This window comes from Gallinula chloropus (assembly GCF_964237585.1).
Source record: "Gallinula chloropus genome assembly, chromosome: 16".
Lineage (NCBI taxonomy): Eukaryota > Metazoa > Chordata > Aves > Gruiformes > Rallidae > Gallinula > Gallinula chloropus.
The window spans coordinates 15,408,704-15,475,724 of NC_140101.1; the positions used below are offsets into that span (position 1 = coordinate 15,408,704).

General features: G+C 59.0%; 2 protein-coding genes across 2 annotated transcripts in view; both read left to right on the forward strand.

The window, feature by feature from the left end:
* Nucleotides 1–29,078: 29,078 nt before the first annotated feature.
* EPB41L1 (erythrocyte membrane protein band 4.1 like 1) lies at nucleotides 29,079–60,493 on the forward strand (the record flags this gene model as incomplete). Its single annotated transcript, XM_084271739.1, has 21 exons — nucleotides 29,079–29,255; nucleotides 29,952–30,116; nucleotides 32,790–32,894; nucleotides 32,972–33,014; nucleotides 33,665–33,740; nucleotides 34,005–34,223; nucleotides 34,313–34,400; nucleotides 34,692–34,844; nucleotides 35,624–35,721; nucleotides 35,872–36,047; nucleotides 36,447–36,595; nucleotides 39,009–39,200; nucleotides 47,652–47,720; nucleotides 48,290–48,397; nucleotides 49,583–49,981; nucleotides 51,350–51,457; nucleotides 52,018–52,080; nucleotides 52,963–53,058; nucleotides 53,933–54,013; nucleotides 54,902–55,018; nucleotides 60,410–60,493. The coding sequence occupies 21 exons, from the start codon at nucleotides 29,079–29,081 to the stop codon at nucleotides 60,491–60,493; spliced, it is 2,766 nt and encodes a 921-aa protein (XP_084127865.1).
* A 1,010-nt stretch (nucleotides 60,494–61,503) lies between these two features.
* The window catches only part of AAR2 (AAR2 splicing factor), a gene marked incomplete at its 5' end in the record, with an annotated part of 7,826 nt that continues 2,308 nt past the window's right edge, over nucleotides 61,504–67,021 (forward strand). Inside the window, 2 exons of the mRNA XM_084271670.1 lie at nucleotides 61,504–62,263; nucleotides 63,653–63,882. Of these exons, the coding sequence (XP_084127796.1) occupies nucleotides 61,504–62,263; nucleotides 63,653–63,882 (990 nt within the window). The remainder of the gene's footprint in view (nucleotides 62,264–63,652; nucleotides 63,883–67,021) is intronic.

The following is a 67,021-nucleotide window of genomic DNA, read 5'->3' on the forward strand; positions in this document are numbered from 1 at the left end:
ACGTTCCCCTTTGTAATCAGCTAATCAGACTGGCTGGGGTGAGCGCCAGCAGAGAGTGGGCCTGGCCGGGCCGGGGCCGGGGCCTGGCAGGTGAGTACGCTGACAGGTTGTGGGGCAGCGGGGAAGAGGGGGATGGACCAGCCTTTTGCATCCTCCTCCTGCTCCATGCAGGAGCATTACCCACATGAAGGGCTGCAGTGCTGGGAGCAGCACCCTTGAGTACAAGAGGAGGATTTAAATGTTCAGATTTAGGTGCACTGTCGATCTGGTGGCCTTTCTCCTGGCAGGAGTTCGTGCTGAGTGTGGGGTGGCACAGCCCCCGACAAAGCTCTGCTTTGCTGATGATGGGGGCTGTGGCAAAGGTCTGGGAGCAGGAGAGAGCAGTGCTGTGTTACGGCCTAAGGGGTGGTTCTACAGCTGGGTCTGCTGCTTTCTACAGGAAGGTGCTGTTTATGACAAGGGTACAAACCCAACATTGATGGTGAACTTTGAGGTGGGAAACTTCCAGCCTGAATTGTCCTTGGTGCTGCCTTTAGCATGTTGCCTGCAGGTCCCCATAGGTGAAGGTCCTGCAGAGTGAGGTGGCCACATCAGAGGAAACCTCCTTGGAGGTCTGGTCTGGCTCTGGGTATACACATGCCTACATGAGGTAGGGGACATGTCTGGAGAGGGCAGTGGAGTGGGGAAGGGTCTGGAGCACAGGTCTGATGTGGCGCAGCTGAGGGAACTGGGGGGTTTAGTCTGGGGAAGAGGAGGCTGAGGGGAGACCTGATCGCTCTGCAACTCCCTGGAAGGAGGGGGTAGTGAGATGGGGGTTGGTCTCCTCTCCCAAGTAACTTGCACTAGGACAAGAGGAAACATCCTCAAATTATACCAGAGGATGTTCAGATTGGAGATTAGGAACAATTTCTCCACCAAAAGAGTGGTCAGGTGTTGGACCATGCTGCCCAGGGAGGTGATGGAGTCACACTGGAGGGCTTCAAAACATGTGTAGCCCTGGCACTTCAGAGCCAGAACGTGGTTTAGTTGACGTGGTGGTGTTGGTCTTCATGGTCTTAGAGGTCTTTTCCAACCCTAGAGATCCTCTGGTTTGATTCTACTCTCTGTAAACTCACTGGGGTGGTTCAGGGAATCCAGCAACGCGCTCTGGCAGTGCGACACGAGTAAATCCCTCTTGGTCCCCTTGGTCTCGTGTGTGATGTGTCTGTGAGAAATGCAGCTGACTGGGGGTGACTGTTGGGAGAACAGCGGGGCAGAGGGGGAATGCAGCTGTCTGCTCTGGTGGCAACTCCCACCATCGCTGTAGGCCCACCGGCCTGCTTCCGTGCTGCCACGAGCTTTGGAGCTCGGGCCTGGCCCGGCGTGGTGCTGCTGGCTGCAGCCACCTGGTCTGTGGAGGCAGGACAACCTGGAAGGCCCATGGTGGTGTGGTCTGTGGTCACCTCCTGCTGAGTGGTGGCTGGGCTGTTCCTTCTTGGCTCGCCAGAGCCGATGTGATCCCAGCACGGGGAGGAGCCATACGCAACCAGACCTCTCTTCAGTTGTGTTTTGAGCTGAGCTGCCCTGTTCATGTTCCTGCACTGGCAGGTGCGTGAAGGGGACAAGATGAATCCTTGTCCCCTTCCTTGCCCTTCACTGGACCTGTCAGCACTTTTACAATGTGCTGGCCTAGGTTCAGGTGAGCCAGGCTTGGCCTACAGCGCCCTCCTAAACATGGCCAGTGGTTGAGCCCCCCAGCAGCACCGTCTGGGGTCTGCCCTTGCATGGACTGGAGCCTTTGTCTGGCTGTGCCATCGGTGTACCCACGCCTGCTTCCACAGCCAGTACTTGAGCTCACCCCGTCAGGGCCGGGCTGGCTGAGTGTGACTACGATGTTGTGACAATGTGGGTCACTGTGGGATGTTTTCAAGCCTGGGGCACTGTCTGTGGATGCTCTGGCCTGGTGCTGGGAAGAGCTGCACGGCAGGAGATGGCGATGCAGCCTAGCACGGGGGTTTTGCTAGCAGGGGTGTTCTGGGGAGCCGCTTGTTTGCAGCAGAAGTGAGCAGGGTTGAGGGAGGGTCCAGCTCCCACTGCCTGTATTCTCAGAACACTTCATTAATGCGATACTAATTGATGCAGCACCTCAGATCCCAAAATGTCTGTAGCTCAGACTGTGGTGCAGCCGGCCCTGGCGAATGCTGCTTCACGCAGCAGAAGACAGGAAGGAGGGACAGTGTGATGGGGAGCGCAGGGCTTTGTTTGGCAGCATTAACACCAGCAGGTTGGGGAGCATGGGGTGCCACTGCCAAGCCTTTGGTATCCATGCCCTCCATCCTTCCTTGTGGGGAGGAACAGGGTGCAGCCTTGGTGAGGGGCTGCCAGCGCTGGACCCCTTCTCCTGGGTCCTGTGCCCAGCTGCGTGCCTCTCGGCTCACCCTCGGAAGAAAGCTGAGCAGGAGCCCAGGGGCAGCGTGGGGCACCCCATAAACATTGCCAGGCTTGGCAGAACAGGAGCAGGGCCACAGCAGCTGTCCCTGCAAAGAGGGGAGAGATCCCCACAGATCCCTATGGCTTTGTGTGACCATCTGAGGGTTGGAGAAGGAGCTGCTGGTCTCAGAGTCTGTTCCCCAGAGCGGCTTGTCCTGTTGGGGTGTCCGTGTGTCCTGCTGCTGGGAGAGGGCAGAGCTCTGCTCCTGCTGGGACTCATTCCCACCTTTGGCTCCTTAACCTCTGGACAGTGGTGTCCACATGAGAAGAGGAGTGAGGCGGAGGAGAGAAAGGTCTGTCATGGGCTTGGGGATTGAGGGGCTGGTGCGTGTAGGTGATGGTGTGGGACAGTACCCTCCACATGCCAGAGGCATCTCCCTCGGTCCGTGGGCAGCGCAGGCTCCGTGTGTAATCCTGAGTGGGTTGGGAAACCGCAGTTTCCAGGCCTGGGAGAGCAGAGGGCTGTACACCAGGGCAGGCGTTTGGCTCCCGTACTGGTGCTGGTGTGGGGGTGCTCAGGCCCTGGGACACCAGCCCCATGGTGTATGTTGGGGAGAGACCCAGGGGTGTGGGTGCTGGTTTCAGGGGTGCCCTACAGGGCATCCCAGCCCGCTTCCCATGCAGTGAGGTGGCTTAGAGGGTGACACCAGTCCATGTGTTGGCCACAAAGGAATCTGTCCTGGTTGGCATGGTGTACAGGAGCGTGCCCAGTGCCAGCATGCTGTGACATCCTGCTCAGGCTTTTCCTCCTGGGACAGCAGCAGTGGGCTGGGACAGGACACGCTGATGGCAGTAACTCCCTCCTCTTTCCATACCTCTCATGCAAATCATTTTGGGGTGCAGTTTCTCCTTGCTCAAATGTGGTTTTGTTTCCTTGGGAGGTGCCAAAGCTCTGGGCCTTCCTGTGTCAGGTTTTCTGCCTGGGGGACAGCAGCAAGTCCTGTCCTTGGCCAGGTGGGACTGGCCAGAACCCAGTGCTGTGGCTTCCTGGCCATGGCTAGATCGCTGTGTGTCGCTGTACTGCGTGGGGCCTCTGTCCAAAAGGGAAGTGGAGCAGCTTTTATGCCCCAAGCAAGCTCCTGGGGAAGGTGCTGTGGATCAGAGCCACTCGGGATGAGCTGTGTCAGGCTACGTGTGCCGACGTTTGCTTCTGGAGAGTGAGAGGTTTCTGCTGAATCCGTGGGAGAGGTGGGTGCTTGACACAGGCGGGTCATCCTGCCTGCTTTGCTCTTGTGCTTGTGGGAGGAAGGTCCATGCCTGTGGAAGGTCTGTTTGAACCCTTGGAAAAGCAGAAGGTATCCTTGCTGTGCTGTGAGACTGTCCTTTCCCCATAGGGCACCTGCTGGGCAGCCTTCCCTCCCCCTTTAGATGCGGTTGTCGTCTAAAAAGTGGCCCTGAAAATGCTGTTGCCGACTTTTGGGCTGTTCCTGCTGATTTTGCTCCTGCTGTGCCAGGGCTGCTGGCCGCACTCTGGATGAGTGAGCAGGGCTGGCTCCCATGGGTCCCACGGCGCTGAACCGCGCCGTTACCCAGGGTGAAAGTCCTGCTGACCAGATGTTGCCCTCGGTGTCCCCGCAGCCGGTGACAATGGGGTGGCACAGATGGCCCTGAAAGGAGAACTTGGGTGGGGCGAGCCAGGAGGGTGTCCCTTTGACTTGGCAGAGGTGTGTTGGTCCCACGGCTCTGCCCATAGTAAATATTTGCCTTTTATCACTCAGACAAGCAGAGCTGGTTCACAGCGCGGGCACGGGCAGGCTGGGAGGATGCTGTTTCCACGCTGGTCTTTTCTGAGAGTGAAGTGGCATCTAAAATAATCCAGAGCTTACATTCTCCTGCAAGCAGATCTGTGTGGAGCCTAAACACAGCACTCAAGCTGTATGGGCACCATCTTGCAAGGAAGCACCTGGCTAGCGCCCGGGCACTGCCATCGTCCCTGTGAAGGGTTATGCTGCCCTTTTTCCTTCTCCTTTTAACCAAATCTGATTTCTTTTTTTGCAGGTTCTAAACTGTGCCCAAGCAGAGTGCTGAGAGGAGCCCCTGGAAGCAGAGTGAGTTTATCCTGAAAGCTTTTATTCTCCTTTCCAGATCCCACAATAGGCTGAGTGGGTTTTATAGTGTGGAAGGGGCTGCTCAGCACGAAGCCAGTGCTGCGGGGAGGCTCATCTGCCAGAAGCCCCAATGGGACTGAAAATCTGGCCTGCTCCCACCAAAGCACAAAACTGCTGGGCTTGGCCCTGTTCTGGCTGGCGTTATGCAATGAGATGTTTCTCCTGGTTTACTTGGGAGTTGGGCAACAGCCCCTTTGCTGACAGAAAGGCTCCTACGGGCTGCTCGAGTTGTTGCCTGCTGCTGGAATGACTTTGGGATGTCAGGCTTGATGCTGAATCTCCATGCTGTCTTTTGTGGGGGGGATTGGAAGGTGGCAGCGTGTTTGCAAACTGGCCATTGTGGTTCTTGGTTGTGGATGTGAGCCCAGGGTGCAGGTGCCTGGCCTTGCAGGGGCTGGCCATGGCCATCCTGGGCCAGCACCACTGGGCGCTGAGGACAGCACAGGACAGCGATGGGTCTGAGCTGCAGAATTACATTTCTAGGGCACCTGAAAGAGCCAAGGGCTTGTGGTCTGGGCCTTCTCAGAGACCCCCGGGGTCATTCCAGCTGGGGGACAGCTCCAGGGCCACAGGTCATGGTGCATTTGGGTGATGCTGTACATGACAAACCAGATGTGAGCCTCTTCCAAGCATCCTGCTGACGGTGTGGGACTGGGTGTAGCTGGGAGCACGGGGCCTTGCTGATGCTTTCTCTCCCAGACCTGGGAGCCGAGTGTGGGAGGCGAGTGAGGAGGCAGCACTGCTCCCACGCTGTGCCCAAGGCGGGAGGAAGGCGTCAGCATCCCACACTTGGGCACAAGGAGCTCAGTAGCTGTACCCCACTGTCCTGGCTCCCTCTGAGAGACTGTGTGGCAGCGTGTGCCCTGGGCCTGGCTGTGTCCACAGCACCCTGCTGCCTGCCAGGCTCGGTTCCTGCCCATGTGAGGCCAAGGCTGCTGAGCCAGGCAGTGCCCTGGATGGGGACCTGTGTCCGTGCAGAGCGCTGCAGCACGCTGCTGCGATGGGCTGGAGGGGCTGGAGGGGTCTTGGGCTCCCAGCGAGGCAGCTTGTTGCTTTTGGGGAGTGGCTTCTCACCAGCGGTGCTACAAAGGCCAGCCCTCCAGGAGGGATCTGGGGGATATGCTGAAAGACTTGGGGCTGTTCAGCCTGGAAAGAAGCAGCCTGAGAGGGGATCTGATCAGTGGTTGTCAATATCTGAAGGGTGGGACACAGGGGGACATGGGCAGCCTCTTCTCAGTGTCTGTGGGGACAGGACAAGGGGTGATGGCCTCAAGTTGGAGCACAGGGAGTTCCACACCAATCTGGGGAAGAACTTCTTCCTGGTGAGGGTGAGGGAGCCCTGGGACAGGCTGCCCAGGGGGTGTGGAGTCTCCTTCTCTGGAGAGATTCCAGCCCCATCTGGATGCCTCCCCGTGTGACCTGTCCTAGGGACCCTGCTTTGGCAGGGGGTTGGATCTGATGGACTCTGGAGGTCCCTTCCAACCCCTGCAGCTCTGTGATTCTGTGATCTTTGTGGGTCCAGCAAGGTGCCAGCTCTGCCCACGTCTGGGGCAATGTGTCTGCAGGAATTGCCAGGAGTAGGGTGGGGATTCTTGTCCCGTGTCTGTGTGCTGAAGAGTTGGATGCTGGATGACCAGTTCTGGATTGAGGGCAGAGGTGCGGGCCCAGCTTCAGCAGTGGATTGTGTGTGATCCTGCACTGCTGTGTGCCTCAGTTTCCCCTCCAGCACAGGGTGGTGTGCCTGCGTGCTTCTGCTCCAGCTCTGCATGAGGAAGGCTGCTTGGAGGGCTGGGCACCAGCCACCACCAATGTGGAAGCGTTCTGCTCCTGGGCCATGGGGTTCCCTGCACAGGGATGGCACGGGGAGCAGGAGGACATACCCCAGAGCTCCATGGTGACCTGTGGTGCCCAGCCAACCCCTCTTTCACCAGTGGCCTCAGTCTCCCAGGTGCAGCTGGGGGTGGGTGGCCCAGGTCTGGGTGTTCTTAGTTTCCTGTTCCCCTCTTTCTGTTGAGCCTCATGAGCCAGCACAGGGGCTTTGAGAGCCTACACTGGCATGACTGTGTGCTCCAGGCAGGCTCACGGAGCCGTGAGGCAGTCACCTCTGGGTCCTGGCTCTGTGGCAAGCCCAGGCAAGTGAAGCCTTCCAGGCACAGCCCAGGTCTGCTGCTGCTCTGTGCTGAGGGAGGTGTCCCCCGGCTTCTGAAGGGTTGGTGGGGTGCTGCCATGGTGCAGTGATGGTGCTGGTGAGCAGCTTTTCCTTTCTCTGTGTTTCTAGGGCTCCCTTGGTGCTGATGTAATCTCCTACCTCCAGCATGTCACAAGGGGCTTGCTGCTGGGATTTGGTAGGCAGGAGTGAAGGGAAAGGACTGTCTCCTTGGGAGCTCGTGCAAAGGAGATGGTCATCATCAGTTGGACTAGATGATCTTTGTAGGGCCCTTTCCAACCAACCTACTCCACCCCCCTCAGAAGCAGTGCAGAGGATGTGACCCTTGCCTTTAGCACCGCTTTGAACCCTGAGCAGGGCCCTTCTGGGGCTGCAGATCAGAAGACGATGGCCGCAGGCAGAGAGCTTGGGCTTGCTTTGGGAGCTGGGCTCCCTTTGGTGGCTCCCCATGTTCCAGGTGCTCTTTACCTCCTTGAGTTCCTCTCCTCTTCCAACACGCTGCATGCAGGCTGGCCTTGGGGTTTCCAGGGTGTCTGCTGGTGTGTTCTTGCATATAAGGCAGTTGATCTCTCATGACTGCTAGATCCCAGCTCAAGACAGCCCCTTCCCCATCTAAAAAGTGCACAGGGGCCAGCAGGGCATGGCCAGCTCCCCCAGACAGAGCCCCCTGTGCTGTCCAGATGCAGCCTGGTGATGGTTCAGCCCTGTAACTCTGCTTGCAGGAGGTGTCTGAGGACTGCAGAGTGCAGAGGAGCACCCAGCAGCTGCTGAGGTGCCTCCTTGGCACCCTGGGCAGGAGCAGCTCCTGGCTCAGGGGCTGCAGGCATCGCCTCTTGCCTGAGAAACACCCTTGGTCTGGTCTGTGGCGTAGCTGGGGAGATGAAGCTGCTCTTTCTTCCCTGCCCTTCACCCCATCCAGCGCTGGGACCCTGGCTGGGCAGACCCTGGCACAGCCAGCCGGAGCCTGTTCCTTGGGTGGCAGCGGTGTGTGCTGGGGCAGTGCTGTGCCTGCTCCCCCCACACACACACACCCTGGCTTGGGGCTCCTGCTGCACTTTCCTCCTGATTTCAGGCCCATTCTCTTTGAGACATGCCTTGGTCAATGAAGCTTGCTGGGTGCCACCCTGGCACCCTGGCCTGGGCTGAACAAACAGGTTTGTGGGATGTGGCAATGTGTGCCCTGAGGCTGCCAGCTCCCTCCAGCTCAGGGCTGGCTTCTGGCCAGGCACCCTGTGCTTTGCCTGATGCATTTAACCTCTTCTGCAGCACATCAGTCAGGAGCTGGACTTCCCCCCTAGCTGGAGGGGCTGGGATGCCCACCCCTCTCTGAGCCCCTCTGCCTGGCTGTTGAAGGCTGCTTTCTGGCCCAGAGCCGTGCTGGGGCTCTGATCTTGCCCCACCGTTGACATGTGGGTCTGTCCACTGATGTCAGGACTTGGGGCTTTGCTGCTGCAACAGCCATGTGCTCTCCCAAGTCCTCAACAGGTCTCAGCATGACAGAGAGCTCTGTTCCCACATGAGGCACCCCCCTCGCTACTGGTTTTGGCCAAGGGTGTGAAGAGCTGGATTAGGGTCCCACCTTGCTAAACTGGTGATCCCACTGGGACTGGGTGGAAAGGCAGAGCTGCCCATTCTCAGATCCCTGTGGAGAAGGGCTTGCCTCCTGGGACTGGCATTTCAGCAGCTTTTTTGGGCAGAGCAGGACCCAAGGGATGCAAAGCTGTTGGCAGCATCTGACCAGGCACAGTGTGGGGTGGGGATCTGCAGGACTGGCTCCCAAGGGTGGGTGCAAAGGCTGGGCAATGTGCAGAGGAGCACCCAGCCCTGGTGTGGGTATGCTACGGGGCATCATCTGCCAACATGTGTGTGGTGGTGGTGGTGGCATCTGTGGGCATCTTCCAGTTCAGCATCCCCCTTGCTGTGCTCTCCTTTATTCTGTGACAGAGGGAGGAAGGGTTTGATTGTCTTTCCTTGGGTTTTCTCCCTGTTGCTGAAAGGGTTAAACAGTATTTGGGCCACTTCTCATCCTCAGCAGCTACAAGAGCAGGTGCTGAGAGCTTCTTGGTGAGAGGCCAAGAGGTTCTATGGGCCATAATCCACCCCGTTGCAGCTTGCCAGGCTCAGCCCCATCCAGGGTGCAGGTCTGGCGTGCTGGAGCTTGCCTGCCTTGCTGGTGCCTCCCCTGGGGACACTCCTTCAGTGGTGGCATGTCATGCCTCTGTACAGCATCTCACCTCTGAGAGAGTCCTCAGCATGGCTGGTGTTTTCTCTACTGTGCTGTTGTTCAGGGACCTCTAGAAAGGGCCAGATCTTCATGGAGCCAGATGCTGCCCTGAGACTGAGGTCTTGGCTTGTGTCCTTCCTTCCCCACCTGCAGAGAAGGTAGGACACTTGGTATGGCAGTGGGGAACCTGGTGGGGCAGCAGATGGAGCTTTTTGCTGTGGTGAGGAGCTTTCAGAGCCTCTGAGGCTGGATGGAGAGTGAGGTTGGGTCTCTTGGCCACCGGTGTTATCTGGAGGATGCTCATCCTGCTCCTGTGTGCATGCAGTGGCCCTGGCCATTTGAGGTAGCTGACACTGAGACAAGGTCCATCACTCTGCATGTTGCAGCTGCACAGGTCCCACTTCCCTCCAGCCAAAAGCCCAGCAATGCCCAGTAAGCCCTGTGGTGGTTGGTGGTGTGAGCAGGATTGCTGCTGCTCCCCGTGCTGCTTCTTGTTCCTCATCACAAGGCTGTGTTTTAATGATGAATCTTGGGTGGAAAGGGCAGGAGGGTGGAGGAAAGGGAGAGCTACTGTGATCCTGCTCCAGGTTCAGCGTGGCTTTTGCTGCACGAGACCACTTGGCTGCAAGGAAGGCGACACTGGTACCCGTGTTGCCGGGGAGACGGAGATGTGCAGCCTCCAGGGAGACTTGAGGGATGCTGTGGCCATGCTGGGCAGATTGCTGTCCCACGCCTTGGCCACCACTGGTGACAGCCCCTGTGGCAGGGCTGGATGCTGTCACAGGGGATGCAGTGCTGAGGAGTGTGTGTGCTCGCTCACACTGAGAGCTGTTGGTGATGGACCCCCCCAGCCAGCGGTTCATGGGGGCTGTGGCTGCACCAGTGCCCTGGGTGGATGCTGCAGCGCTGGGGTGGGCTGGGGACAGCTGGGCAAAGGTGTGTCCTTCTGGCACGGGTCAGGGGCTGTGCTCCAGAGCCAGCTTTGGGTGGGTCCCTGTGCTGGCCTGGCCACTGCTCCACCTGTCCAGCTGGTGCCCAAAATGGGCAGCCCCATCCATTGCAATGTCCTGACTTCTCTCTCCCTCTAGAAGGCAGCTGGCAGGTCCCTGGTGAGTGACCAGGGACCGATGAGCAGAGGCACATGGTGCCTCGGGGCAAGCACAGCGTGTCAGAACTCTGCCAGGGCTACAGCCCTGTGACATCCCCAAGCAGCTGTCACCCTCCAACGCCTCCTCCAAGCACGACACCCATGCCTTCTGCCTGTGCACCCAGCCCTGGGCAGCCCCCAGCAGCTCCATGCACCTTCCTCCCAGCCGTGGGACGCGTGTCCTGTGACTGGCTGGAGGGCACAGTGGGAAGCAGCGAGCCCACTGGGGACAGCTGCTGGGTGTACAAGGGGTCTCCCTCATCCCCCTAACGCTGTGCTGAGAGTGCTGGAGCCTCATGTCTGGAGCAGCCCTTGTGTCACTGCTCTGTGCCCAGCAGTGTGGGATGGAGGGGTCAGGCTGGGATGGACCTCGCCGAGCCCTGGGAATCACGGCTGGCTTTTGTGTCCCCAGTGCTGTCTGGAGCGGCCTCAGGTTCACTGGGAGGGCAGGAGCTCCTGGACACTGATCTCTGCCTTGTGCTGTGCTGTGGCTCAGCTGCAGTGGGCTCCCTGTGCTCTGTCTGGCACAGCACCCTCCTCTGCCTGGAGCAGGGTTTGTGCCCTGGGTGTTGCGCAAGGATTGGTTGGGACCTTCTTCTCCCAGCGGGAGAGAGAGCGGGAGGCACTGGTGTTCTCTGTGCACTGTGGGGATCTGCCCTTGGGTGTGGTGGGGACGAGAGGCTTCCTTCTGTTTGGCTTTTTTTTCCCCTCTTTTATTTACTTTATTTCAAAAAGAAACCCACAAGTTCTCCCCCAGCCCTTCCTTCTGTCATCGTTTAATTGTCCGAGGTCCCTGAGCACCCATCACCTGCCCGGGGGTAGAATTTGAGACCCATCAAAGCTGGATGAGCTCCTGCAGGCACTAAGCTTACATCCTCTGGGAGCTCCAGAGAGAGATTAAACAGCTGAGGAAAACAACGGCTCAGGCCTGGCTGGGAGGTGGAATTGAAGGGCTGGGGGAGAGAGAGGGACACCCAGCAGTATTTGCTCACCAGCAAATGTCTGCCTCATGCTGGGACCCTCCCCGTGGGGCCTGGAGGATGCTGGAGGGGGGAATGCCAGGCTGGAGCAGTTCTGTGGTGAGACCTGGGAGTCTCTGTGCATCTCTCAGGGTTGTGCAGGTGGGGTGGGTTTGTACAGCCCTTCGTCAAGATTGTATTTGTGTGTCACCTAAGTGGCTCCGATTCCTGCCTGTCCCCCCCATCCTCCCTCAGCAGGGTGGGCACCTGGGGCTGTGTAAGTGGAGGAGCAGTGCCAGGGAGGAAAACAGTGAAAAATGAGCAGTGAACTTGGTGGTATAGGTGGGATAGAGACCTGCCTGGGCTGGGGGGCGCAGCTGGGTAGGTGTCGGGCACTGGGAACAGAGCTGCACCCGGCAGAGACCTGCCCATGTCCACGGGTAAATCAGGCTTCAACTTCCAGCTCAGGGGTGGGGGGAGGATTGTTAAGCTTTGCATTTGGGACTGATACAAATCCAATGGACTAAATCCCAAGTAGAGGTGGTGTTTGTGGTCCTGGGACCAGGTCACACCAGTGCTGGAGGAGGTCTCCAGCAGGAGCGGGTGCCTGTGTGCTCAGGGGAGCGTGGCGGGGCCTTAGCAGAGCTCCCTGCTGCGGTATGGCTGCTGCCTTTGACCAGCCCTCTGTGCCTTATTAAACCTGTGTTCAAAGAAGAATGGGGCTTTGGGAGTTTCTTTTTATTCCTTTGTTTTAAAAACCCAATAGCATAAGGAACCTCTTTGCCTTATCTTAAAACCCTCAACCCAGTGAAGATGCTCCACTCTGCTTCACCAGGCAACCTCTGGTCCTGACAATGCTGATGACGTCCAAGCAGACGTTCGCAAGAACGATTCTCCTCCTTCAGCTCCAGCTTCTGCCCTTTTCCCTGACTGATCTGTGGCTTTTCTTCCCATGAAACTGTAGCATTTTCTTCCCTGCAAAGGAATGCTGAGATGTTTGGAGGGGTTTTTCTGCAGCATGGTGGCCTGTATCAGTTGGGAGGCAGCAGCGATGCTGCGGCTTGTGGTTTGCCCTTTGGATCTTGGGGGATTGCCAGGGGGGGAGTCAAGCTGTGAAGGGTGATGCTGACTAGAGCGTGGGGAAGGGGGGTTCAAATGCATCAGTGTCCCCAGGAAACCAGGTCCTGTGGTGTTGCAGGGATGCTCAGTCCCACTCAGCTGGGAGGTCAGTTGGCTCAGATGGTGTGAAGCAGTTTCCATTTTCCCTTCCCCTTTTCATTTATCAGCTTCTGGAGGCAGCGACTGGACCTGGGCTGTGTCCCACCTGAAAGTCTTGCTCCCTTAGCCTTGGCTATGAGGCAAGGCTGGGGCTGAGCTGCAGGGCTGATGGGCTGCAGGGACAGCTTGGGGCACAGCCAGGCCCTGGCACTGCAGTGGGACAGGAAAGCTGGTGGATGCTGGGTGGAGGTTTCTGGTCTCACCTCCACTGCCAGAGCCGCTGCAGCAGAGCTAGCGCTGCTGGCAGGGACGTGCGGGCGCGGTGGCTCCTGCGGGATGCTGGTTGCTAAGCAACCGGCAGAGGTGGAGCTTTCTGGGTACCATCCCCAGCGCAGCTGCATGCGCCGCTGCCAGTCTGCTCCAGCAGTGCCTGCATCAGCCCCAGGCAGCACAATGGGAGGTTCTGCGGGCTGCGCCATGCTGGCCTGGGGTGCAAGGGCCCCCAAGGTGTCTCTGGGCATTGCTGAGCCCCAATTTGAGGTTCCTCTGCTCAGGATCACTGACACCTTCACCCTGGGGAAGGAAATGTTCTTCTTGAAGCTCTGCCCACCCTTTTGTTTGGGGCTTCAGTGCCACGTCTCTGCCCAGTTCTTCTGGTTTGTGTAGGGCAAAAAGTGGGGACCCCCATGACTCCTGCACCCTGTGGATCCTGTGCAGCCCCTTGGCTATGGATGCAGGGTGGGCTGTGAGATGCTGAGGGACCTTGTTTCCCCTCTGGGACAGTGGTGCCAATGGAGCCTGGGCACTGTGGGTGGTCTTTGAGTGTTGTTTGTGTTGAGATGGGTGGTCAGGGCGGTATGGGTTTGGGGAGGTGTTGGTGCCTGTGCTGCTGCCTGGCTAAGGTGTGTCCTTGGGTCCCTTTTCTGTAGGCCCCTGCAAGGCTGGGTGTTTTTGAGGCATTTGGAAGGTCTTTGGGTGCAGTGACACCCTACAGCCTGGGAAGGAGCCGTGGGGATGGCTCTGGGCGGTGGCTTCAACCCTTCTGTGCATCCACAGGGCTGGGTCACCATGTGCCATCACTTTGGAGGATGTTGTGTGCTGGACATTCAGCAGGCTGCTTGCCCCCTGCCCTCTCCTGTGATATCACTGCCCACAGGCTGTGGTTCTTGCTGGCCCTTTGCTGGAAGAGCTGAGTGCCCTGGGTGCACCCTCGTATCCTAAACCTTGTGTCTCCCTGCTCCTTGGAGAGGAGCGTGCCCCAAACTCCACTGAGGGTGCCAGTGTGCCTTTTAAAAGCTATGTGCCTGTGGGGAAGAGGCACATTCTGGGCTCCTGCCTGACGCAGGAGGGGCAAGCTGGGCAACCTTTGGTTCTGCAAGAAGCCTCAGTGAACTTCCACACCCCCTCCCACCCCCACCCCAGGGCTCTTTCCAGGAGCAGCAGCGGCCGGGGAAGGGTGATGCGTGGTGGGGTTCGCCCATGGCTCTCAGGGAGCAGCAGCCCTGCCTGGGAGCAGGGGGTAGGTTTCAGCAGCCTGGTGGCTGGTAGGTGATTCTGGAGTGGGGTGGTTGGCTTGGGTTGGGTTGGGGGGTGGTAGGAGTGGGGAAGCTGAAGTGTGAGGGAGCTGGGCTGGCACCAGGGAGCTGTGGCCCTTGGGCACATCAGAAGGCTGCGAGACTGTGGAGTTAGGGCTGGGCTGGGGCAGGCTGGGCCCTTTGGAGGGGAAAACAGGTGAGACTGGAGGGACCTGTGGGTGCTGAAGAAAGCAGAGAAACCCCCAGTGCTAAGCAGGTGAGTCATGGTCTGCTGAGGCGACCACACTGCAGCATCCAGGCTCAGTGATGGCATGTGGTGTACCATGCTGGTGCTGCTGGCCCCTTCCACGGGCTCTCCTGGGCCTCTGGAGCAGGGGGAGCGAATGGGGGGTGAGGGGTGGTGGGGGCTGGGGTCTGCACCGGCTCTGCTGCCACACTGGTGGGTGGTGTCTGGGCAGCACTTTCATCTGGAGAAACCCTGGGGTGCTTTTGCTCTCCTGACCCAGTGTGGAGGGCTCTGGTGGTGCGTGTGAACGCTGCTTCCTGGAGGGTGTGTGGTGGCTTCCCAAGCTGGCTGCTGCCAGGGGTCACGGGGATTTATTCCTGAACTTATTTGTTCAGCTGGGAAGCCTCACTGGAGAGGGCAGGAGTGGAACCTTGTTTAAAAGGGCCCCACACTGACCAAGCCTTGCAAAATGACTGCGTGTCGCCGCGCACGGCGGGAGCTGGGAGGAGGATGTGCTGCTTTTGCATCCTGGCCAGCCTGGAGGAGGAGGAGGAGGTGCCTCAGCCCCATCCCGTCCCCCTCCCCAGGACACAGCAGAGGTCACACTCCTCTTCCCTGTTTTCCAAAGTGTGGAGGGGGGGAGCTGGAAGGATGGTTTGGTCTCTTGGGATGGACTCTACTCTGGCTGCTCTTGACTCTGGAGAGCTGGAGCAGCGATGAGTTGCCATCGCTGCCCAACTCCAGCTGCCTTGGGGACAGCCCAGACCTCTCCCTGTGAACTCTGTGGCTTCTTAACTTTGCCTTTTTTTTTATTCCCCCCCCCCATAAATTTCTCATGACTCATTTCTGACCTGTGGCACGATGCCTTTGGAGCTGCAGGGGAGCAGAACCCAGCTTCTGGAGCGTGGTTTGGTGAAATAAGCCCAGGTTGCTTTATTAAGCAGGGAGTGGGAAATGCCACCATGGGCAGCAGGTCACTCACTGCCTGTGTCCCAGAGGTGATGCCTGTGGAGGACAGCAGGGTTTGGGGGGGGTTCCTGGAGGGGGAGGCACGTCTCTGCCCGTCAGCTGGATTTGCAACAGCGCAGCACCCTGCTCAGGGGTCAGATGTCTCTGTGCTGCCTGGCTCACACATGATGAGTGAGCAGATGTCCAGGCTCTTGGCAACTGCTGACATCATATAAATCCATAATTGCCCAAACACGGGTTCAACACGTGTCAATTAGGCCAGAGCTTGCTGCAGGAGAGCAGCTCTGCCAGCCCCTCTCAGGGTGGTGGGAGAGCCCCATGCTGAGGATCCTTCCCTGTGCTGGATCTCAGAGCCTGGGGAGGTGTTGTGCAGGGTCACTGCCCTTGTGTGGGGGTTGCTGCAGGATCATCTTGTACTTGCTGCCTTTGCACTTCTATTTTTCCCTGCCTGATGCTGTTCATCAGTGAGCAGCTCCAGCCTGGCTGTTGTGTGCCACCATCAGCTGCTCATCGTGTGCTCAGCAGCTGTTTCAGCCCTGGCTCTGGCTCCTTTCCCCCAGCTCAGCAGCCCTCAGGAGCTCCAGGTCAGGTCACTGGTGGCAGAGCACTCCAGCTCAAGAACCCAAGCCTGCCAGGCTTGCTCAGGGCTGGAGTAACCGCCTCTCCCAGGAAAAGTGTCTGCAGTGGCCATCAAAGCCCTACCTTGATTTAAGGCTGGCTTGTAGGGCAGGTTTGGGCTTGTCCTAGACAACCTTGGTGAGATCTCCCTGCCCTCCATCGCCAGCCAGGCTCTGGGCTAGACCTGTCATCACTGCTGGAGGGACTGGAGCAGACATGTCCCTGCAGTGTCACTGGGACCAGGCTCCTGAGGTTGGGTGATGGTGATCTCCTCTGCCAGCTGGCTCAGACCTCATTGATCTTCCCCACCTGAAGGTGGGAACCGTGGCAGGGGCAGGTCCTCCTGATGCTATGCCATCATCTGGTGGGCCAGCCTTGGTCTGCTTAGCAGGAGAAGGCAGCAGAGCTCAGACAGTCAGCAAAAGGTCTGCTCACAAGCTGGTGAGGAGGTGTCTGAGGTGAAGAGGGAGTGCTCCCACTGTCCTTCATCTTCCTAGTGTGACCTACTTGAGCTCACACTGTCCTGCTGGGCAGGAGAACATCATGCTGGGTTGGTCTAACATCTTTCCAAATGCTCCTGGTAAAGTGGGTGGGAGGGAGCAGGCCTGGAGAAAGGCTGGGGAAAGGGGGAGTTATGGGCAGGGTGGCTGGGGGGCAGCACGGGGGTTGTGTGGTGTGAGGCTTGGGGGGGATGGAGGGACGGTGCCACAGGGGTTGACAGAGGATGGGTGAGCTTCTCCCAGCAGCTTGGGCAGCAGTGGAGCCCTTCCACACAGGGTGTGTGGGGCTGTGGGCTGGTGGTCTCTGCTTTGGTCGTGCCTCTTGGGTGGATTTTTAAGTGCTGGTGGGGCAAAGGAGCTGGGTGGTTGGGGACAGGAGGACGCCCTTGGTGTGAGGTGAAGGGGAAACTACTTCACTGTTAACAGAGAGCAGCAGGAGAGGTTGTGATTGTCAGGAAAAGACTTGGATGCTAAAACATCCACGTGACCGAGCTGAGTAACAGAGAGAACAGAGCAGGACGTGAGGAGGGAATGAGGAGAGCGGCAGGTGTGGGGGCATGAAGGGTCCTACAAAGCTCTGGTCACATACCCCAGCAGCAAGCCACAGTGCTGCTGTCACAAAACCTTTCCATGCTGGCTAAGGGGGATCTGCAGGAGCCAGGCAGGGAGGAGAGGGAACCACAAGGTCTGTCCAGCTGTGGCATGTGGACTGGACCCTCATGGCACGGCCAAGGTCCTAACAGCAGGAAGAGGAACTGAATGCCTTTGGTTTGGCTCAAGCAGTGCTCTGTGCCAGCTGTTTTCTGCTCTGTGAGGGTTAGGCAGAGCAGGACTGCAGGGACCTCCCTGGGTGGTGGTTCAGAGGCTGTGTAGGCCTGGTGCTCTCTGAGGGCATCCCCGTCCCCTCTGGGAAGGGCCAAGGCTGGAGCTTGATGGAGCTCAGAAGACACTGAGTGGTCGGGGTGGCCGCAGGGGCTGCAGGGCATTGCTGTCCCTGGGACCAGCCAGCTGCCCTCCCCCCCCATGCAGGGCTGTGCTGGCACCACGCTCTGTGGGGTTCCCTATGGGGCTGTCCCCAAGGGGGGCTTGCGTGGGCCTGGGGGTGGTGAGGAGCTGCAGAACTTGTGGTAGTGGGAGGGCAGGAGGATCTCTGCCCTCACTTCTCAGGGCAGGGACCAGCCACAGCCCAGAAGCACAAGGAAGGAGGTTTGGTGAGGGGCTGGCAAATCCCTCTGTGATGTGGTGAGGACGAAGCCCTGGCGCAGGGAGAGGAGCTGCTGCTGCAGGGACCTGTGAAGGGCTTGTCAGGCTGCTCCAGGCTGCTCCCTGCCTTGTGATGGGGATTAAATGACCTCTCAAAGCATCTCCCTGCTGCAGTGAGGGGGCTGCTGCGGCCTCCCTGGGGCTCGCAGAGGCGGGGGCTGGGCTGGAGGGCTGTGGGGGGCGAGCGCACGGCAGGCTGTGGGGGCCGGGGGCTCTCACGTCAGCCGCATCCGGAGCCTCACCTCTGTGAGTCAGCATTTGGCTGCCGATGACTCAGAGCGGCGCTGCGAGACAGCCACGGGCAGCTGCGGGGCTGCGATTAATTGTCTGGAAGGAGGGCAGCGCGGGAGCAGGGAGAGAAGATGCTTCTCCCTCATCTGAGCCCTGTTCCCCAAGCCTGGCTGTGAGGTACGGCCCCATCGAGCTCGAGAGAGATGTAAAGGGAGCTCCACTTTTCTGTCCCCTCCCTGGTCACAGCTGGGGCACTGGGTGTCCTGTCAGCCTGGGGAGCTGGTGGCTGCATCCAGCCAGCCGTGTCCTAACCAGAGAGCATGAGCCCCTGCTTGGCCAGACCTCCGTGGGAAGCTGTGAGCCCTGTGCTGCATGGTGAGGGCATCTCTGGTCCCTGCAAAGCATGCTGCAGGGATGGGAGCTTCCAGCTGGGCACAGGATTTTATCCCTCAGAGTAAAAGTGGGGTCACCTTTTACTGGTGGGAGGCAGGTGACTCTCGGCACATCTGGCACCTCAAGCTGTCCCGAACCAGCTTGAGGACAAGGGACAAGTGCCATTGTTATGCCTCAAGACTTCTCTAGGCATCTCTCCATGTCCTTTCCTGAGGTTCCCTCAGCCTGAGATGTGAATCATCACAAGTGCCTCAGTGTAACCCTCTGGGGAGGCTGGGACCCCCCCGGAGCTCACAGCTGGGCTGGAGGCTGGAGCCCTGCATCCCAGGACGGGCGCATCCCGGGCGGTGCTTTCCAGCCCCTGGGTTCCCTCTCCTGAAGGATTTCTGCAGAGCCCGTGCCCTGCTGCTGGAGCCAAGGGCAGGGGGGTGGGTGTATTTTTGGGTGCTTTTGCAAGTCATGGAGGGGTTCCCCTTGTGCCCAGTTCGGTGTGTGGGCACACGGGCGTGGAGGGACGGATTCTCCCCTGCTCCCTGTGCAGCCAGACGCTGCTCAAATCCCCTTTCAAGCCAGACTAGTGAAGGGTTTTCTCCCAGACTTGGAGCTGGGTACAAAAGGTCACCTAAGCCTGTGAACCTCTCACCATCCATCTCCTCCCTGACAACCATTCGAGGGCTGTTCCCTGCTCCAGGGCAGCCTGATGAGAAGGTGTCTGGCTGCCCACACACCTTGCCCAGGCTCCTGGTTGCTATTTCTGGCCCCTGCTCAGCCCTGTGACTTGTTCCAGCTCCTCTGACACTTTGTTGGTCCTTCAGTGTACCTGTGAGATGCTTCAGAGCATGGAAATTTCCAAGTCACAGTTTTTCCTGAAGCAGCTGGGATCCAGCTGTGCCACATGGATATTTTAGGACTCGGGTGTGGGAGTGGGTGCTGCGGCGCCGGGCGCTGGGGGCACGGCTGGGGGCTGGTGTGTCACGGTGGCTTTGGGACTCAGACCTTCTGAAGTGATGGGGCACAGCATGTTTGACTGCACAGTGATGATGCTGCGTTAATGTGTGTGATAGATACATTATGTATGCTTCCCAAATATAAAAGAGGCAGGGAAAGCAGCCTAGGGATGGCTAATTGCTGCTGGAAGACAGGCAGGGGATGGATAAAGGATATAAAGCAGAAGGGAAGGGGAGTGAATTCGTTCCTGAGAACTGGATTTCTGGTGGGGGGGCACCTCTTGCCTGGCACCTCAGCCAAGTTGGGGTGGGGCTGGAGGGAGGTGGCATCCCAGCTTCTGGGGGGATGTGACCTGCTGGAGTATGTGGGGTGCTTGAAGGTGGGCGTGGGGCAGTGCAGGGGCTGGGGCTGCTCCTGCTCCTCCAGGCTTGGTGGCACAGCCTGTCCCCTCCCTGTCTCCTTGCCTCAAGGCCTGCCCTGCTGAAGTGGGGTGCTCCCCCAGTGGGTGCCTGCCAGACCCCCGAATCTCCTGATGAGCACCAGGTTTGGGCATGGCCCCTCCAGGGAATACCTTTGGGCACCCCAGGCACTGGGGTGACACTGTCCCAGGCAAACAGGAAAATGAGGGGATGGGCAGGAGTAAGCCTGGCTGGTGTGGGAAGAGCCTGGAGACTCCCCAACAAACAGGGCACCCCACTGTCCTGCAGGACCCAGGGGTGCAGGATGGGCCTGCCTTGGGTGTGGCAGCATTACTGGGGGTCTGGGTTGGGTTGGGGTGTACAGTTGCAGTCCTGGGTCAGGATCAAGGTACCTTCTGCTATTCTGCCCCAGATCTGCCCACGTGTCCTCACAGTGTCCCACAGTGTCCCATGGTGTCCTCTGGGCAGAAGGTCAGAGCTCATGAAGGAAGCTGGTGTGCTGCTTCCCACCCCATGGTGGCTCTGAGCACACGTGCCTTTTCTTCTCCCTGCCCTCTCTTACCCCTCTTCCATCTTTCAAAGCATCAGTCTCTCATCTCTGCTGATCACCTGCAGGGCTTCAACATCCCCAAGGTCTCAGAGCTCTCCTTACCTTGGAAACAGCTAGAAAGCTTTCTTCTCCTGTGCCCTCACAGAGGGTGAGTGTCCTGGGAAGCCACAGCAGCGTGGGGACAGGAAGGGGACAACATTTCCATGTGCAGGACAGCATTCTGCCTCTTCTGCCCACCTGCTCCATGCTGGAGCTGTGGCCTTCACCAGCAGACAGGCTGGGCTGCTCCTGCCCCAGCTGCTCACACTGCCCCAGGGGTGCTGGGTCTGGACCCCTGCCCCAGCTCCTCAGCGGGGTGTTGAACCCCAAAAGAGGCAGGGAGGCCATGCTGTGCCTGCTCTTGTTATTTGACCTTCTTTGGTGGCATTTGGGAGTTCCTTAGGGTCCTCACTCTGCTTCCATCAGCTGTCACTGCCTGAGGGGGTGGCTCATGGCTGTGCAGCCCTCAGGGTGCCCTTGCTCCCCTCTCCTGGCTCCTCTTCGTGGTTGGGGGGGATCAGTGGGGGACAAACCAGAGTGAGCTCCGTGTTGGTGTCTTTGGGCATTCAGGGAGCACGAGCTGGGCATCCCAAAAGCAGGGGAGCTGGGTTAAAGCCCACGGCTCCTCTAACAGTGGCCCCTCAGTGCTGGCTGCAGCCTGGACCAACCTCCATGGTGGGTGCTGAGCGGGGACAGGGGTGGGTGCTCAGGTGGGTATTTGGGGAAAAGACCATTTTGGGGGTGGAACAGGAACGTTGTGCCACAGCCAGGCTGTGGGGCTGGCGTGATGCCTGTCAGGGTGACAGCTGTGGGTGCTGCTGATGGAGGAGGTTAAAAGCCTGATTAGCCCTTGCTTGGATTTCAAGTATTTGGAGGATTAGGGGTGCATTTTGTCCTGTGCCTGCCCCTCCTGGGGGGGATGACAGGCCTGGGTCAGCAGCTGGGTGCAGGATGAGGCCCATCACACAGGCCTGCATCCCCCCTGGGGTGGGAAGCAGTGAGAGAGCACTGCCATGGCTGCCACGTGACCTGTCCCCAACGTGCCTCAGTTTCCCCTGCCTCCATCCCTGTAGGCACATGCTGCCAGAATATGGGGAGTCCTCTGCAAGCCTCCCTTGCCTGGGGATGTGCCTGGTGCAACAGGCACCCAAAGGTGCTTTTTTTAAAAAATACAAGTTTGGGTGAAGTTTTCCAGTGGATTTTCCAGCATTCCCAGGGCAGGGATTTTAATGCCTCCTCCTTCACAGGGCAAGGAGGTTTTACAATTGTGGGTGCTTGGAAGTTGGTGAGTGACATCAGCCCTCCCCTCAGCAGGAGGGGTACAGGGGCAGTGGGAGGGGTACAGCCCCCAGCCCCACATCCCCATGGCTGCAACCTCCTGGGGGGCAGGCTCAAGGCTGGGAATGCCATGAAAATGCTGACACTGCCCAGGGTAAGGCCCTCTCAGGTATGGAGTTCCCATGGGAGCTGTGGGTGCCTGTGCCTGCACTGCAGCCCCACAGGAAGCCGGGGAGCCAGAGTGACTTGCTGGGGAGGGGTGTCAGGGCTGTGACCTGGTCCCTGCCTTGCTGGTGCCCCCAGGGCTGCTGTTTGTGGGTGAGGGGATGGTCCATGGGCATCCCATCCTGCAGGTACCATTTGTAGACTGGTACTGGTGGGCACCTGGGGCTGAGCAGGGTTTCTGCTCCCTCCACATCCAGCATGGCCAGGGCCAGGTCACAGGGCTGGGCGCCTGCACCCCAATAGTGGGAGCCTGCTGGGGCTCACGCAAGAGGGTGCCAGACTTGCCCTCACCTGTGCTGCTTCCCCTGGGGCTCCTGATGCCTTGGCTGGTGGTACCTGAGTGTGGCAGCTCCTGGTGCTGTGCCTGCACCTGGTACATATGGCTTGGACCCTGCCCACCCTCTGCCTGCCCACCCTGGGCTGCCCTGGTGTGGGGTGCTGGGCAGCACCCTCTGCCAGCCTGTGCCCCTGCCTGAGCTCGGGGCTCTCCCAGCGCTTCACGGGAGGCAGGACCCATCTCTCAGCTGTGGCAGTGCCAGTGCTGGGCTTTACAGGCACTGGGGGCTGTTGCTTTACAGGGGTATGAGGCACCCCTGGGGTGCAGCACCCACTTGCTCCATGGAGTTGTCCCTCCCAGGGGATGGGGGGGACAAGGAGCCACGTGCCCCACGGGCAGGGATGTGCTGGGCATCATGCTCTGATCACGCTGTGGTCAGGGGCAATGAAAGAGCTTCTGTTCAGCCCTCACTGCTGGAACATCTCCAAGCTGACAAGGGCAGGAGGGATGCCTGGGTGTGTGTTTGGGAAGCAGCGTGGTGTAAGAGATGGGAGGGGAAGTGCCAGATGAACTCGGGATGAAGATGTGCAGCAGGTCCATCTCCTTGCTGAGCAGCCAGCGCAGGAGCCGAGGGAAGGATCCTGGCAGGATTGCAGCTCTCTGGTGCTGGCCCGCATGACTCAGGTGTTTGCAGCCAAAAGGGGGGGGGGGGGGGGGGCGGATGGGGCTGGCACCAGCATCCACGTGGGATCCGCCCACCACTCCGAGGGGCTGCGGTGTGGGCACAGAGCTCCCGGTGAGGGGGGGAGCCCGGCGGTGGGACGGGAAGGCAGCCCAGTTCCCAGCTCGGCTGCGGTAACGCATCAATCACTGTGCGGGGGTGTTGGGGTTGAGGAAGAGGCAGCTCTGCAGAAAGCGCTGCGCCGGAGGCATGGGGAGCTGCCGCCAAGGTAGGGCCGGCCCCACCGCCGAGGAGACAACTGTGCGGGGTGATCTGGGTGCTCCTGGCTGCCTGCTGGGTGCTGTAGTGGGCAGTGGGTGCCCAAGGAGGGGAGCAGTGGCCTGGGTGGGATGCGGGTCCTGGACCCCAGTGGGGGAGATGGTGTTTTTCCAGCTGGGGAACGGTTCAGGGCAGCGCAGATCTCTGTCCCTGCCAGCCCTGCTCCCCCTGCCTTCCTCCCCCGACCAGGAGAGCCTGTGTGATTTTTGGCCTTGCTGCAGAGCAGCACAGAGGGGTGTTTGCGCTGCCCACTGCACTGCGGAGTGGTTTGGGGGTTTGCTTGTCCCCCAGTGCCAGGGCTGAGGGCTGGGTGATAGCCGGGCTTTGGGGGGCAGGAGGGTGTGGAGCATATGCTGCCTGGGATTTTTATGCATCCCTGGAAGATATTCAGGATTCCCTTCTGGGGCTCCTCTCATTTCCAGGACGGCTGCAAGGTGCTGCCTGTGCTCTCGTCCCGCTGTCCCCTGCCAGCTCAGGCCCTGCCCTGTGCCAGGGGTGCTGGGTGCCACAGCCCTGGTGAGCTTCTCTCTTGTTCTTGGGGGGCTGGCTAGTACCAGGACCCCCTTGCCCAGTGTCACGCTGCTGCTGCTACCCCCATGGGGTGCTCCCTGTGCCCAGCTTGCTCCCCATCTCCATCTGTCTCTGCAGTGTGGCAGTGGGCTGGGGTCAGCCCCATGGGGCCCTTGGCACCTGCCAACCCCAGCAGCAAGGGAGGAGGGTGCTCGGTTGTTACCCGGCTCTGTGCACCCCAGTTGCACTGGGGGCCCATGGAGATGTGTTTGGACACTCAGCACAGGGCTTTGCAGGGGGATGTGTGCCTGGCCATGGCCACGGGGCCACAGGGCTTCAGACATGGAGCATCACAGATGGGCAGCGTGCTCAGCAGGGAGCAGCGGGGGCAGAGAGGGCCCAGGAGCAAAGGGGGATGCTCAAGCCTTGAAAACGAGCTCTGCAGCCGGGAGTGAATGGGCAGGGGGAAGGGGAGAGCGGGTTTGGGTGAACCCCTGTCTGAATGCAGCGGGGAAGGGAAGGTTTTGGGAGGGGAGCACTGCGGAGGCTGGAGGCAGGATGTGCTGGCGAAGCGCGGAGGCAGAGCGTCTGGGAAAGCCGTGAATCCACACTCCAGCTTGGAGGGGGAGAGGAGGAAAACACCGAGGGAAGGAGGAGCAGGAGGGAGATGACAAGCAGGGTCCACTTCTGATCCTGCTAAGACTCTTTGCAGTCACTGCCCCCACGTGCCCATTTCAGGAGCTGGGATGTCTGACCAGCTCCAGCCCTCTCACCTGCTGTCTGCCCTGAGGAGTGTACCCCCCAGCCCAGTCCAGGTCTGGCTGCAGCTGAAGCAAACCAGCCCTTGCTGAAACCTGGGGCTGTGCCTGTGGCACGGTGCTGGGCAGCGTGGGTGCAGAGGCACCCTTCAGCCAGCACCCTGCACAGAGGAAGGGGCTGGGGACATGGTGTCTGCTGCCCTCCGTCTCTGCCAGCGGCTGCCTGGGCAGCTGTCAGCCTCCATGCCCAAGCTTCTTGACCCTGGCTTTGCTCCTGAGGGAATAGGAGGATAGGGCTAGGTGCTGGGAAGGGCTGGGTCAGCCTGGGGAGGCTGCCTGCCCCACAGTGGGGGTCCTGCTCCTGCTCTGGGTAATAGTTGTAAATAAATTGCATTATTTAAGCTTAAAGGGGGGAGATTTAGATGAAATACTGGGAAGAAATTCTTCCCAGGGATGGGGGGAGGCCCTGGCACAGGGTGCCCAGACGAGCTGGGGCTGCCCCGGGATCCCTGGCAGGGTTCAGTGCCAGGTTGGTTGGGGCTCGGGGCACCCTGGGCTGGGGGTTGTCCCTGCCCATAGCAGGGGGGCACTGGGGGGCTGTGAGGGCCCTTCCCACCCAAACCAGTTTGGGGTTCTATGTTTTGGGACAGCATTTCCACTGGTCTCAATCAAGTTTGCTGTAGTTGTGGCAGGAAGCTGGGCCCCACGTCCTTTCTTGGCCTGTGGCCCCCACATTCAGAGCTCCTGAGGGACTGTCCTGTGAGGCAGGCAGCAGGAGCTGAGCTGTGCATCCAGAAAGTTCTGCATTAAGGGCACGTGCTGTGTGTGTGACTGGCTTCTCCCTGCCTGAAAACGCGCTTTCCACACGTAATTCAGGGTAGTTCCTGCATAAGGCACAGAGATGCTCACAAAATAAACCTCTTCCAGGGCTGTCCAGCTCCAGAGCTCCCTGCCAGCCCCCACCAGTCTGGGATTCTGGTTCTGAAGCTCTTGAATCCCGTAGGAAAGTCTACAGAAAAAAATGTTGCTTCCCAAGGGAGAACAGGGGCTGAGACAGGTTGGCTGGGTGCCCCCCCATGAGCACTGCTCAGGTCCCTGCTGAGTCCTGCTGGTGCCCCAGGGTGCTGAGCACCCCCAGCCTGGCAGGAGGACCCGATGGGTCCCCCTGGTCATCCAGCCTCAGCGGTCTCTCGCTGCTGGGCCTGGGGCAGGTGACCAGGCCTCAGTGCAGGATGGCAGCCTGGCACTGCAGGCCCAAGGCCTGGGTGCTGCCAGGCTGAGGCTCAGGGCCCAGTCAACCCCAAGATCCCTGGCCCTGCTGTCCCAGGCAGGGGCAGCCCCAGTTCCGTGCTCCCAGCCTCTGCTCAGCTCCACCATGGGCGGCAGAGGGTGGGCAGGGGGTCCCAGGCAGCAGCATTGCTTGCATGGATGAGGCACCATCTGCTCACCAGTTCCCTAACGAAGCCATTGTGGCTGTGCCTGGAGCATGAAGGTGCCAGCACAGCCCCCCCTCCCCTGCCTGGCTGCCTGGGCCAGGACCAGGACCATGGGCATCCGCAGGGCTGAGCTGCAGCAGAGCTGTGCCCTGGGGTGCTGGCTTCTTCCCTGCCAGCCCCATCTCCCTCCGGGCATCCCCCAGACCCTCTTATCCCTGCAAGGGGTTTGCAGCCTTGTGCTGCGGACTGGAGCCTTCCCAGCTCAGCTGAGAGACTTGAGTGGCTTCCTGCTCCTCCCCAAGCCTGTCCTGCCCCAGGAGCACAGAGGGGCTCGTTCCTCTCTCCTCCATGGTGCTGGGCAAGAGTGATGCTGCAGGGATGGGCTCAAGGGGCCATGCTGAGCCTTGTCTCCCTGCAGGGATGCGTGGTGCTGGTGGTGCTGGGAGCTTGCTGGCTGGTGGGGCTGAGTCACACTGGGACCAGTGAAAGGGGGCAGAAGGTGGGTTCCCAAAGCAGGGTGCTGGGAGAAGCCAGGCAGCAATGGGAGCTGGGAAGATGGTCTCTGTGGGCTTGCCAGACCCCTTTGCTGGGGCTCTGCTACTCTGGCATTCTTGTGTCACCCTCTTACCTGCCTCAGCTGATAGTTGGGGTCCTGGATCAGGCTCCTTGCCCAGATTTCAACTGGAGCTTAATATGTAGGGCTGGCTGGGAGAGGTGGGATGAATTCCCAGCCTGCCACCCATGGACAACTGCTCTAATTCTATCGGGGACCAGTGCTTCCCAGTGCAGGGGGGAGAAACAGTTTGGAAGAAAGTTTAGGAAGTTCCAACACCTCAGCATGTGTCTGGCCCAAGGTGGTGGTTGTCATTTTAGGGATTCCATGTCGATGAGAAGCTGTGATCCAGGCGGAAGCAGTTGGGAATGATCCACACAGGGGTTGGCGCTGGGAGCGTGCAGCTGCTTAGATTTGTAGTGGAAAAACAACCCTGTTTCCTCTGGAAAAAAAAGAGACTGGAGACCACTGGTGACCCTTGGAATCTTCTTGTGCCTTGGCTGAGCAGTGGGGTCGGGTAGGAGAGGCAGAGCTGATGTTTCCAAAGGGCTGGTGGTGGGTTGTCCTGTATCTTCGAGCCAGGAGAAGGTGGCTCTGGGACACCGGGGTGAAACCCTGGCTCTTGGTGTGAGCCATGTCCCCTCACAGTGCCCACATGGCACCAGCACAGCCAGTGGGACCAGCAGCAGTGTCCCTGCCTGCTGGGCTGTGGGAGAGCCCCAAGCCCTGCTGTGGGAGCTGCAGGCCTTCCCTGCCTGGCCCTTTCCGTGCCTCCTGTCCGTCCCTCCCGCAGCCAGGCATCAGTTTTAGCAGGTTTCCCAAGTAAGGTGTCACATCTGAGGACACCTGGGTGGCAGAGGGGGGCCCCAAGCTGTGAGGTGAGGTGTTTTCTTTGTAAAAGAGAGAAACTCAGTGAGTTTGTGAAGGACACTGAGCTGAGGGGAGCAGCTGGTTTGCCAGAGGGAGGGGATGTGTCCAGAAGGACCGCAGCAGGTCAGAGGAGTCAGCTCACGTGAACCTCATGAAGTTCAGCAAGGACACATTCCAGGTCCTGCACAGGGGTTGGGCTGGGCTGGTACCAGCACAGGCTGGGCCGTGTGGGTTGGAGCAGCACCAAGGAGAAGGACCTGGGGACACTGGAGGGTGACAAATGGGCCATGAGCCAGCACTGACAGCCCAGACAGACCCTGTGCCATGGGCTGCACCCCCAGCAGGGCTGGGAAAGGGGGATCCTGCCCCTCTGCTCCGCTCTGGGACACAGACCCCCCAGCTCGGGGGTCCCCAGGACAAGGGGGATACGGAGCTGTGGGAGCCAGTCCCCAGCAGCCATGGAGATGATGGGAGGGCTGGAGCCCCTCTGCTCTGGAGCCAGGCTGGGAGAGCTGGGCTGGCTCAGGCTGGAGAGGAGAAGAGAAGGCTGCTCCTGAGGGAGACCTTCTTGAGGCCTTTCAACGCTTCAAGGGGGCTTATGAGAAAGACAGAGACTTTTTGTCAGCGCCTGCAGGGACAGGGCAAGGGGCAATGATTCCAGGCTGAAAGAGGGTAGGGTTAGACTGGGCATAAGGAAGAAATGTTTCATGGTGAGGTGGACCAGGTTGCCCAGAGGAGCTGTGGATGCTCCATCACTGGAAGTGTTCGAGGCCAGGTTGGACCTTTGAGCAACCTGGGCTAGTGGCTGGGTAGCCTTGACCATGGCAGGGAGTGGGACTAGATGGGCTTTGAAGATCTTCAGGTAAAGGTAGTCATTCCCTGCCCTAGATCATGGTCCTGCTGGGCTCTTGCTCTCCCAGACCTGGTAGAACAGTGTGTAGAGAGTTGGGACTTAAAGGAAGTGATGGTGGTGTGTTGTCACATCACCACAGACCTCATCCAGCCTCAGAGCAGCCAAGTCTGTGGCCTGGAGCTGCACTGGGACCTCATCCCTGCTTTAGTGGTGCCAGGGCTGGGTTTGTGCAGCTCGGGAGGAGCTGACTCTGCCCACACCATGGGGGCTGTCATTCCAGAAAGGCAGATCCAAAATGCCCCACATGGGCTTCCAGACTCCCCAGATGGCTTTACCTGGGGCTGCCTGCATGGCTGCTCTGCGGGCAGGGTGTGTGATGAGTGGGCAAGTGCTGTCAGCTGCCCCAGCCTGTCCAGCTGCAGCCCTTGAGCACTGCCTGTGGAGATCCCAGCTCGTCCTGGGAGCCCAGTGCCAGCAGTCCTGAGCCACCCAAGTGATGGGTGGGTGCCATTCACAAAGGGGGCTCCACAGCCTGTTGGTGTGAGGGCTGTCCTGAAGGCCCTGCCAGCCCCACACTGTGCTTGCATAAACCTCTCAAAACCATGAAGGCTGCAAATAATGTGTCACCGAGCGCCCGGCACAGGAAGTCTGGTCCCTGCTCCTGCTCCTGGCCCCAGGGTTGTTTGTGGTGTCTTCCATGGGACAGGCAGCTGGGGCTGGGGGGTCCCATCCTGCTGCTGCTTTAGGGCCCAGCCCCGCCAGCCGTGGGAACGCAGCGTGCTGCTGCTGCCGGGGAGCCCAGGGGGGAGCAACCCGGCCGTCCCAGATGCTGTCGGTGGAGTTGTCCGTGTTCGCCGTTTCCTGTGTCAGTGCTGCTTTAACCCCACTCACAGCCTGGGTATGTCCTCCCAGGAGGGACCCTTCCACTTCTAAAAGATCCAAGGGGAGGTACTGGAGGCCCCAGGGCTGGGGGACCGGGGTTTCCGGCCAGCCCCCTCCCAGCTGCGAGCGTGGGGATGGGGTGTGAGGCCTCATGCTCTGACTGCAGCGTGGCCCTGCCACCAGCATCCCTCCCCACACCTCTGGCTCTCCTCCTCCTCTACCTCAACTGGCATCCAGCAGCCCTTTGTGGAGCCCTCTCCCAGCACAGGCAGGCAGACAGGGGTCTGGCAGCGGGTCAGTGGGGTAGACGTGGCAGGTCCCACACTTACCCATGCACCTGGGGCATCCCGGGCTGCTGGGTGCCTGGCTGGCATCCTCCATCCCCACGCTCCTGGGTGACACCTCCTGTCTCTTCTCCTGGGTGGCGGTGACAGGGCAGGCTGACCGGCGGCGATGACGACAGAGACGGGCCCTGGTTCGGAGGTGAAGAACGCGCAGGAGGAGGCTCCGCAGCAGCAGCTGGAGGCGGCCGCTCACGGCCCCACCGCTGCAGCTGCCAACCCCGCCGGCCGGGACGCTGAGGCCAATGAGAAGCCCAGGGCACAGTCTGAGGTCCGAAATATGGATCCGGTGAGTGGGTGACAGACGGGTGCCACGGGATGTGGCAGAGAGGAAGGGTGCAGCAGAGGAAGGGGACGTGCCATCACTCCCTGCTGCCCATGTCCTTGCTGCTGCACGGGGGCTGCAGGGAGCCCGGTGAGGTGCTGCCAGCCTGAGGAGAACATCCCAGAGGGGACCCCTGTACAACCAGAGCAGCTCTGCCTGCCACCTCCCAGCTGCCTGCACAGGTTGTGCAGCCAGGACTGGCAAAAGGAGCGGCACAGCAGCCCAAAGTGTTGACTGTCCTGGAAATGGCACTGCCACGGCTGCTGGCCAGGGTAGGGGAGCCCATGGGTGCTCTGCGATCCCAGGACTGAGCTGCCCCTGCCAGTGGCCACATCCTCACATCAGCCTGGGAGCTGGCGTGGAGCTGTGATGCTGCAGCAGGTGTGGTGCTGCCTGGCCCAGCGTGGTGCTCCAGGCACTTGGGAAGGGAGGTTTTGGGCACTGAACTCACCCTGGGCTCACGGGTGTCTATTTTCCAGGACCCCTGATTGTGCTGGCAGAATAGGGTGGAGGAACTGTGCTTGGCTGGGGACCCCTGAAAGGTCCTCAGCCTCCCCCACTCCCCATCAGCAGCCCTCTTCTGTCTGCTGTTGGAGGGCTGTCCCCATCTGTCTGTCCCGGCAGCCGGGCCAGGTGACCCTGTGCATCTCCCTGCTCCAGGGCTCAGAGATGGAGGAGAAGGACTACAGCGAGACGGATGGGCTCTCTGACAAAACCACCCCCAGCAAGACCCAGAAGTCTCCCCAGAAATCCACCAAGAAAATGAAGAGTGCCCTCTGCAGAGTGACCCTGCTCGATGCCTCCGAGTACGAATGCGAGGTGGAGGTGAGTCCCAGCTGCCCACGCACCAAGGAGGGGACCCTGCCCAGCCCAGCGAGCCCTGTGTCAGGGCTCTTCCAAGGGCAGCATCATAGTACCTCTCTCCTAGTGCAGAGGATCCAGAGAAACAGCCCTTTTCCAGTTAAAATTTCAAGTTTTCAAAATAAGGGGGAAATCTGGACAGACAGACGCCAATGGGGAGTTTCAGCCCAGCAAATCCAAATTTGGCAGCTACTCACAGTAGAAAACAGCCTCTGAAAAGCAGAAGCTTAATAGGTGAGGGATGGAGCTGTTCCTGCCTGCCTACACCTGGAGTGGGACGTGTGGGGCACCCCATGTGCTAAGGCACAGGCTGTGTGTGGTGATGTGAAGAGGCTGATGTGTGTGGATGCTCACAGCTGCCCTTGGGTGGGTTCGTGTCCATGCTCTCTGTCTTCATCCTCTCAGGTCCTGCTGCCCTCCCTGTAAGGACAGGGACAGCGTGGGGTGGTGTGTTGGAGCGCTGTGGGGGGGTGTGTGTGTGTACAGCAGGGTGTGTGCAGCTCCTTGTAGCAGCATCCCTCTGTGTGTGTGGTCAGCAGGGCACCGTGCCTGCAGGCAGCCCAGCACCCTGCTCTGGGTGTGGGTCACCTGCTACCTGTGCAGCGTGGTGAGCATGCACCAGGGACCACGCTTGCTTGGCTGTCACCACAGGGAGGGACAGAGGGGACTGAGACCAGCCAGCGGCTGTTGTGGCATCTGCAGATGCCACAGGGCTCCAGCATGGGGACCGCTCCTTGTAGGGCAGGCTGGGGGACACCCAGGGTCACAGCTGGGCTGGGGTTTGAGGTAGGGGCAGCTGAGAGGAGAAGCAGTTGGGGGAACACCCAGTTCTGTCCCAACACCTGCTGCTGTGTCCTACCTGCACTGGGGAAGGCAGCACTGCCCCAACCTGCGGCTTCATCCTGGCAGGAGGGACTGGCCATGGGGCTTAAAAGGCTGTTTGGGAGCAGAAACCCCTTTGTGAGGGAGACCTTGACACCTGGTGAGAGGGAGGATGGATTGCTGTCTGGGAGCTAGCTGTGCAGAGCAGGACCCCCGTCTCTGTGCAGGTCCTGCCTCCCCTGGGTCTCAGCTTTGCAGGATGGATGGCCATAAGGAGCGTGGCTGGCTGTTTGCTGTGGGTGCCTGGGATGGGGGAGCACCCCAAGGCAGCCAGCAGTAGGGGCTCAGCCCCCCTGCCCACACCACAGGCCTTTGATCTCCCTGCTCCAGCAGCCCTGACTGCTGCTTTCACAGTAACATCTGTCACAGAGCCATGGCGAGCTGGGTTGTCAGGAAGGTGAAAGCCCTCCTGGAGGAGCAGAGCAGTGGAGCACCCCAGGGGCTGGCTGGGGGGCTCACAGGATGCAGGAGCGACTTGCACGAGCACTGGTGGGGTCATCCATCCCCCACTCTCCCCATAACATCATCCAACCCAAACTGGTGTGGGGGGAAGCCTGGTTTGCAGCCTCTCTGGTGGCTCTGTGAGCTGAGCGGTGTCCCTCTCTGGCTGTGGGTATGGACAAGCTCTCTGCTGCTGTGGTGCAGAGGGTGGGGGTCAATTTTGGGAGAGCTGCTGCTGTCCAGTAAAGCCACTTGGGGCACAGGGGAGAGGGTTTGGCATAGGAAGGCTGGGGCTGCATTTCTCCTTTCGTTCTCGTGGGCTCTGTGGGAATAGCTGTGCCTCACTCACCTGCTTAATTGAGGCTTAATTAAGGCTTCATTCAGCAAAAATTAAAAGGGAGACTCTAACTCTTCAGTGTGACAACCCAGCATACACCAAGGTCGAGCCCCTGCCTTCAAACTGGGGTCAGCAGGAGGGAGGAGACCCTGGAAGGGTGACTGCAACTGCTGGAAAAGCTTTGCAGGGCAGCAGGAGCCCAGGGTGGCAGCAGGGGACAGTGAGCTGTGCTGCTGCAGGCCCTGGACTGCTGGCCCTGGTGTGCCTGGTGAAGGTGCTCAGGAAAACCATTGCCTTGAAGAGGGGACATGGGAGCTGCCAGGCTGCAAACAGGGGAGAAACACACACCTCAGGGCTGTCATTCCACCTCCATGGGCAAGCCCAGGCCTCGCTGTCACTGGTAATGAAGGGAATTTCAGGGGAACTCAAAGGATGAGCCAAAGAAGGTCCCTTCCATCCCTGCATGTGGCTTGGGCTTTTTCTGGCTCTCATTGGTCATGGCATGCTTTGGGACCCAGCCACAACCGCCACCAGTGGGGAGGGTGCTGGGAAGGAGCTTGTTCTGTGGGCAGCACCATCCGCCACAAGCTCTGGGGTGTGTTTATCCCAGCTCACTGGTCTGGAGTGGAGGTGCCTGGGCTGGCTGGGCCCCTCTCTGCTTTGGCATCGCTGTTTCCTGGTGTGATGGGGGATGAGCTGGGTGGGCACCAGGTTCTTCTGGCCCACAGAACCTGCTGCCTGCACCAGCTGAACTCGATCATGCTCTGTCCCTGCAGCCCCAAGACCTGGGGTGTCCCCAGAGGGGGGGTGCCAGGTGACAGAGCTGGCCTCATAGGCAGCCCAGCACATTTTGGTGGTTGCCTGGGGGCAGGCCTGCCCTGCCTGCCCCGGTGCTCCCTGCCTGCACCCAGTGGGTGCCAGGTCTCTGGGAGCTCAGGGGAAGCAGCTCACCATCAGCCTCTCCATGTCTCTGACAGAAGCACGCCCGAGGCCAGATCCTCTTCGACATGGTGTGTGAGCACCTCAACCTCCTGGAGAAGGACTACTTTGGCCTCACCTTCTGTGACTCAGACAGCCAGAAGGTGAGCATGGGGGTTCCCTCTGCAGCCACCCCCTCTGTGGTGCAGGGCCTCCCTGACCTGCTGTCTCCTTGTTGCAGAACTGGCTGGACCCCTCCAAGGAGATAAAGAAGCAGATCCGCAGTAAGTGCGTGGGGAGGGTCCATCCTCCCTGGTCTGGGGCATCCTGGGGGGCTCCTGGATGGATCAGACCTGGCTGTCCTTGGCAGGTCCCCTCCTTGCCTGCACTGAAGGGAAGGGGACTTTCAGCAGCTGGCCTGGGGACAGGGATGCTCGTCCAGCTGCTTGTTACCCACCTCTCTCCTTACTTGTGACAGTTGTGGGGGATAAAGAACTCCTCCATCTGTGCCACTGGAGAGCTGGCTGAGACCTGGTCCCTCTCTGGGTGCCATCCCCACCTGCCCTGAGCAGGGAGGACAGGGATGGGGGAAGAGAGGGGGCTCTCTGGGACAGCTCCTGAAGTGCCTTTGCCCGTGGCACCTTGCTGGGGTGGAAGAAGGGCTGTTGCCTTCTGGGACACAGGGGGCTTTGCTGTGACATTGGTAGTCACCCTGAGCTGACAGCTCCTGAAGTTGTGATGCTCTTCTCTTCCCAGCTGTTTGGGGAGAATTAACCAAGTTGTGCTGGTGTCCCAGTGGCTGTTCTCCCAGCAGCTTCTGGAGCCCCTTGTCCTTGCTTGGGGGGAGTCATGGGACCTTCAGTAGACCTGGCTGCTCCTGCACGCCTGCGTGCAGCCAGCGTGGGTGCTGCCTTCACTGCTCTCCTCCCCACAGGTGGGCCCTGGAACTTTGCCTTCACCGTGAAGTTTTACCCCCCAGACCCTGCCCAGCTCACAGAGGACATCACAAGGTAAGGACCACCACCCATGGGCACAGCTGCTGGGGCAGCTCCCCAGGGTCCAGCTTGGGGGATGCCTGAGGCCTTGCTGCCCTCCCACTGTGTGTGGCATGGCTAAACCACGCAGAGTGGACCCAGGGAAGGTGGCCATGAGAGGTGCAGTCCCCACAGACAGCAGAGCACAGTGGGGTGCCCACTGCTGCTCCCCAGGGAGCCCCAGCCTGACGGAAGGGCACGTTCCTCCACCCCACACTCACCCTCTGCCCCCTCCTGCAGATACTACCTGTGCCTGCAGCTCCGTGCCGACATCATCACGGGGCGCCTGCCCTGCTCCTTCGTCACGCACGCCCTGCTGGGCTCCTACGCTGTGCAGGCCGAGCTGGGTGACTATGATGCTGAGGAGCACGTGGGCAACTATGTCAGCGAGCTCCGCTTCGCTCCCAACCAGACGCGGGAGCTGGAGGAGCGCATCATGGAGCTGCACAAGACCTACCGGTGAGCCCCGGGGGAGACGGGGAGGAAAGCAGCGGAGCCACACTCAGCGGGGCACCCAGCCACATGTCCCTCCCTCTGTGTCCTTGCAGGGGAATGACTCCTGGGGAAGCAGAGATCCACTTCCTGGAGAACGCCAAGAAGCTCTCCATGTACGGAGTGGACCTTCACCATGCCAAGGTATGGGGCCGTGAGGCTGACAGAGCAATGGCCAGTGCCACCCAATCCCTGCCCTGCTGCCTCCCTGCCCGTCCTCTTCCCCCCACAATGAAGGTTCAGCAAGGTCCTGGGTGTGGGTGGCCCTGCGTTGGACCAGAGGACCTAGAGAAGTCCAACCATAACCAGTCAGTGAACCAGTGACCTCTCTGTCAGCCCGTTCTCTCTAGGGAAACTGCCTCTGAGGAAGTGAGGCACTGCTGGCCAGGCTGGTTCTTACTGGGCAGCTGAACCCTCTGTCCCTCTTGCCTCCAGGACTCAGAGGGCATTGACATCATGCTGGGTGTCTGCGCCAACGGCCTCCTCATCTACAGGGACCGGTTGAGGATCAACCGCTTCGCCTGGCCCAAGATCCTCAAAATTTCCTATAAGAGGAGCAACTTCTACATCAAGATCCGCCCGGGTGAGGTGGGTGCCACAGGCTACCACGGTCCCAGGGCAAGGCAAGCTGCCTGCACTGCTGGACTGGGGCTGCCTGGCCAGGAGGTCCTCACGTGGCTCCAGCTCTGCCCCAAGGGTTGATGAGTGTGCTGGCCAGGAGAGTTCATCTCCTGTGGAGCATGGAGACTTTCAGCAAGTGCTGTCTTGATTGTGCTCTCATTTTATCACTGGCCAAATGTCTTCAGGAGGCTGAGGGCACCCTCTTCCCACCAGCCATGTGTCATGACCCCATCAGCATGGGAACATCTCCCAGGAAGGGGGGTTGAGGGCCATTTTTGTTGTGGCTTCTGTGCTTCACTAAAAAGCATCAGGAGGCTTTTTCGTTTGTTTTCCATCTTTATTTTCACTCTCTTCACTGTGAAGTGCACTGGTGGGAGAACCCCTGTCCACCCACATTTTCCTGCAGGCAGGAGAGGGAGGACTGTACATGTGAAATGGAGGGTGATGCCCTTCCACCAGAATGAGCTGTAAAAGGGTTTTATTTCCTGAGGGAATTTATCTGGCACTGAAAAGCCATTTACAGCTCAGCAAAGTGCTTAGGCCAGAAGTAGGGGGTGGAGGGTGTGAGTCCACCACCCCTGGGGCTGGGCATGGACCTTTTCAGTAATGCTTTGTAAAACACTTTCTTTGGCACGGCCAGGACCCTTGCCAGGGGAACCTGAGGACCTTGGCAAGGCAGGTCCCATCCCATCCTGTCCTCCAGGGCAGGATCTGCCCGTAACGGCCTGTCTCTGTCTCCCCCCAAGTACGAACAGTTTGAGAGCACCATTGGCTTCAAGCTGCCCAACCACCGCTCCGCCAAGCGTCTCTGGAAGGTCTGCATAGAGCATCACACCTTCTTCAGGTGAGGAGACCTCTCCCATACCTTCTCCAGGCCTCCTTTCTAGGAGGCAGACATGCTCCTGCCTCTGCCGCAGCAGGTACGTGTGCAGGGCAGTTCTGGGGGGGGCACGGCTGGGGCTCACTGACACCCTTCACCTCCCTCACCCCCCAGGCTGGTGTCCCCAGAGCCGCCCCCCAAGGGCTTCCTGGTGATGGGCTCCAAGTTTCGCTACAGCGGGCGGACGCAGGCGCAGACACGACAGGCCAGCGCCCTCATCGACCGCCCGGCGCCCTTCTTCGAGCGCTCCTCCAGCAAACGGTACACCATGTCTCGCAGCCTTGACGGAGGTATGCCCCAAATTGGGGAGGGGGAGGGAGATTGGTCCGCTGGCGGGAGCGAGGGCGATGCGGTTCAGCTGGAGGGGTTGCAGCAGCCAGCGGGCTACCTTCTAGAGGCTGTCTCCACCTCATCCCCCACGGCAGAGGGGCTGTCCCCACCCTAAGTGATAGGTCAGACTGCCCATGAGCAGGGGGATGTGATAGGGCTGGGCAGCTTGAGGGTGGGAGCCCTGGAACCATGAGGAAGCCCTTGGACCCCCGGGACCAGCCGTCCCTGCTGCAAGGTGTTGGGGGGTCCTCAGCCCCCAGGTCTGAGCTGGCAGGGTGGGGGGGCAGGGGACGGTGGGCTGGGGTGGGGGGAGTTGGGGGTCGCAGGGCTGGTGTGACCAGGGCTCTCCCCACGGGCAGAGTTCTCGCGCCCAGCCTCCGTCAGCGAGAACCACGACGCCGGGGCGGAGGGGGAGAAGCGGGATGAGGACGGTGAGTTTGGCAGCAGGAGACGGTCCGAGACTGAGGATGAGGAGGTGACCACCCCAACGAAAATCAAGGAGCTGAAGGTACCGATGAGGAGGGCAGAGCAGGGTGGAGGGGCAGGCAGGGGGCTGGGCTGCAGGCAGGAAGGGTCACTGTGGGGCACGGTCTCATCTCTGCCAGCTGCACCCCAGGCTGGTGGGACTCTTGGGACACGGCGCTCAGCCTCACTGGTGCAAATGGGGCTGTCACAGGGGTTCAGCTTGACTCGAATTCCCCAGCACACTCCAGGTGGTCTCAAGGCTCATCCCCAGGCAGGGCTGGGCCTGGGAGCAGCCCCGCTCTGGGGCAGGGGTGGTGGGGACAGGGGACCATCCAGGCACACCAGTGTCTACTTGTGCCCACCGCTGCCTGGGCACAGCCCACCCACTCCCTGCCCTGGCCCCGGGGCTGGCCCAGGGACATCCCAGCCCACATCAGCCCCACGCAGCGAGGGGAGGGGGGATCCAGTCCTTCTGTGCACTGACAGCCCATCAACTTAACTGTGATGTTTGTGACAAGTTCCCTCAACTGACCCTGCTGGTTACTTTTAACCCTCTCTTTGCTGCCAGCCGGAGCACGAAACAACCCCCAGGCACAAGCAGGAGGTATTCTCTCTCTGAAGTATCTTAGTCCTCATTGGTGCATCATATTGTCCATCCTTTCCAAAACAACACTACGTGTCACCCTATTTACTGGAATACAAGATGCACTGGGGCAGGGGGTTGGATGCTAGAGAAGCCCGATGAGCAGACAGCTGGGGGTCTGCCCCAGCGCGCACGTGGCATCTTCTATCCCACTAAGTAAGGTAGTCCTCCTAATCGTATGTGTGAGCAAGAGCCCTCCCAAGGCAATGGCCAGGCCCTTGATGCTGAGGCCTTGTCCTGTCGGGAAGACCCGGCTTCTGCTCGTGTTACTGACTCCTCCATGTCCTCGCCTCGTGTCTCCTCTCCGTACAGCCCCAGCTCTCCTGTGGAGGCTGGTCCCATCGCTCCCGCTGGCGCCCTGACCCCCTGCTCTGCTTTTGCCAGACCTGAATGGCCTCTGTCACCCTCCGTGCCCAGCAGCTCTGCCCTCCCGCAGCCCCCCTGCTCCTGCTGCCAGGCCCCCCTCCCCAGAGAGCCGGGCTCCTCACAGTGCTGGGGCTGGTGGCCCAGCCCAGTGAGTCTCTGAGCTGCCCTCAGCTCGGCTGCCGGCGGGGCAGAGGCCTGAGAGCAGCCTGTCACAAAGAAGAGGGGGGTTCCTGCCCCCCACCCCACACAAACTCCCCTGTCCACGGTGCCCCCCCTTCAGGAACCATTCATCCCAGCCTGAAATCCACGGCTGCACCCTGGGGGTGCCCCCTCTGCTCAGCTCTGCTAGATCCTCACTGGAGCTGCTGACAGGGGCAAAGGTGGCCAAGCGATGGGTTTCACCACACTGGCACCACACAGCCCTCACCACCCTGCTCAGCCCCGCCGGGGCGGTGGGCACAGGTCCCAGTCCCAGCCCGCCCACCCCATTGCTTACCCTGCTGCATGTGCATGTGCTGCTCCCCCGGCGCGCCCAGAGGTGGGCAAACCACAAAGCACTCCCCACGGCTCGGGCATGCAGGGCCACAGGGGGAGAGGCCCCAGGAGTTGCCCTGAGCCCTGGGGATCTGGGAAGTTTGGTACGGTTCTCCACGGGACTCTCTTGGGTCTCTGGGCTGGTGCTGAGGAGAACGTCCAGGGAGGTGTTTTAGGTGACTCCTTTCGAACCTCAGCAGAGGTTTGAGTCTGAGTTGGAAGCAGAAGCCAGGGTTCTTGCTCTGGCTGATTCTTGCTCCAGGCCCGTTTGCCCACCTCTGTGGCAGGATGAGGGGACCCACCCTGGTGCCTGTGCTGTCCCAAGCCCATGCTCTTAACGCCTGAACCCCACCTCACACTTGAGCGCTCTGAGCTGTCCTCCCTCAACGGCAGGCCAGACCCCACCACACTCCACGCTGGTCCATGGTGATCCATGCTGGACATCTCTGACCAGCCCTTGACCTCCATCCCTTTGGCTGAAGCCCACTTCCAAGGAGCTCCTTTGGAAATGCCAGGTTCCTCCCTGCCAGGACAGCAGCTCGGGCGCCCGTTGTGACTGGCACGAGAGAGCAGCAGAGGAGGCTGCCAGTATTTCCAGAAGGGCCCTTCTGATCCCGAGGGAGAGCTCGCTCTCTTTCTCCAGGTGGCTCAGCTTGTCCTCCCCAGGCGTGCTGGCGATGCTGAAGGGGGATGCTGTGTCCTTCCTGGAGGGAAGACTGCTGGGCGCGTTTGGCTTGTGCCCCTTTTTTGCTGCTCCCTGCAATGGTCTTAGCGAGAACCTGCAGACCAGGGTGCTCCAACGTGCTCCTAAACTGAAGCCCAGTGTGAAGCAAACATTCCCAGTGCCCCTGCTCATCCCTTTTGCCTCAGCAGGTGCTTTAATCATAGTTACCTCCATCTCTCCTTCCCCAAGTTTCTAGATAAGCCAGAAGATGTTTTGCTAAAGCATCAGGCCAGCATCAATGAGCTGAAACGGACCCTGAAGGAGCCCAACAGCAAGCTGGTTCACAGGGACCGGGACAGGAGGCTGCCTTCCTCACCAGCCTCTTCCTCACCCAAGCATGAGGATGAAACACCAAAGGGAACCCCAGAAAAGGCCAGCGAGGTTTGTTCTGCTGCTTCTCTTACAGAGGGGACTGAGGTTGTTTGCAGGGAGGTGTTCCTCAGCTCTTGGGCTCTGACTCCTGTACGAGCCTGGGGGAGCAGGGGGGGATTATGGTGCTGGGGACATGGGGTGGAGGGAGGGGACCCCTGTCTGGGCTGTTGTCTCTAAGCTTTGTAACAAGTGTTTGCACGCTGCTGGTCCCCTTGTGCTGCGTGGGGTTGAAATTCTGCCCTTCCCCAGGGAATGTGTTTGGGGTGTAGCTGGGAGCTGGGCTGTGAGACGTGGCTTTCCTCACCCCTCACAGCACCCCGGCTGGCGCGGCTCTTGCCCGAGGGGTGTCCCCATCTGAGCAGCACTGGGTGCCTGCACGAGGGTGCCCTGTGCTGTTCTCACCAGCCAGGACCTGGGTGGGGGGAGTAGGTGGAAGGGTGAGTGGTGCCCCACTGGCATCCTGCATCCTCCCCTCTGGGTGCTTTGCCTGCTGGCTTTGTGCTGGGACTGTGAGTGTGAAAGGAGCTGGAATTGTGGGTGCTGGGATGTGCAGAGCCCCCAGTACTGTGTGAGGGGTGTGGACCTGGCTCAGCTGGGTGCTCGGCGGCACTGGGTTCCTCCTTGGCTTGGGAGAGGCAGTGTGTGGCAGGGGCATCCCTTCTGGGTGCTCTTTCCCTGCCAGGGACACTCCTGGCTCACTGTCCCCTCTGTGGCCTTCTCTCCACTCATGGGAGGCCAGGCCTGCAGCACCAGGGTGGACACCACGGGTGGTGCCCGCTGTGCCCTGTCTCCCTGCTGGGAGAGTCTCTCAGAGCATGTGAGGACACGGGGCTGTGTTGCAAGGAGGGCAGGGGCGCGGCGGGGCAGTCGTGGGGTGCACGGGCACCCGCCGGTCCCCAGCACTGACATGAGAGCCAGCGCTGTGGGTGACATGGGCAGAAGTGTCATCAAAGCGCCGAGCTGGGAAGAGGAAGAGGAACGTCACCCCACGTCTCTTTTACAAGCAAATTTACAATGTGCAGAGATGTAAATGGAGCATCTAGAGCTGGCATAGCTGTGACCTCTGTCTGCCCATCCATCCATCGATCCTTCCATCCTTCCTTCCTTCCATCCATCCATCCATCCATCCATCCATCCATCCATCCATCCATCCATCCACCCACCCACCCATCCATCTACCATTTGTTCCTTCATTCTTTCTCATGTTCTCTCTCTCTCTCTCTGTCTCTGTCTCTCTCTCTTTGCCATGGGTGCTGGGGTTTCCCTGCTGGCACAGACGATGGAAGAGGACACCCTAGACGATTTTACATCTGAGCACGGAGCTTCCCTAAGCATGGAGTCTTTCACGCAGAAAAGCCTTGTCTCCTCTCCTGAGGTTGTCACCAATCTCCTTCTCTCCCCACCCCGTGCTCTCACAGTTTGCCCTCTGTGGGGTCCTCCAGCCTGCCAAGGTGGCTCCTGCCCTCTGAGCAGAGCTTGGGCCATTGTCCAGCCCTCTGTGTGGGTCCCCTCGCCAGCAATGGGCAGGACCCTCACCAGGACAGTGCTGGTGGTAAAATCTGCTCCCCTTCTGGGCAGTGAGGCAGGGTCCTGGGTGAGACCTTCCAGTGGATCCCTGCTGTGCATCCCCAGGGCTGTCAGTGCTCTGGGTGAGGGGGCCATGCTGGAGGTCCCATGGCAGTGATGGCCCCATGGCACAGGCTTTCTGAGGGTGTCTGCTCCAGGTGCAAGCAGGCAGCAGGTGACACGCTGTCTTTAGCAGTCCCTTCAGCTTTCCTTTCACTTTGGCTACAGTTATGGTCCCCAGGCCCAGGTACCTGGAATAGGGCATCTCTGGAGGCATCAGCAGTGCTGGGCTTAATGGCTGTGTGAAAGAGGGTCACACTGCCCTTGATGTCCTTGAGCATGGCCCACAGGTGAGGAACATGGGCTCTTGGCGCCGCTGGCATGCAGGGTTTGTCTCACAGGATGGTAGCTGTTTCTTGGCAGGACAGCCAAGAAAAGATACCACAGAGCAGAAGAAAACTGGTCTAGAACTTGGTTCTGGTGTATTTGGGCACAGTCATGGCACAGTGTGGTGCCCAGAGGTGCTAGGGCACACATCCTGCCCAAGTGGCCCTGGGGAAGACAGAGCAGGAGCAGTGTTGGGCAGGAGCAGACATACTCTGGTCCACTCTGGGACCCTCTATGAGGCAGTATTTAGGAGCTGGTGGACAGAAACAGCAAGATTGAGGTGCTCTCATATCTCTTGATTCAGTCTTCCCCACCAAGGCCCTCAGGGTGCCAAGGCTGTGCTGGGGCACAGGTGCTGAGGTGGCCTCTCCAGTGGTTTCTCTCCAGGCATGGATATGTGGGAACGTGATAACATGAGGACAGCACATCTGCAGGGCTTGGAGCTCATATCACACTCAGCTAGAAGGTCCCTCGGTGCCTGTGGGCTTCAGACCACTGAGGTTGCATTATCTGCTCCCCTCCCCTCCACCCCTCCGTCCTCACTGCTGCTGGAGGACCAGAATGCTGAGCTGGGAGGTGCTGGGAGTCTCCTCAGCTTTGGGTGGCAAAGCGACCCAGAGTGTTGTCTCCATGTCTTGGGTTGGCTCATTCTCCCTCCTTGTGAGGCTCATGTTTTCCATGCAGGTGAGCTGGGCCTCCCTGAGGACAAGGGCAGGTGGCAGGGACACAGCAGGGTGCTGAAGGGACAAGCCCTGGCTGAGGGAGTGGCTCTTGCTGGCAGTGGCAGCAGCCTGTCCCTGCTCCGTGTCATCGCTTTTTCCTTTCTGTCAGCTTGCTCTTCTCTCCTGTGAAGTCTGGGCCACTCTGAGAATGGCCACCCCAGTGCTTCTGCTCCTCAAGCAGGTCTCTTAGGACACATTGGGGCAGGAGGGAGGAGAGGGAAGGGTGGGAGTACATCATCCCCTGGGAAGTCGAAGTTGCTGTATGGACAGACCCTTCCCAGCATCATCACTTCTTAGACTCAACTTCTGCCTTGGCACATGCTCTGTCCTGCCAGCCTGCCAACCTGGAGAGGGTCCTGCCTGGAGAACATACCCAAGTATCCAGATACTTGCTCTGAACATCCCTGAGTGTCCTCACGGTCCAGAGGTACAAGGACTGCCACCAGCTGTGGAAGCAGAGCTGTGGCTACAGCTGACATCGAGCCCTGCAGAGCAGAGCCCAGATCACACTGTAGAGTAGTTGGCTGTTCCCTTGGAGCAGGCTGTGCACATCCCAGCAAAGTTTGAGGAGAAGGAAGCTGGTTTGGAAATAAATCTGGAGCTTTTGTGTTTTCCTTGGTGGTTAAGAGGTGCTGCCATGGATGAACACAATGTTCCAGGCTTCATAAGACTTCATAAGGTTTATTGATCTGTGACGTATCTCAAGCCTTAACTCAGAGAAGGAGCCTGAAGGAATTAATCATCTTTGTCCAGGGAAGGTCTCCTCCAGAGGACTCTGGTTAGCAGCCAGAGGAGGAGGACAAGAAGGCTTCACCAAAGAGATCTGTACGTGTGTTCACAACCTTTCCATTCTCACCTTGGCTGCAGAAAGGGTTCAGCGCTGTGACTGCAGCGCAGGAACAGAAGAGAAGCTGCTGTACCCTCGGGGCAGTCAGCAGTCTTCTGCTGGAATTGCCCAGGAGCACTGGCACTGAGTGGGAGGACTGCTGTTGAGGGGATGCCAGAGACCAGACTGGGCTTCCCACAGGCCCAACACCGCTGCTGAGCGAGTGGAGATGCTGCTTTCCAAAGTCAAACCCACCTCTGAATGACTTGGATGCATCCGGGTGGTCCTGAGGGGCACCAGCTGCCTCTGCTGAGACATCTCTGGAGACTGGGAAAATCAAAACCTGCTTTGGAGGTGGGGGATGGAGGCAGGGACCTGGGGAGCAGATGGTGCTAGAGAGCACAGGGTGAGGGAGTATTGGAGAGCCTCCTGTGAGTGATGCTTTAGGGAGCTGTTGTGGGATGGGCACCCTGAAGACCTGACCCCTCCAGCGCCGGTGCGCAGGGGCCGTGGCAGTGTCCCAGCAAGGCTTTGTCTTCCCCTGAGGAGGAGGAGGGTGCCTCTTGTGCCATGTGTGTGGCACGGCTCACAGTACACGTGTGCCATCCTGGCAGCGTGAGGAGCCTGCACCCTCCTCTGCTCTGGGGTGGCTCAGTGTTCTCAGAGGGGGCCGGCAGCACCCTGTGCAGCCCCTGTGGTGCCTCCCACCCAGGCACTGTACTCGGGGTGGGGGGGGGAGGTTTCAGGGGGGACCATAGCCTGGAGGTCTGCTGCTGCCAGGGCAAGGCCTGGAGCACTGTGCAGGGGTGGCTTTGCCTTCCTTGGCACCTGCTGAAGAAGGTGGCAGGGTGGGAGGTGGCACGTTTCTCCTGGGGGCTTTCGCCAGTTTCTGCTTGCCCTTCTTGTGGAAGCCTTTCCACTGGTAATCAGCTCTCCTCCTTTCTTGCTCTCCTCTAATCCCATCTTCTTTTCTCCCCTTCCCTCTCACTCTGCTTCCCAGTGCCCCCGTTTCCCCTTGCCCAGTATGAGCCACTCAGTTTCCATTTCAGGTGGCACTGCTGCAGCCGTTCCCCCCATGGCTTTGCCCAGGGGCAGCGTGGCAGGGGCAGAGCCAGCCCTGTAGTGAGCTCCACATTGCCCTTTGCCCGCGCTCTGCCCGCAGCAGGACTGCTGGTGAGGCTGCTGGGCTGTCTTGTTGGCATGAACATTCCTGCTGTTGTCCTCTCCCAGGGCATTCCCCATCTCCTGTTCCACAAGCAGTTAGATTCCAGCTGCGTTCTTGGCACTTGTGGAGCCTTTAGCAGCCTTGCACCTTTACACATATGAATGTCTGGAGTCTGTGAAGTCAGAGTAACGTGGCATCCCCCCCACAGCAGGTACACGACGTGGTACATCACATACCCACCGTGTCCTTCCTGCAGGATGCTCCACAGCCTCTGCTTGGCCCTTGGTGCAGTACCAGCAGCTGCCAAGCCCACAGTCCTCTTTCACATCTCATGGATGACCCTAACCTTTCTGGGGTTACATCTGCTGAACTGCTGCTAAATAATTGCTTCTGGTGAGGTTTTCCTGGAGAGCTGGGAAGGAAGGATGGACTTCCACTGAAAGAGTTCTTCTCTGAAAGAGTTGTGGGGCTGTGGCACAGGCTGCCCAGGGAGGGGGCTGAGTCCCTACCCCTGGGTGTGTTTAATAGATGGGTAGATGAGGTGCTCAGGGATCTGGGTCAGCACAGGACAGGGACGGCTGGACTCGATCTTAAAGGGCTTTTCCTGTGATTCTGTGACTGTGGAGACAATCTGAGCAGTGGCACCTGGTAGGAAGGGGAGAGGGAGTTTCCATACCTAAAGGCAGTTTCTTCCCTTGCTCCTGCTCCCAGCAGTCTGACACAGTCTTAGGGCCTGCAGATGAAGCCGAGTGTGAAGCTATTCGAGCTGATCGGTGCCTACAATGAAATCTCCCCCTTTGCTCATGGAGATTGCTAGAACCAGCTGAAACAAGGTGTCCTGGTTGGGTCTGAGCAGCTGCCTCATGAGAGGTGCCCAGTGGCTGGCAGTGTGTCTGCTGGCAGCAGCACTCCTGCTTCCATACCTGCAACAAAGCAGAGAGACTGCGAGCCTCCACCCAGGGCAAAGTGTGGTCCCTGGAGAGGACAGAGGGGCTCAGTCCCCATCACAGCATCCCCCCTTCTCTCAGTCCCTTCTCTCCATCAGTGAGTTTCTGGGCTCTCTGTAGGGACCCTGCCCCAGCTCTTGCATGATGTCAATAACTCAGCCCAGCTCTCTGTGCCTCGTGGCAGCAGTTGGGTGTTTGATGCTAACTCTTCTTGCTCCAATTGCAATGCAGGGCTCGGAGCATTGGGTATTTATAGAGAGAGAAGCTCCTAGGCTGGAAGTGGTAGCTCTAAAGAAAGCTCTGGGAGTCAAGAAAGAAGCAGCACCTGCAGGTACTTCGGAGGTGAAAATGGGCGCGAGCGTTCCGCAAGCGGAGGCGGCAGCTGGGACAGGCAAGGGGGCAGCTGGCCAGGAAGAGCCAGCGGGTGCAGCCCTGGATACCCGGACGAGAGCAAAGATGATCGCTAGTCCTGAGGATTTTGAGTCTGTCTGGGAGGATGAGATCTATGAGAAGGAAACCAGGGGAGAGCCCAGCCAGGGGGCTGAGTGCCTGCCAGCTGAGAGCGCAGAGGAGGAGCCGCGAGAGCAGGGCGCGGAAGCAGTCACCGGCGAGCCAGCTCTGCCCAAGCCATATCAGCAACCCCAAGAGAGGCAGAGGGCCAAGATTTTGGGGACGCAACCTCCCCAGGGAGAAAGTGAAGTGGTCTCCAAGGAACGTGCTTCTGCAGCTCCCAGGAAACAGGAGGCCAGAATGCCAGCCACGGCCATGGAGCTCACGAAAATTAAAGTGAAGGCAAGTGACGACAGCTCGGAGACGTCTGCCACCCAGAGGATCATCTACTTAGGAGATCCAGAGGAACAGGAGAACAGTAAGACACAACTACTGTCAGTGACTGGTGAAGAGCTTGGTTTGGAGGACAGATCGGAAGCCACTGTGAACATGTCTGGGGATGGATCCGGGCACATGGCAGCAGAAGGGTTTCAAGCCCCTTCCTCAGCAAGTCAGCAACACAGGGCAGTGGCTGGAACACCTGTGGAAGCACTGGAGCAGCCTGGGACAGGCTGTGATGGGCCCAGCCCGGCGGGACATCCCAGCTCAGGGCAAGAGGAAGGGCTGTTCCTACAGCAAGAGAAAGTGTCTTCTGAGCCGACCATCTGCAAAGCACCTGAGGGACATGAAGCCCTACCGTGTTCCCAAGAGGCAGGACCAGAGGAGAAGGATCTGCCAAGTCCAGTGGGAGGCTCAAAGGCCCGTAGCCTGGCAGGGAATAGCCGTGGGGCTGAGAAGCACAGAGGGAGCCCAGTCCAGGGCCCGGATGTCTGCACGGCACTGGAGAGGCTCTCAGGAGGGATTGAAGTAGACACCTTCAAGAAGGAAAGTGCCAGAGTGGTTCTTCAGATGGAAGATATAGAGACCAGGTCTCCCCCATCAGCTGTGCCTTGGCAGGGCCACCTCCAAGGCACTGCGGGGTCAGAGGGGGATAAGCCCAGCTCCCCTGTCCTTACACCCCATCCCCAGCAGTCCAGCCCTGTCCCTGCAGAGCCAGCCCCAGGCACTGAGCCTGAGGGCACAGAGCTGTCCCGGGGCAGCGGCCCTGTAAGAGGTGTTGGCGTGCCCAAGGATGGGAACCCCTCTGCAGAGGTGACATGCAAGGAGGTGAGCCCGGTGGTAGGTGAAGGAGCAGCCAGGGATGTGAGGCCTGCAGCAGAGGTGGCAGCAGCCAGGGGCAGCAATCCTCAATCTGAAGAACAACCCCAAGACATGGGCCTCGACGAGTGGAAGCCACCCCAAGGTGCAGGTCCCGTTGCAGGAGGACCACCCCAACACACAGGTGCTGCAGCAGAGCTGATGCAGGTCAGAGACCCGGCCATGGGAGAGGTGGTCCAGGACATGGACCCTGACACAGCGAGGACAACCCAGAGCCAAGTCCCTGCCACAGAAGAGCAGCTCCTAGAGGAGAAGCCCATGACAAAAGAGTTCTCCCAGGACACAGGGCCCACATCAAGGAAGTGGACCAGAGATGAAGGCTGTGGGATGGAAGAATTGTCCCACGACAGAAGCCCTTGCGTGGAAGAGCTGCCTCACAAAGCAGAACAACAGACTGAGGCCATCCTAAGAGACCTGCCCCAAGAGGGTCCCGTGATGGGAGGGCTGCTCCACACTGCAGATCCCAAAGCACAAGAGCCATCCTGGGACTCAGAGTTTAATGTTGGACGAGATCTGAAGGGCAGCAGCCCCACAGTAGGAGAAACTGCCAGGGACAGTGACCTTACTCCGGGGCAGCCACCACAGGATAAGTCTCCTCCCAAAGAAGCCGCTGATGCCCCTCACTCCCACTCCCCTGTAGCAGGGCTGTCTGAAGGAACCAAGAAGTCCCATCTCTCTACCTTCATCTGTGAAGGCAGGGGAGAAGCACAGGCGAGCAGTGGTACGTGTCAAATAGCGTCTGGGTCGGTCTGTGTGGCTGGGGGGGCTGGAGCTGTGTCCCAGGAGCACGGAGATGTCACTGCAGCCCCTGGTAGCCAGCAGGACAGCGAGAGCTACAGGAAAACCTCGGTGGCCTCTAAGATTAAGATGTTTGAGCAGAACGAAGCGGAGAGAAGGGCAGCCCAGGAGGGACAAGAGCATGTGCCTGAAGCTGAGACACCTGCAAAATCGAAGGGGAAGACGGTTTTGGCACAGGACATGCTTTTGAACACGGGCCTTGCCTCAGCGCTGGCGGTGCCGGTCGCTCCAGTGGGACCTGCGTCCAGCGCGGGCTCCTCGGCCCTCGGGCAGGGGGGTGGTTCAGGAGACACCTCCCAGCCTCTCCCTCTGAAGGAAGATGTTTCTGTTGACCTGGAGCAGGAAGGAGAAGACAGTGCTGACCTGGCCTCCCCCGACTCCGGCTGTGAGCTCACACTGGCGGAAGCCGTGGTAACTCTCCCAATGAACTGTCCGGACGGGAAGTTCATGCGCATGTTGTGTGGCTCCCTCTGCCCGTGTCCAGTGGCTCCTCACACATCCATTGACTGACAGCAGCTGCTTTGCATCCCCTGTCCTTTCATGTATGTGCGTGTGGTCAGGCTTATCCGCTGAATGCAGACCCGCTGGCCAGCCGGCTCATCAGCTTTTGTTTCGTGACCCTCCCCGACATGTTGGCTCGTTAAATGCCGCTCGTTAAACCCCAGAGCAGGCACCCAAGCTTCATGTCCAGGAGCAAGGATGGGAGACGGGGCTGGGGGGGGAGGGGGTGGCTGAGGGAGCCGCGGCTCCGTCACGGACATGCACACACACCCAGCAGCAGCGTGCCCACGCTTCCAGCTTCACCCTTGCATTTCTTACGTTGATACCCCGTCTTGCTTAGCTCGCCGGCCTCACCCACCCTCCCCTGTCTTCAGCAAGCTGGTGGCTGGATGATGGGATAGCTTTCTTTGCTCTTGTAAGCGCTAGGTGGGCTCCCGGAGCGGTCGTTTCCTCACAACTAACCGTTTTCTCTAATCCAGAGCAAATCTCAGGAACCAAGTGGGGAAGAAAAGGATTTATCTGACCCGTCAGTAAAACCCAGCCTGAAAGAAGAGAATGTAAAGACTGCTGTTCCAGTGGTCTTCCAGGTCTCGGTGCTGTTTTACTCACTGCTTCTTACTGTAGTCTGAAAGCTCACCTTAACCAGCTGAGGGCTGCGTGCTTCCAGCGCCTCTCCCCTCGCAGAGCTGTGATGTATATACATCTATACATGCACACACACACGGACACGTATGCGGGTGTGTTCCTCTGGAGTTTGTTTGACACCCTGTTCCTCATACCTCTCAACCTCCCAGCAGGGCCAAGGGAAGGTTGCGCCGGCACCCATCGGCCCCTTGGGATGGCTCTGGCTGCAGACGCTTGGCCCGGAGCCCAGGTGGGGGGTTTCTTCCAGCATCAGTGGGCTTAGAGCTGTTCCTATGGGACAACTGCTTGGAGTGAGATGCAAAGTCCAGCAAGGGGGCCTAGATTTCCCAAAGTCCTGCATGGTCCTAGATTTCCCATGGCTTCACAGCAAAGCATGGCGAGGGGAGATGCACCCTCTGATGGTGGAGTTGAGAGGTATGTCCATGTCTGAAGAAGAGCTCACAGAGGGAAGTCATCCCTTGGCTCTGACTGTGCTGTCAATTACACTGACCAAACACTCAACCAGATCATCCCTAAGACTCATCACCGGCTGCCCGAGGCCTCTGCCAGGGCAACGGTCTGTGGGTGGGGCTGGTCCTCCTCCCCCTGGGGCGATGCTCAGTGGAATTGACACACTCCTCTGCTTCTCCTTCACCGTGCGTGGCTGATGGGGCCCTTTTCCTTCCACCTCTTCTCTCTTCCTTGCCGTTCCTCTGTTGGGTTTGGAGTGCCCAGCCTCACTGACGGACGGCGGCACTGGCGTCTGAGCTGTTTCTGAATGTCTCCTGACAGACCTGTTGTTTCGCATCCATCTGCTTCCACCAGGTGCACGGACGTGCCTCCAGGCTGGCCAAGCTTTTCTGTGTGACTGACCCTTTTTTGAGATGATTAATTAAGAGTTTTGGCAAAAAATCAGATTGGATACCCCTTTTCTCCCCCACCCCGCGCCCCGCAAAGTCGCTGCTGTCAGAAAGGTTTCAGTCTCCGTGCTTGAGTTGTGTTTGACTCGACTCTGTGATGTTTGCCGCAGCCTTCTTCCTCCTCCTCCTCCTCCTCCTCCTCCTCCTCCTCTTCCACCCCCCTGTCCCCCACCGGCGCCGTGCGGTGCTCACCGTTTCCATCTCTCTCCGCCATTGTGTCTCATTCAGAGAGCGGGCTTGAGGGAGGGTGCCGAGGAGAGAGCTAAACCACCCCGGCACAGGGCCCCTGAGAGTGACACCGGTGATGAGGAGCAGGACCAGGAGAAGGACTCTGTCTTTCTGAAGGACAACCACCTTGCCATCGAGCGCAAGTGCTCCAGCATCACAGTCAGTTCCACCTCCAGCCTGGAAGCAGAGGTGGACTTCACAGTGATCGGTGACTTCCACGGCACAGCCTTTGAGGACATCTCCCGGAGCCTGCCTGAGCTGGACAAGGACAAGAGTGAAGCAGAAGATGAAGGCCTGGTTTCCTTCCAGCACGCTGACAAAGTCACTCCCAGACTGGAAGAGGATGTCAAAGGCGAGGAGAAGGTCTCCCAGCCCAGCCCAGATGTCTCCCAGCTAGAGGTACACAGGGACACCATTCCACCGAGACTGTCTCAGTGCCATCACACCTCCTTGTTCCTTGTCCCAGTGCCTTGCTGGTTGGTGTGCACTCCCACCTTGGTTTAGAAGAGCATGCTCGCTGTCAGCCAGCACCCCCAGGACCCTGTCTGTGTAGCCGTCTCCCCTGAAGCATGCTCTCTGTGTTGCATGGCTCTGTCTTGTGTTTCTCTGTGCACCTGCTAACCAGGAGAAGTCATCATCTTCTCTGAATCCTCTGTGTTTGGCTGCCTCCCCTGTCCCTCACCCCACCACAGCATGTCAGCAGCCAGGAAGGGTGCGTGTCACTAACCAGCAGCTCTGTCCTCGTGTTTTGCATGAAGTGGGTGACCGGTGTGTGTGACGAGGAGCACGCTGCCACCTAGCCACTCTGGCCCTGCCAGGGCAGGGTGGGTGTTCAGAGTCACTGGAGTGAACCAGCCTCTCCAAAGCTCCTGGAGCTCCCAAAGCTGGTGGAGCTCCAAAGCTTGTGGAGGGTCATTCCTGGTCTGGGGGTGATTGTGATGGGGCAGCATGCATGTGGAGTTGCATGTGTACTGCAGGGTGAGGATGCCGAGCCAGCCCCAGCTCAGACTAAAGGTAACCTTAACCTCTCGCCACCTCCCTGTGTGGCCAGCACTGGGGCAGCCCTCCAGCACTGGCAGGTAAGTCCCCAGAGCTGCCAGGAGCTGCCAGGCTGAGCCCGGACTGGAGCTGGGGCAGAAGCTGCAGCTTTAGTGAGCTCTCTCTGAGCCAGCCTGAGCAGAACATCTGATGCCGTGGGCTCTGGGGTCGCAGTGGGGCTGTGGGCATGGGTGATCAGCTCCACAGTGCCCCATGGCTGGCATTGGAGTGCTTGGGAATACTGAACACAGGGTAAGCATCCCCCATGGAGGAGCCCTTGGTGGCTCCAGTTTCCTGTAGTGGGGGAGCACTGGAAGCTTGTCTCCATTCCCCCCAAGATCCCAACACCCGGGGTGTAACCACCTCTGCCAGGAGCTGACCCTCAACCTGCTGCAGGGCTTGAGTGAAATGGATTTGGTGGGTCTCACCCACCTTTGGAAGACCAGTCTGACCTAACCCATGGTGTCTATAAATCCATCCCAAAAATCCCTCAAAGCCCCAGGGACAGAGCATTGGGTCTGCTTTGGGGTATGTCAGTCACATGGTGGCCATCTGAGCAGGGCAGCAGCCTGGGCTCTGCTCAGTGTGACACTTGCAGGACGTCACACACATGTGGCCCTTGCAGAGGAGCTGGGCAGGGATGCTCTGCTCCCAGGGCTGGTGCACACAGGACACTGGGGGCCGTTGCTGTTGTGCCTCAGCACCTGACTGGCTGTGTTTCTTCTGCAGTCATCAGCCCAGAAAACGGATGCTGTGACCGGCCCGGGGCCAGGCCTGAAGAAGGCTGAAGCAGATGGCTCCACTCCCCAGCGGGTGGGCACAGCAGACACAGCCCAGGTGACACAGCATCTCCCTCCACCCATGGCCCTGCTCCCCCGTGGCTGTGCCAAGCCTCAGCCCAGCAAACCCTGGCACTGGGGAGGGGCAGGTGGCCAAGTGGGGTGGTCAGCTGGGGCCCTCCGCTCACCCTTGTCTTGCTGGAGCCCCCAGAGCTCACACAGGGATATTCTCTGTGTGCCCCTGGTCCCCTCTGCTGTGTGCTGACTCATGGGAACATCTGCAGGGGGTGACAGCCGCCGTGGTGCTGCGCTGCTCATGTCCACGGCCTGCTGGCCACCCTGGCTTCCCCTGGCAGCAAGGACGGCCACAGCATCCCTGCGAGTGTCACCCCTGCCTGGCACGGCCGGGCTCACCGGGTTCCCTCTGCCCTGGCAGGTGGAAGGTCCCATGGGCAGCAGGGACACCACAGCCACCGCTCATGCCAGCACTGCAGATGTGGCACTGGCAAGCAGGGCTGGCCCCTCAAGGGGGGGGAGCTGCTGTCCCCTGCAGGCCCTGTGGGGGCAACCTGCTGTGTTTGCCCCCCAAACCAATGCACCCATCTGCTTTTCTTTCAGGATCACAGCACCAAGGCTGGGAAAGGGGCTGTTCCCGTGACAGACCTTCGCTCCCTCTCACCGGTGAGATGGGGGATGTGGCACCACCGGACAGGCCAAGTAGGAGGGAGGGAGGAAGGGAAGGAGGCAGCCCTTTGGGGCTGGGGCAGGCTGGGGTTAGATACATGGGGTTGGCCCCATGTTCCCAGCACCAGCACTCTTGGCTGCTGGTACGGGGAAGAGCAGAGGGATGCTGAGAAGGTTGGGGAGCAGAATGGCAAGAGAGGGGACCCGCTGCCCGTGGCCGTTCTGCTGTGCCAGATGCACCTTGAGCACCCACTGGAGGAGGGCAGGCCCTGGAAAACAGCCCAGTCCCTGGGAGAGTCTCACAGCGGGCTGAGAGGTCTTTAGTCCCGGGGTCCTGCCTGGCCACCCAAGGTCTCCTGACTCCCAAAGCAGGTGACAGCCACCACCAGCCCTGCGCAGCCACAGGCCCCCTCCTGTGTGAAGTGTTTGCTCCCTCAATGGCCTCATTCCGATGGGCTCCGGCCTATACAGCCCAGCCAAGCCCCTCGTGCTGCCCCAGGCTCGTCACTCTGTGCCCAGTGCTGGGTGGCTGGGGCATCCATGCAGCCCCCCCAGCCTGCACTGGTGCTGCTCGAGCTGATGGTGGTGCTGAGGGTGGATGGAAAAGAGTGGAAGGCAGCTATGAAATCATCTCCCTCTCCTTTGGGGAAGGGTAGCTGTGGAAAACTCTCCCCACCCTCCCCCCACCCCCCCCCACAGCCTAGCCCCCAAAACCAGGTCCAGTGAGCAGCACAGTGCCTTTTTCCTTCGCCACCCTCTCCCCTCCTGCACTTGGCTGAGCAGGTGCCTCCCAGTGGGAAGGTCCCAGCTCTCTGGGAGCCAGTGCTGGGGCCTTGCCCTGTGGCAGCCCCACTGACACGGCTGCTCTCTGTGCTGCAGATCACTGGCAGCTCTGCTGGGAAGGATGTGCTCACCAGCATATTCAGTGCCACTGCGGAAACCCTCTCCACTTCCACCACTACCCACGTTACCAAGGTAAGAGCAGCTCCAGGGGGGCAGCTGAGGGGTTCCCGATAAAACTGGGGGATGGCTGGGTTTATGCTGAGGTTGGTACAGCAGAAAATGCCCTTCTCCCTACAAGCTGTCCCAGGGGGAAAGGGGAGGCAGCACAGCCCTGCTCTGAGCGCCCCATGCCCAGCTCAGCCCTGCTGTGCTGCCCATCCCGTGCAGCCAGGTGCAACCATGGGGACTGCAGGCAAGGACAGCCAGGCACAGGGTGTTCGTCCCCTGTGTGCCACCTACGGGGCTGGGAACACGCTGTGCCCACCTCTGCTTGTCAGGGGGTCTTTGGGGTGAGTAGGGAGAGCAGTGGGCAGTGTCCCTGAGCTCACGCCAGCTCCATGGGTGGAAGGGAGTCGGAATCAGGCTGCCAGCACATGAACCCCTGCCTGGGGTCGGTGTTCCCATAGAGCTGAGCCCTTGTCCTGGCCCACAAAGCTAGAGGAGCTGTGTGTCCCTGGGGTGCATTGGGTATGTCAGAGCCGGAGTGGTGCAGGCCAGGAGCCATGGTCAGAAATGGAGGGGATGCAGCTGCATCTGAGGACCTCACCCATGGCTGTTCCATTCCCAGGTTAAGTGGCTAGAAATGAAAGCACAAGCTCAGTGAGGGACCTGGGCAGGAAGGAGGGGTGCTGGGTACCTGCCCCCCAGCCCTTTTCCTTGTTTCCCATGGCCAGCTGTGCCCTGCCAGTGCCACCCGTGCACCGAGGGGAGGGCACTGGGAGACACACTGAATTCTGGGGGCTGTTCCCAAGGCCCTGCTTGTGTTGCCCCTCCTGCTGTGGGCACTGCTGTGGCTGCCAGGCTTGTTGGGTGGCTGTGGGTGAGTGTTGTCCTCCTTCTCCTGCAGACTGTGAAAGGAGGGTTTTCAGAGACCCGAATAGAGAAGCGCATCATTATCACAGGAGATGAAGATGTGGACCAGGACCAGGTAGGAGCGGGACACCCCGGCTTTGCCTGGCTCTGGCTGCCCCCCCACTGCAGCACTGCTGGTTCTGGCCCATACCCATTTACTCCTTTCCAAAACCTGACCCCTTGGGCCCCAAACCTTCCTCATCCAGTGGTGCAGGGCCCCAGGGAGGGCAGCAACACCCATGGGAAGCCCCAGCCCAGCTCCCATCACCACCCACTGCAGCAGGGACCCGTACAGCCCGGCACAGAGCCCAGCCATGGGATCACCTTTGTATCTTCTTAAAACACATCCCCAGTTGCCCTTTCTCTCAAAATACTCATGGCCCAGGCCCTTCCTCTCTGTCCAGCCCAGTGTCTGACTCTGAGTGATAGGGTTTTGCATCCACATCTCCCTAGCCAGAGGGTCAACCTGTGCTAAACTCTTATGATCAAATCACAGAGAAGGGGCACAACTCTCTAGGGCTGTGGGGTCATTCTGCTGTGGCTTAACCCCTTGGGATTTGTTGCTTAAAAAGAAAAATTAAAGAGCTGAAGTATTTAAAAAGCTCTCAAAGAGTTTTTAGATTTTGTTTTCTTCTGAATTCTGATAAATAAATTCAATTAGATTGCTATTCTAGATTTTTCTAAGGTTTCAGCTGTTCCTTTGTTGAGGGTTCAGTAGGGAGCCTGGGACATAGTGCCCAGAAACAAAACAGTGGGAGAAAGGCAGTGCCTGTGGCATCCCAATGGTGATGGGCTCCAGCCTCTTCCACCTGGCTACTGTGATTTCATCTTTAGACCTCTGCATCCATGTCCTCCCAGACTCCCACTTGGCTCCAGCTGGTCTCTGCCCGCTGCTTCTGAGAGAAACAAGGCTGAATTTCAGGGAAACGATGCTGATAAACACTGTCATCCTTCTGGTTTCCAGGCACTGGCTTTAGCAATCAAAGAGGCCAAACTACAGCATCCTGACATGCTGGTAACCAAAGCTGTGGTGTACAGAGAAACAGAGCCTTCTCCAGAGGAAAGGGACAAGAAACCTCAGGTAGGGGGGGAGTTACTGGCATGGTGGGGGTGTAATTGGGCAGATCTCTGGTCCCCAGCAGCTGTGGGTGTTGCTATGTGGCTGCTCTGGGTCAGCAGTTCCAGTGTGATGGTCAGAAAGCCAGTGCCATGCCACCAATAGCAATTCTGCTGCTGCTGCCCTGCTGTGCTGCTCAGCAGAGGGTCAGAGTCATTGGCTCATCCCCCTGGGGCAGGGAGGGAAGGAGGTGATCCCAGTTTTGGGGATGGGCTGAGAAATTTGGGTACAGATCCTGCAAAGCCAGTCCAAAGTGTCAGAGCAGGGTTTGGGGGGAAACAAAAAGCACCAGAGGTTCCTTTAGTGCCACTCAGAGCCCCGTGTTGTCAGTCTGTACGCACACAGGCACAGGCAGCAGCCTACAAGGTTTGCAGCTCCCCACGGACACCCCAAAGCACTCACAGCCCCAGACATTTTTCTCCAGGCCCCAGCTGGCTCCAGGAGCCCTGCCCCACTCTCAGCCCCTCCACCAGCCCTGTCACCCCATCAGCTGGGGTGCTGTGGCTCTTTGGTGACGGCACAGCCCAGCAGACCCCCATGCCAGAGCAGCCGAGGGGCCGAGCGGCGCGGTGGAAAGGAGACAGGCAGCTTCTGAAGGCAGCTGAAAAGTGTCTGAGGAGCTCTGCCAGCAGCCAGGTGCCTTTCCAGAGGCCTCTTTGGGAGCGTGATGTTGTCTTCATCACGTGAAGATTTTGATTGATGGCTTTTAAGCTTGGAAAAGCAACCAGCTCCACGGCAGCTTGGAAGGTCAGAAGAGGCTCTCGCATCTGCCCAGTCTTAGCACAGGACGAGCAAGCCCAGACACCTCTGCACCACCCAGCGAGCCCCCCAGTTTCAACCCAGGGGCTTAAAACCAGTCACTCACCCACACACCAGCCCAGTGAATTAGGAATCAGAATCGCAGCCTGGTCTGGGTTGGAAGGGACCCCAAGGGTCACAGAGCTCCAACCCCCTGCCACAGGCAGGGACACCAACCTCCAGGCCTGGAGCTACACAAGGTTGCCCAGGGCCCCATCCAACCTGGCCTTGAACACTCCCAGGGATGGGGCACCCACCTCCCTCTCTGGGCAGCCTGTTCCAGCCCCTCACCACTCTCTCAGGAAAGAACTTCCCCCTAATATCTAATCTAAACCTTCCTTCCTTTAGCTTTAATCCATCCCCCTTGTCCTGCCATTATCTACCCTTTCAAAAAGTTGATTCCCCTCCTGTTTATAAGCTCCCTTCAGGGATGGGAAGGAATGCTTGCTAATTAACAGAGATCCTGCTAATTAGGTGCCCCAAGTGTTTGGGGATTCACTGCCTGGTGCCCTTTGGTAGCAGCAGGAGTCAGCACTCCATGACTGGTCCTTTCCATCTGCCTTGTACAGGAATCCTGACCGGCACGTCCATGGAAGTCGGCATCCCTATTCAGACCTGGAGAACAGCAGAGAAAGAGCCTTCCTGCTGGATTTGGCAGCACGACGTAGACACCCTGGCTGCAGCGCTCATGGCGAGAGACAAACATTTTTAACAAAGGAATAGCAAATCTATTATATATATATATACATACATACATATATATATATATATATAAAAAACCAGGAAACAAAATGCATCCTTGCACTGCTGCTATATGCTGGAAACGACTAGCAAACAACACCACCACCAAACGAAGCCAATCCTCTGCAGACAACTTGGAGAATTAAGTGGATTGGTGATGAAATAAGATTTCAAGAGATCGTAACAACAACCTTGTTAACAACAGAGTAAAGCCACCATCTTGCATGTTACATTCAAGGCTACACAATCATCAGCTCATTTGTTGCACACTGAATGGAAAGGAAAACTGCTTTGCAACAAAGCAAGAGATACGCAGACTGAAACGTGAACCAACAAACAGAAAGCCAACAAACCACAAGCAGAAGGCAAAACCATTCCCCACCTCTGCCAAGAAGAGAGACAAACATTGAATTTCTGCCCCTAGAGTTATTTTCCAGTTCACAGTGTCGTTTCGCCCTTCTCATCCCACGCCGGTTCTTTCGCATCTTCTGGGGTTCTGTTATCTCTTCCCCTTCCGTTCCTCCTCTTCTCCTCTGTGCACTTGTCCGACCTCTTGTTCTCTGAAGGTATTTAAGGATGGATTTCATTTCAGACAAAACAAATGCTGTGTATATGGTTTCTCATTTCTGAAGAAGCAGCCCGCAGGGGTTCCATATGGATGTGCATTTAAGTTATGTATATTATTCTATATAACGAGGGGGGAGGGAGGGAACAATGCTGAAATAATTCAACAGTGCTGGTAAATATGACAACGATGTTTTTAAGTTATTAACTCTTTGATTGCCTGTGGTTGGTGTATTTTTGAGACTCTTAGAGCCCACGTGGGACACAGTCCTGCAAGAAGAGAACGGGGAAGGTTTCAGCCCCACCAAACTGATCTGCAGTGTATGGTGGTTGGATCTGGAGGGTCAGCGGTGACTTGGAGGGGCAGGGAAGGAGGTGGAGGCTGTGGCTCAGGCAGCTGTAGGCAGGATCATCTCTCAGCCCCCACCCAGAGCCATGAAAATCAGCTGGGAGCATTGTGGCAGCTGCAGGACTGTGCTCATTGCGGCTCCCCAGCCCACTGAGCCGTGCTGGCCATCAGGGTGGTTTTGCTTTGTTTCTGGATCCCAGTTCAGAAGTCACACGAGCTTTGTAAGTAGGGTTGAAGGCAGAGGGGTTGGTTCTGCCCTGCCTCCCCCACTGCCTGGGATGTGATGGCAAGGGCTGCCCAGGCCACCGCGGTGAGGTGACAGCGATGGTGGCGTAATGTCCTTCCCCTGACCTGCCTGGGGACGGGCAGTGGAGAGACTGCGCTGTCTCTGTCACTGCAGAGTGTCCCCAGCATCCCAGGCTGGACAAAGAGATCCCAGGTCCTCTGTGTAAGGAGGCACACGAGGAGATGTCAGTGGACCCACCCCAGCTCAGCCTTTAACCACAGGCTTCATCTACGGCTGCCTTTGGAAGGGGATCATGGGCCAAGCGCGGGGCCTCGTACACTGTGAACCAGGCAGTTGGGGGGGAGCTTGGAACCAAAACCAGAAAGGAAAGGAACAGGTTTCCTTCGTGGAGTTGTCTCCAGCTCCCATGGAAACAGGAGGGCCCATGACTCTGCACCATTTTGCCTTTAGTCTCCCACCCCTCACACAGCCTGTGCCCAGCAGTAGGTGTAAGGTCCTGCCACGGCTTGGAGGATGGCAGCAAGAAGGAGCCCCTGTGCAGTGAGGACACTGCAGGCATTGGAGGATGGCAGCAAGAAGGAGCCCCCATGCAGTGAGGACACTGCAGGCATTGGAGGATGGCAGCAAGAAGGAGCCCCCATGCAGTGAGGACACTGCAGGCAGGCTGCTCACTGCCTGTGCTGTCCTCGAGGAGACACAGCTCTGACAGCCGTGGTTCACAGGCTGCTGGCTGCTGTGTCCCCATGAAGTCTGTTCTCCTGGCAGAGGGTTTCTTCTGGCCCAGAGGTGTCTCCTGCAGGTGTGAAAAGCGTGAGCCAAGGCTGCTTGGGAAGTGGACATTGCTGCTGGCTGGCACCAGTGTTGAGGGGTCTCCCAGCTTTCAGCCGAGCATCTCTAGAGAGCAGACCCCAGCCAAGACCAACAGCATTACAGCAGTTGCAAAGAGGCTACTTTTCTCTCTTTTCTCTCTTCAAATGCCCAACCTGGCTGTAATCAGCTGTGGCACTTAGAGGGAGCAGAGCGGGGTGGTGGAGGACCTGTGGTGTGCAGTGCTGGTGTCCATCCACACACTGCATGTTTCCCACTCAGAGGAGCCTACCCGGCTCTGCCCCCACCAGAGGTAACTGTGAGACTAAACCCTGGCTTTTGATGTTGTGTGTGGGTATGAAATCCAAGGTTGCTGTTCAGTTAGTGGCCTTAGGCAGTTAGGCTTGATGTGAGCTCGGGCTGGGATGAGTTACGTTTGGAGTGAGCAGCCCCAGTCCCTGGCTTCCAGTGTGTTTAATGGGTGGCAGTGTGGAAAAACTGGGGTGGAGGGGTAGGGGGGGTGGGAGGGAAGAGAGAGAAGTAATGCTGGCTGCTCGTTTGCCTGGCGAGGTGTGGGTTCTGCTGCTCAGCAACCCCTGGGACCCCCAGGGGGCCCGCCAGCCCCCCAGCCTGCCCATCGCTGTGCTCCATGCCAGCCAGCTGATCGCAGCTTGTTATCTCCCAGGGGCCTTTCTGCTGAGAGCAGGGTGGGAGACACGAGTGCCTGTTTTTACCTGATCCCAGCAATTCATTCCCAACCTGGCCTGCGATTGCATGAGTAAGAATAACAGCAACAGGAATAACGATGTTTATTTTTCTTGGAGAAGCACCTTACCAACCAAACCGCGACGCTCTGTTGTTCCTCCACTAACTCCTTCCTCTTCCCTTGCTCCCCCCCTCGCTCATACTCATTTTCAGTGCTCGGTGGTGTATGCGTGTGTGCTCACTGGTCTTGTACTCAATTAAAGTGAAATAAATGTGTTTGATGCTAAACCGGCCTGGGGCATCCGTGGCCTCTTTCCTCTGGAGAGGATGGAGAAGGGAAAGGGAGAACCTGCATCCCGGCCCTGTGTGTGGACACCCCGGACTCAGCTCTGCCCAAAGGTGCTGCCTGGTGGGGTATGGCAGCTGCTGGAGCTGGGAGCAGCTTCAGACACCGGCTGCTGACCCTCATGTGCACACGTGGGGCAGCGAAGGTGGTTGTGATGTTACTGGGAAAGTCGGTTAAGACGCTCTCCAAGGCTCAGCCTGGGAGTTTTGGGCAGCAGGCATTTCATGGAGTCATAGAATCATAGACTGGCATGGGTTGGAAGGGACCCCAAGGGTCATAGAGCTCCAACCCCCCTGCCACAGGCAGGAACACCAACCTCCATGCCTGGAGCTACACAAGGCTGCATTTGTTACTGAATGCACAGGAACCACTCCAACCTAACATGCATGGTGCTAGCTGCCAGACCAGAGGCGTGTAGCACCCTAGTAGCTGCATATTCATTACATTTCCAGGAACTAATTATAATATTTGCATATTTATCACATGATTTAAGTCTCTGAGGGTCTTTGTGAGGGTCTTTGCTGGCTGGCTGAGCGTCCTTTCCCATGAACTTACTGAAGCACACACAGTGCTGACTAACCCAGCTGGGTTGTTTCTTCTCTTACCAAGTCTGAGTAACTCACTGCTCACTTCTCTGCACCCTTCCACCACGGCTGTGCAACACTCTCCTTGGATGCATCCTTCTCTGAGGCTCCTTCCATTCCCCCTGCTGGGTTTGACGTGCCCCTTTCTGCAGCCATCCACTGTCCCACCGCACAGCTCCGGGTTTCTCACATCCTCTACCCATTTGTATCAAAGGTTTTCAAGATGCTCAAGCCAGCACAAGGCCCAGCACGGCCGGGCCACCATCAGAGGCGCTGCGGGGCCTCAGGGTACCGCTGAGGATGCTCAGAGCACAGCGCGGGAGGCGGCAGCTGTGCCCGAGCTGCCCCTTCCTCTGGGTCTGCGAGGGAGGACGTGGTGCTGCGAGGGCGGCCGCCCCGCCGCGGGGCTGTGTCTGTCTGTCCCGCCGCGGGGCTGTGTCCCTCTGTCCTGCTACAGGGCTCTGTCTGTCTGTCCTGCTACAGGGCTGTGTCCGTCTGTCCCGCTGCGGGGCTGTGTCCGTCTGTCCTGCTATAGGGCTGTGTCCGTCTGTCCCGCCGCTGGGCTGTGTCTGTCTGTCCTGCTACAGAGCTGTGTCTGTCTGTCCTGCTACAGGGCTGAATCCGTCTGTCCCGCCGCGGGGCTCTGTCCGTCTGTCCCGCCGCGGGGCTGTGTCCGTCTGTCCTGCTACAGGGCTGTGTCTGTTTGTCCTGCTACGGGGCTGTGTCCGTCTGTCCCACTGCGGGGCTGTGTCTGTCTGTCCCGCTACAGGACTGTATCTGTCTGTCCCGCTGCGGGGCTGTGTCCGTCTGTCCCGCCGCGGGGCTCTGTCTGTCTGTCCCGCTGTGGGGCTGTGTCTGTCTGTCCTGCTACAGGGCTGTGTCCGTCTGTCCCGCCGCGGGGCTGTGTCCGTCTGTCCCGCCGCGGGGCTCTGGTCGCCTGGCTGGGAGGGTTGGGGGCACAGGGGAACCCCGCGGGAGTCGGGAGGGTGCGAGACCGGCGTCGGGGGCCTCTGGCTCTGTGCGGAGCAGCCCTGGAGATCCCGACAGGGAAAGGGGGGGTGGGGGGGGACCTGGGGAGCGGCGACACAGGGCCCGGCTGCCTGCGGGGAGGGACGGGGCAGCGCCTCGGGCCGGGAGGGATCCCCGCTCCTGCCGCGCCCGGAACCTCCGCGCCTGGAACCGCCGCGTCCGGCACCACCGGGCGCCGCCCGGGCGCTTTTCGGAGAGGACCGGAGGGGCGGGGGCCGGGCTGGGGCTGTCGGCTGCGGGGGCCTGGCCTGTCCCGGCTTCCCTTGCCCTGCGCTGGCCATGGCGGCCCCGCGGATGGATCCCGAGCTGGCCCGGCAGCTCTTCTCGGAGGGCGCGGCGGTGGTGGTGCTGGGCGTGCCGCAGGGCACCGAGTTCGGCATCGACTACAGCACCTGGGCCGTGGGGCCCAAGTTCCGCGGGGTCAAGATGATCCCGCCGGGCCTCCACTTCCTGCACTGCAGCGCGGGGCGGGCGGGCGGCGGCCGGGAGGAGACGGGGCCCCGCACCGGCTTCTTCCTCAGCCTGCAGCGGCGGGAGGTGCGGCTGCTGCGCTGGGACGCGGCGGGCGAGGCCGTGGTCCCGGCGCCGGCGGCGGCGGAGGAGGCCGAGGCCCTCCGGGAGAACCTGCGGGAGATGGACCCGTTCCTCGGGCCCTACCCCTACGAGAGCCTGAAGAAGTGGGTCTCCCTCACCAGCTTCATCAGCGAGGCGGCCATGAGGAAGCTGCAGCCGGAGAGCGGGCGGATCTGCGCCTTCTCCGAGGTGCTGCCGGTCCTGGCCGGGCGGCACACGAGGGACCGGGCGGAGCAGGACCTGCCGCCCCTGGGCTCCGAGTGCCGGAGCTACGCGGAAGGGCTGGCGCGGCTGCCGCAGATGAAGCCCAAAGCCGGCACCGAGATCAGGTTCACGGAGCTGCCCAAGCGGACGTACCCCAGCGGCGCCACCCCCGAGGAGGTGACCCGGCACAGCATGGACCTCAGCTACGCCCTGGAGAAGGTGATCCGCCAGCGCTACGCCAGCCAGCCTCTGGAACTGCTGGGTGAGTGGCCCGCGGGTGGCTGGGGGAAGGGAGGCCTTTCTCTGCCAAACCAGAGCCCAGCCTGAAAGCTGTGGCCATTCCCCAGCTGCCCGAGGCGTCTCGGACCTGTGTGACCCCACAGCACAGAGGTCTGAGGGGTTTGGGTCAGCTGCAGGGCCCGTGCCGGCTGATCCAGCTGACATGGCACTTGGTTCTGGAGCTGCCAGGCACCCACCTTCATGCCTGTCACCCCTGGGTGCTGTGCTGGGAGCCCAGGTTGCCTCAAGGTAAGTAAGTGGCCTCAGACTGCACCTCATGCTCAGGGGACCTGTCACTTGGCACCCTGCCTGTTGATGAACCTCTGGGGACAGAGCTTATGGAGTCCTGGGAGCACTGAATTGTGCTGAACATTATGATTTCCAGGCTCCTGCTCCTGTTCCAGAGGTGAGGAGCTGTTGGGTCTCCATCAGGCGGTTCCCCTGCCTGGCTGGAGCGCTGTGGCTCTGCTGTGTGCTGCTGGCCACTCTCCCTGGCAGTGCTTCAGGTAGGCCAGCCCTGACACACAGCACGGGCTGTGGCTGCTGGCTGCAGGGTCTTAATTGCTCAGCAGCCTTTCTTGACATGTCGTGATAGGAAGAAGCATCAAAGTCCTGAAGTGTGGTTTTGTTTGGTGGCAGGGAGGAGAGAGGGCTTGGGAACCCAGATGAGCCAGAGCCTTGAGGCTTCAGAGCTTTCAGATAAGCTTTTGGGTTTCCCTTCTTCATTTTTTCTATATTACACAGTTCAGCAATTTCTTCTCTGTCAAAATTATCAAAGGTGGCTCCAGGATACACACAGAACAAATCACCTTAAGAAGTGCCAACCCTCTCATTCTAGCAAAATAGCTGCTGCTAAAGTGTCCAGTGAGAAGAGGTTAATCCACAAGCCAAAATCACCTGTTAATGTACTGCTCAGCCCTGCCAGCATTCCCACAGCCTTGGCATTCAGGGGCAGCAGCATCTGTGCTCCTGTGTGGCCCTGGAAATCCGGGCACAAGGCAGAGGGGACGCCTGCAGAAAGTCTGACTTCTTCCTGAGAGTCGCATCGAGAACACGGACAGCGGGAGGCTGCAGGTGGCTGTGTGCCCTGCTGCTGGGCAGTCACTCTCCAGAGCTGATAACTGTAGGTACAGAGGGAGCTGCCTGCTGTCCTTTGCTCTGTTTTCCAACTGCAGAGCAGCCTGTTGGGAGGCAGTGTTTGGAGCATTGATTGCTGTCAGCAGAATGGCTGGGAGGGCAGAACGTGCTTGCGAATGGCAAACCCTGAGTCTGACTCAGTCACTGCAGAGCCCGTGGGAGGACACGTGCCCTGGGCTTGGGTCTCCTCCTGACCTGTGTTGTGCTTTGTTTCCCCTCTGCTGACCATGCACAGCTGAGTTGCAGTTTGCTTTCATCTGCTTCCTGATCGGGAACGTCTACGATGCGTTTGAGCACTGGAAAAGACTCTTAAACATCCTGTGCCGGGCTGAAGAGGCCATAGGGAAGTACCAAGACCTTTACATCAACCTCATTTCTGTGCTGTACCACCAGCTCAGTGAAATCCCAGCTGATTTCTTTGTGGACATTGTCTCCCAGGACAACTTTTTAACCAGCACTTTACAGGTAACTCTCTTGGCAAAGGGGGGTGGGGGGAGAGGGCCCACAGCACATCGGAGCAGGCGCAGGGAGAAGCTGCAGGAGGAGTTGAGCTGTGTGGCTGACCCTGGCTGAGCACAGGCAGGTTTTCTTCCCCCTTTCCCCTGTGTTATTTACAAAGCATTGCCCTTTGGCTGGAGAGCTGTCAGGCAGAGAAGGACCTGGGGGTGTTGGGTGGCTGCAGGCTGAATATGAGCCAGCAGTGTGTCCAGGCAGCCAGGAAGGCCAATGGCATCCTGGCTTGTGTCAGAAATAGTGTGGCCAGTAGGTCTGGGGAGGTGATTGTGCCCCTGAACTGGGCACTGGTGAGGCTGAACCTCAAGTGCTGGGTCCAGTTCTGGGCCCCTCACATAAGAAGGACAATGAGGTCCTGGAGCGAGTCCAGAGAAGGGCAACCAGGCTGGGGAAGGGGCTGGAGGGCAAATCCTCTGAGGAGCAGCTGAGGGAGCTGGGGGTGTTCAGCCTGGAGAAGAGGAGGCTGAGGGGAGACCTTCTCCCCACCTCCACTGCCCTGCCAGGAGGGTGCAGAGAGGTGGGCGATGGTCTCTTCAGCCAGGGGACAGGAGATGGGACAAGGGGCAATGGGCTCAAGCTGCCCCAGGGCAGGGTCAGAGCAGATGGGAGGGAAAAGTTCTTCCCTGGCAGAGTTGTGGGGCTGTGGCACAGGCTGCCCAGGGAGGGGCTGAGTCCCCAGCCCTGTGTGTGTTCAGAAAAAGGGGAGATGAGGTACTTAGGGATCTGGTTCAGCTTAGGATGGGAATGGTTGGACTTGATGATCTTAAAGGTCTTTTCCAACCTTGTGATTCCTCCAGATAGCACCAAAAGCAGCCTGCTTCTCTGGAGCTCTGCAGTGATGAGTTTAATACCATCAGGCTCTGGCAGCATACTTTCCCTAAAAATTTCTAAGCCCTCCAGCTACCTTAGGCTACAAGAGACACTGAGCAAGTGCCAGATGATGTCTGTTTGATTATTTTTTCCCCAAAATGCCATTCATTCTTAAAAAGCCCAAGCCACAAGACTGGAATAGGAGACTGATGGATGGTGCTGATTTTGTGTTGAACTGGAATGTTATGCTTAGCACGTTGCAGTGAAACCTCATTGAGCACTGGCAGTATTTAAGAAGCTTTTCCCATTCCTGTTAGCCTTAAGCAAAGCTGAAGATCTCCTATCATCAAGTTCTTATTCAGAGGGAATATAGGGTTAGTCCAAACTGCAGGAAACTCTCCTTCTGCTGAGACATGGGCAGATCTGTGATTCCACAGAGCAGAGCCTGTTACTCTGGCTGGTTGTGACCACCTAACAGCTCAGTGGGCAAAGCAAGGAAAACCTGGGGAGGGGAAAAAGCCAAACCCAGATTGACCCTGAAGCTCAGCAATGGAAACTCCATCCCCCTGGAAACAGCTGTAGGTTTTGTTGCAGGTGCTCAACACAGGTTGGTATCTGCCTCCTTTCCCAGGGAAAGTTTTCTGCTTGTAGCTCCAAGTTCTTGCTGCAGCTTTGGGGAGAGGAGAGGTGTTTGGTTTTCATCTGCTGGGGGAAAAGTCAGGGGAAGCCTTGCTTTAAGAAGGGATTTCTTCACTTGGAGTTTGCACTGATATTTGATTGGATTTTTGGTGGTGGTTTCTCCCCATCCCAGGACTGGAGACATGGAGCTCTGTGTGCAGCACACACTTTGCAGCACAGAGAATGTGTCAACCAGCTGTTCTTCCCATTGATGGGAATTTTGGGAGGACCCTGTCTTGCTGGTTGTCTTTCCTTTTTGGATACCTGAGTCCTGCACACCCTTGGGTCTCATCAGTCTTGGGTTTTGGCTTTGCTTTTCCTTAGGCAGCAGCAGCCTTTATGTGGCCTTGCTGGCTTCAGTGACCATTGTTAAGCCCTAGCAGGAGTCCCCACACTCCTAGTAGCAAAGAAGATACTTGAACTAAACCTCTCCTTGCTAGAAGTGCTCTGTTTCTCTCACTGAAACAGAGCCAGGGAGCCTCAGGGACTCTGCTCACCCACTCAGATGCAGCTGTCAGAGGTTGCTGGCCATGGGCAGGAGGGTGGCAGGGAGCAGAGCACGGTGTGTGCAGGGGTAGGGGATGGCCTCTGGTAGCTTCTGCTCAGCCTCAAGCACAGCAGCTTTGTTTGTGGAGCTTTATCTGAGTTGGGAAGAGTGCAGTGTAACCCTGCTGGATGCACAGCCCCTGACAGGGCTGAAAGGGGGGGAAAAATAGAGATGAAGAACCTCATTTAATGTGCAGCTGCTGGAGGAGAAGTGGGAAGCATGGTCTTTGAATCTTTTTCCTTCCTTTATTTTAATAGCAGCCTGGCTGCCTAGGAGGGGCCTGTTCAAAGGGCTGGTTGCACAGCACAATGAACAAGGAGAAGGCAAAGGATGATAAGCAAAGTGATGAACCTGGCTGCTCCCTGGCAGCCTGTACCCAGCTGTCAGTGGGTCTCCCCCAGATAAGAGCATGCCTTTTCCCACAGGGTTTTCCCTTCACCACCCTCATGCACTGATGGGTTTTTTTTCCCCCTTTGCCTTTGAAATACAAATTTCTTCCTTTGGAACTGAATTCTGGCTCCTGAGCTCAGGAGAGGAGTGGAAGCAGGCTGGTGAGAGCTGGGCTCAGAGGAGAGATGCCCTGTGGAATCATACAGAGCTGCTTTGCCTCTCAGAGCACCAGCAGCAGCTGTGGTTCTGCCCATAGATCTGGTGTGTTTGGGTGATGGAGGGAGCTGCCCTTAGCAGTCAGTCTGGATTTCAGTGCCCTGGCTGTGCCAGGGATACCCAGGCTCTTTGCAGAGAGCTCCCATTCCTCTCTTCCCTTCAGAGCCAGTTTATTAAGTTTCCTCTCTTTCCCAAGGTGTTGGTGATAGCAGGGTACACTGATACTTTTGGGGAACCTCCTGGTCTCACCACCCATGAAAAAGGCAGTTGTAGGTACCTGCTGGCTGTAAAACTGACTGTGTGGCAAAGGAAAACTGATTCCCCCCCCTCTCTCTTTCTCCCCCCCCCCCCTCTTTCTTGCCCCCCTCTTTCTTGCCCCCCTCTTTCTTGCCCCCCCTCTTTCTTGCCCCTCCTCTTTCTTGCCCCCCTCTTTCTTGCCCCCCCTTTCTT